The 72,089-nt window shown below is 40.1% G+C and overlaps 1 protein-coding gene across 1 annotated transcript; it reads right to left on the bottom strand.

Annotated features, from left to right (window-relative positions):
* Positions 1-14,558: 14,558 nt before the first annotated feature.
* On the bottom strand, positions 14,559-67,012 carry SPRED1 (sprouty related EVH1 domain containing 1). The gene is made up of 6 exons (XM_065753893.1): positions 66,647-67,012; positions 34,564-34,738; positions 29,569-29,737; positions 28,222-28,271; positions 20,301-20,459; positions 14,559-16,343 (listed from the first exon to the last, which is right to left on the bottom strand). Exons 1-6 carry the CDS (start codon positions 66,676-66,678, stop codon positions 15,684-15,686), a joined length of 1,245 nt encoding a protein of 414 aa, XP_065609965.1. The 5' UTR covers positions 66,679-67,012; the 3' UTR covers positions 14,559-15,683.
* Between the last annotated feature and the right edge of the window lie 5,077 nt (positions 67,013-72,089).

Here is a 72,089-nt window from a genome sequence, read left to right as displayed (position 1 = left end):
AAAAGATTTCCAACTATAAATATGAATTAAAAAAATAGTGTTGAGACACAACTGAACCTTGAAGTATGCTGCATTTCCTGATGGCTTTACTAAGGTGAAGAGTTCCTCTTGCAAGACAAGAGCTCTTTGTTTGGAAACAGTTACAAATCACAGCATATACAAAGTGCACAAGTTGACAACAGCCCACTCTCAATCCCACAGTGTCAACAGAAAATCTCCTTCCCTCTGTGACAAACATAGCATGCCACACGGGCACCTGAAGGTCTTTTCACCACTCCTTTCTCACACACGGTTGTTACTTCTTGCTGTCCTTCTAAAGATAAGGATAAAATAATGGTGGAGAGAAAGGGTTTTTTTTGTTTGTTTTTTAATTCTTAATTTATAGTTTGTTATTCTACTGAGACTTTGCTGTGATTCAAGAGTAAAAATTTGTTCTGTAGTGAAAAATCAGGATAATACATTCAGGCAGAGCTTACAAGTCAGGGGTGACCCAGTCAGTCTTCTCACAGGCAAGTGCTTGAGTCTTTGTCTGGGTTATGCATGTCTGGGTTTTATTTTCCAAGCTACAACTCCCTGCAACGCCTGTCATGATGTAAAAGAGCCTTGCTCTCACTTCAGAATCTAAGGCCTCACATCCTGTATGAAGAGTGGAGTTTGTAAGTCTGACGAATCCAAGTGGGAGCTAGCATGGTGTCCAGTGAAACACTGAGCTGGGCAAGGTTCTGAGTACCACTGCTCTTCTAAGCAGTGATCAAGTCATTCTTTCAATGGAAAAGAGTAGGAGGGGGTACAGTTCAACCTATATTCCAGCGTTCCATGTGGTGTGGAAGAGCCAAATACAAACCTCTACCATGTAGACAACAGGCTGAGGCTTCTCAGACAAGCTCTATTCTTGAAGATCGTCAGTTCAGAATAGATCAGTTACATAAAAATTTATAGAATGAGCCACTCTTTGCCCTTGAAAACACACCTTTTTCACACAACTAACATTATATTACAGCAAGCAAACTCCAGTGCACTGTCAGAGCACCTGGAGGACAGAGCGACCAACCAAGAGCTGGGGTGTGGATTTATACGTACACTAACAGTGAACAAGCCAGGGACCCAGATTCAAGGGGATCCTCATGCTTAGCTACTGGGACCACATTCAGTGACCATGTGCCTGGGAAATTTGTAACTATGGGTAAAAACATGAGAGAGAACCTCGCTTTTAGGAATCCTGGCAGAACTCAGGAGCTGTCTGAAAGACAGTTAATTGGTATGGTCATAACCTGGTGCACCAATGCATCTGTCCAACAGATAATACAATTTCACAGGTGAATATTAAGTACTAGGTGCCTCACAGTGTTGAGTAGATTAGCAAACTGAACGCATATGTGTAATGCTAAAATGTGATGGAAAGTACAGCAATAACACCAGCACAGCAAAATCCTAAGCCACAGCAAACAAGGACAAACATAAACACAACAGCCATAGACACAGAAACAAAGGAAGAAAAATTACTTACCTTTGGAAAGCCTCAGGTAAGCAGAGAACTTTGGAGAGATACTCTTCCCTCCACTGCCAACTCTTAACTGAGGTCTGGGAAGGGGTCGACGCTAGCCCCACCCCTCCCAGTCACTCAGATATATTGCATGCACCCGAGCTCCCCTGGGTTGGCCCTATCTTCCCACCAAGTTCTCAGTCACTGTTTCAAGCCATGACTTAGCATTTCTGCTACAGTATGGAACTATTTACAGAGATGCTGCTGTTTATAAAAAAAAGTTCTCTCTCTGAATTTAGCCCACAATCCCTTAGCCTCAGTTGTCTGTCCATAGCATGGGAATACCATCGCATCCTTGCTTCCTGGATGTGTTGTGAAGAAACATCTTAGAAAGATTGAAAAGTGTAGAGACAGACCAGCTGGGGGGAGGGAAGAAAAATAACGTATTAGAATATGATGCTTTCTTGACGTATACATTTCAGGAGGATAACTTGTATTTTCTGCTAAAAAATGCTAAAGAAGTTTCTTCCTATGTACTACAACTGTAGTAAACATTCGTGGAGAAATAACCAACTCTAGAACCAAGAGGAAGACTAACAGCATTAGTTTTTATGCTGGTAGCCAAAGTCTTCTCTCACTCAGTGGAGTTCTTCCAAGCTTCTCCTTTAACTTCAGTGAGTTACTCCAGATTTAAACCAGTGCAAGCAAGGGCAGGTTAAAAATACTTGTGCCACAATTGGCCTTGGAAAATTCATTTCTCCATGATAGACGTTAAACTGACTGCTGAGGCAGACAGCATGTCTTGCCCATAATCATTTTATATTTGCTTCTTTTCCTCAGTCCTTAAAATGAGTTCATGACTTCATGGCTCTGAGAGTAAATATATAATGAATACACTTTTTATTCAATACTTGGAGGAAATTAAAGTAAATGCTGTATGTAATAATGCTGGATGGAAAAAGCAATTATAATTATTTGATCAGAGAGTTAATACGGAAGGGCGCTCAGTTAATCCTGTGGTCTGAGGTAAATGGCAGACAAGCAAGTAAACATAATGAACATCATAAAACAAAAACAAACTGCATTAATCCACCAGCTCCTGACTAATCTATTATTTTTTTCATGAATACCGTTGCATAAAATGGTTAGAACACATAATGTCAGTAAACGTGAGTTTCATAAATGAATTGTAACATTGTACTGCTGAAAAAACATCAGCCAAAATCTTCAGCCATGTTACTCCTGTGTTCCTTATCTGGGTTTCCTTTACATTTCAGTTTAGGAATCGAGTGTTTAATTTTTGTTGTAAATGAGATTATCATGCTTTAGCAGAATTTGTCCCAGGCTGCCAGGTTGCACTCTTTCAAGCAGGTCCTTACTCATGCAGATGCCTACTGGCATTCCTTCTCCATTAGATGAGCACTGCATGTGAAGGAGACTACATTCTGTGAGAACAGCAGTACGTGAAAAGATTAGTGAAGAAAGAAATCACAGAACCGCTCCAATAAGGATAAGGTGATATTTTTGTGGAGACTTAAATGAGAGTAACTGTTGCTTTTAGGGGCACTGTACCAATTTCTCCAGTGATCACTGAATCATCAGCACCTGGATCACATTTTTGGTGATTGTATTTTAATTTGGGGAAGGCTGGAGGGAACTTTATGACCTTTTTCTGTTGTAGCTTTATTTTGTTTTTTGAAGAAAACATAAGGCAAATATAATTAATAGATTGTCAAATTTGATGTCTTATTATGCAGTTGGCTCCTTCTGCTGTTAAAATCCGGAAGATTCTGCACCACATATAGATAGCCTTTAAATGAATATAGCACTATGTATAAATACTACGGGATGTATTTTGGATGCAACAAGGATAGTTTCTATATACATTTATACAAAGAGAATCGGACAACTTTTGCCAAAACATCTGAGGATGGAGATGGTGAAACCTTTTTAAAAACTGGCCTCTTTTCTAAATTTATATGGGAATGTATTGAATGGGACTTAGAAAGGCTTTTGAATATTTCTTTTCCTCTACATGAGCCATCTGAGGTGAACCGAGTTTTACTTCTCAGACGAGGAAGATTACCATATAAAAAAACAGCAACCACCATGATGAACTAGCATGTTTTTCCTAGGGACAAGGGTAAAAGAGTATTATTTTTTTTTTCTGTTCAGATAGTCTACATATGTTGGTCAAAAATAAACAGTTCATCACTCCAAGTTATTAAAGGATAAAAGGAATAAAATAGGGTGCTGTCCCTGAACCCCTGTCCTTCTCCAGTCCTGCCCTGCCAGCGCCCTTTCCCTGGGAGTGTCAGTTGGGATTTGGCCACGTGTACAAGGACAGTGGTAAGGTGCACAGAGCAGCAATCATTCACCGTCCAGAAACTTCTAGTGCATTGTTCTGCAAATATATAGGACAATTTTTATGTAGGCTATAAAAAGAGCAGGGAAATAGAAGACTGGAATGAAGAACAGTTTTTCTACTTCAAACCTGGGATTTGTGCTAAATGCTGGGTACTTTGATCATGATTTAGGAAATTCAGTGAATATTAGCTATAAAGTTTAGAATCTTGTTTTGTTTTGCCTTGTGTAGATGTAACAATGATGCACTGCATTAAGCTTTCTGTACCTTTTGTCATACTTTGTAGAACATACTACACATTCCTGCTACCCTAAAAAGAAAAATCCTTTTCTTTTTCCTCCTAATGATGAAGTATCGACAGGATAAGATTTATACAAAACGTACCCCGCTACTAGTCTTTATTGGAAACTACCAGACCAGAGAATTCCTTGTTATGAAACAGAGCAAGTCAGGAGTGATACGTGCACACAGTCAAGGGGTGGCACGGAATGACAGGAACAGGGCAGCAGCTTCAAACTGAGAAAGGAAAATGATGTAATAATGATTAAACCGCAAAACAGAACTCCAACACAGTGAATGAGCAATGAAAATAAGGTAATAAAAAGGAGTACTGAACTAGCTCATGAGACATGTTATTACAGCGAACATTATGCTAACACTATTTATTTTGCTTAGCATTATGGCTAACTTCAAGGTTGCTATGACAAATGTGTGTGAGTGTTTAAAGGAAAGTGAACTTTTTTTTTTTTTTTAGCTAAGAAGGCATCCACCAGCTTTCTGCCTACTCAATTTCCTAAATTACGTGCCACATAAATTTAACTTTATTGGCACTAGACAAATGTTAACATTAACCACTTATGGGTTAAGGCAGTTTTGGAAATACTCAGTATGTTCCTCTGCTTACATCTCTCAATCATGCAGTGAAATCCACACATTATCCAGTTATGCAGTTTTGCTTGAAATAATCACTCGAAACATATATCACAATAACAGTGCCCACATATGAAGTTCTACTAGCTAAAGAGCTGATACAGAGATAAAATGAAACATATAAACGAATATACACAGCTCCTGCGTGATTTAAGAGACATTAAAGTTGTTTTCATTACTAGCCTTTCAATGACTTTTTTTTCATGACACTGAAAGAGTCTTATTCATCTGTGGCTACGTGACACTAAAATTTATGCAGGCTTCTTACAGCAGAGGGAGTAAAGGAGGAAAAAGCACAACAGGGTTTCTCCATACGACTTATGAAAACATTATCAATGTGGTTCATTCATTGAGCAGTGACAGACTCGGAGGCCCAAAACCAGCTGGAATGGGTGTCCTGGGCAAAACAAGAGGAAAAGTGAAATTTGGACAACTGCAGTGTGAACACAAGCTAAAACCAGAGCACAACAAGGCCACTGCAGCACGGCTCCCAGGAGGGCACAATGCCACTTGCCAGGTTTCCGTGATAATTGATGGAGACTGACAGGAGAGTCTGAGAGCCCAGGTGGTACAGGAAGGAGGTGAAGGGTTCCCAAAGGCATGTCAGGACCTGTTTTTTGGAGGAAGAGGGAGAATCAGAAGGCTGGATGAGACCTGCAGCATTTGAAGCTGTGCAGGCAGCACTCAGTAGTGTATGCACCTAACTGAATAGTAAGAGTGGGAGCACAGCGGCAGTGCTGAGACAAGAGGAAAAGCTGGTGTAAAAAGAGAGGGAGATCAGTGAGCTGTGTAACCAGACTTCATCCTTTCAAAAGGAGCAGAGCCATTTCCCCTGCTGGGACCTCAAGCTGAAGATCCTTTGCCCTCTACCCCATTAACTGAGCAACCACAGGATGTCAGTGTTTGAAACCTCCATACAAGCTTTCTTTTCCCTGAAATATTGTTTAGGAGGTGCTCTTTGTTACTATTACTTCATTTTTTTCCCAAGGTTTTCCTTTATTTCCAGAGGATGACTGGCAAAAAACATTGTCATAGTTTGTACAACTTGTGCCAAGACTGCAGTTTCACTGTTAGGGCCCCTGATGAAATGCAGTGCTATCACTGCTGATAGGGCAGCCAAACTAAGAGTCACACCAGTGGAAACTGCATGACCACAGGTGATATTGATCACGCCGCTGTCTGATGTTTTCTGTCAAAGATTCAAGCTCACAACAGACCTCCTAAAGCGTTGGCCATGACTGCCAATAGGCATCTGAAGAAGCATACACATAAAGGAGACATTTGTATCAACATTTATAAGGGAAGCGTCCCACTAACGCAGTGGTGCCAAATAGCATGAGACCCTGTGTACATCCATTTCTCAAGGAACAGCATACATTAAGAAAAATGATAGAGAACAAATAAACAGACAGTTTTCTGGGTTGTGTTTGGTGACAGGAGAACCATTTCACTGTAGAGATTTTGCTTGAGATACCAAATTCTACTTCAGCAACAGTATGTGAGCCAATACGCTATCCAGTCCTTGGGACATATTTTCGTCCACAAAGCCCGACCCACAAGAAACTTCTTGTGCCATTTCTGTGCAGAGCTCAGGAGAGATGTTCTTTCATCCACATAAATATGCAAGCTGGAATTCCCCTTAGGCTGCATCACAGATGTCCAAGTTCCACCAGGTCCTGGCAGAGTGCTCACCAACGCTCTGACAGCCAAGGCTTTCATCTCGAGTGATGTTGTGATAGCATGTCAGTCGCTCTGTTTTTGCAGACATGAATCACTCATGATGTCAACTTTTCCTAAAGGACCTTGGCAACACATGGGAACAGTTTCACTTAGATGTTTTTGTGTCCAGTTTCCACACACACTATTTTGAACTGGGCATGCTTGAAGATCTTGTCTACAATATTATCATTAATTAGACAAAGCGTGATTTCTCACACATACGTTTTTTTTTCCACAAGGGATGTAATCCTGGAGGAGATCCCCTCACGTAGCAGGCTGTCTGCATGCCTACATCACCTTGGTGCCTTCTGTAACCAGAAGCTTGAAAAGAAAGCCTACATTTGTTCAAGGTTCGTTTGTGGATAAATGAGGCTAACCATTACTGATTTAGTACTTGCTGTCTATGAAGTAAAAAGGAAACCCCTACTCTGTTCTGTCAAGATCTACAAAAACATTACTGTACGACCTAAGAACTGCCTTCCCCCTGAAGGAAAGTGCTTCTTATCCTCAGAAAATTTAAAGGAGATTATCAAGTGCAGGTGCTTAGGGACAGTGAAAAAAAAATGCAAATCAAGGGATCAAGGACTTGCAAAAAGCAGTTGCCAAGTGCAGTTAGCTTTGCACTTGGGATATAACTGAAGCCTAATCCCTGGGAATATGTTAAAGGTAACTTCTAGACTACGCTTCTACAGATATACAGGTCCTGTTACAACAAAAACCTCAGGCTTTCTCACTCTTATCATCTAATCATAAATTTATGTTTTAAAGAAAATGAAAGGTAGAAAAATGGAAGCTGAATGGAAATAACTGGTGTGATAAAGGAGCTACAGGAGATATGTACGGAGCACGTGTCCAGGCAGGGTTAGCTTTAGGCACAGGCAACACAGGCAGTTAAGGAAGCCAAAGCCACACTGACACACAGCTATGACCAACATACCTTCTCCCACCTCCTGTCAGCTTGCTTCCTACCTTCCCAGAAAGAGAGGCTGTTTCTGTAAGGATTTGTCCTCATTTTGGGGGAAATAAACCTTCTGCTTTACTGAAACTACACTAGGCCTCAAGGCAGCGCTTTCCAAGCAATGCGCTCTGCAGTCAGTAGGGACAGTGGGTAGGCAATATTGTATGGTCAGGGCTATTGCTGCCATGTATGGACATTTCAGTGAGTTCAGTGAGCCAACGAGGGCCAAGGAGAATGCAAAGAGGTGAGAGGTCCAAAAGAAGAGAGACTTGAGCAAATACTTGAGCTCTTTCTGTAAAGACTGGTAAATGGATGGAGGAGAAAAAAAATCAAGAAGCGCAGGAAGGACCTGAGTCATGATCACAAGCAAGCTGGTGAGCTGCAGCTGCTCCCTCAGAACTGGATGGAGGTAAGCTAGATGACATCCATAGACAGCTGTATTCCCATCAAGGAAGCAATGCTGTTCAGGTGCTTCAGAATTTTGGGTTAGATATGAAGAGGAAAGTTTTCACTCAGCAAGTGGTGTGGCACAGCTGTGGATGCCCCACCCTGGAGGTATCCAAAGCCAGGCTGCCCTGGGCAGAGGGGTGGAACTGGGTGGGTTTTGAGGTCCCTTCCAACACAACCATTCTGTGATTCCATGAAGTTTCCAAAAACAAGGAAGGGGGGCTAGCTTTTCAGAATATTTAATAATTCTAAACTTTCTAAGAGAGAAACATGACCAAGAAATTTGAACAGACTTTTACATGGTTAAAATCGTTCTAGAAATAATTTAAGACAAATGCCCCTTTAAAAACAGGATGAATGTTTGCATGCACCAATATTACTTTGATATTTTAGGAGAAACAAGAACAGGAATGACTCAGTCTTCTCAAGTCCCCACCCATCCTTTGGCTCTGACTACTGGGCACAGCATAGATTTGGGTAGGTGCACAGTCCTACAAGCACAGCCATTAGGAGCTGCTAGCTCTGCATGCATAGGATACCCGTCCTCACGCTGCTACTTCTCTCCAAGCACGTGTGCACTTTCCACAGTCTGCCCAGGCAATTTTGCCTGTCTTCACTCAGGAAGCTTACCTCAGATTGCAGTCAGTGTTTAGAGCTTTTAAGCTATATTGATAATTTGGAAAAAATTCGGAGGACCTGATTTTTGTGTATTTATTTTATTTTATTTTTTCTAAACTGAACTATCTGAAAGTTAGCTAGCAGATCTGGGAAAACATTTTCTGCGCCAGCAGAGCACTTCAAGCAGCTGTTCAGTACTTATGCAAACACCTGTGCATTTTTTTTAAACTCATTAACAGTTGGAATAGTTTTTCCCCTCACCTCACTGCTATGCTGATATCTATCAGCAATGTTGAAGGCTCTGTTCATGAAATATGCTCATATTTTAATAATTATGTCAGCAAAAAATACTGAGATATAGTGATGATGGGACTCAGCCAACACTCTTTCTATGGTACTTGAAACATGCAAGCAGTAACAGTAGGATTTCCCTCCAAACCAGGAACCAAATTTAGCTGGCACAAAGTCACCAAACTTATCTGAGACCGCTGTCTTCATTTTCTCAAAAAGCAAGACAAAAGTGCTGGAAGGGACTTCTGGAAATTGCTGTCTCAAAGCAGGGTCAGATACAGCAGCTCAGGACACACTGAGCTGAGTTTTTTAACATCTCCAAGGATGGAGATTCGACCAACCCATATGGCAACCAGTTCCAAAAGCACTAAAAGCCTTCTGGATACTACTGCCATAACCCTGACTTTAGCAACATGTTTGCATTCCTAACATTGCTAACATAGAGATGTTTATGCAAGCCCACCACAAGCTAAAATTATTCAGAAGTCTGAACGCCACCACTTCAGAACAGGGTGTTAATTGAAATGTCTGGAGAGCAGTCAACCTTCAGCACCAATCAAGTAGATATTCATCTGCACAAATCCCAGACAAGCTTTCACAAAAAGGCATGTTCTGTACTATGTCTTGGTGGATTTTAAAGCCAGTGCCTATTATGGCAGAGTCCAAGCTGAACTGTAACAGTCTTTGCAGACTTACTCAGGTATACAGTAAAGCTCAGGAGCCCCTAGGAAAGCCATAAGCTGCATAACTATAATCAGAAGCTCAAGGTTACTTGCAAATCCTGCATCATTTTGATGATTCATCCCAAAGAAGTTCATTTTTTGAATGCGACCCAGATAACATTCTTCTTCCTCTGTTCTTCATCCCAGACTCCATTCTTCCACATACACACGCACACACCACAGCCAAGTCAAAGTGAGCGTCTGTCCTACACAGTAATCTCATTCTGTCACCTCAAGCCTCCACCAATTTCCAGGCTTCTAAGAACTCACTGAGACAACTTAAGCCCAAGGAGGAAGGAAAACCACTTCATCAGACTAATGGCAGAAATAGCTTTGAAAGGAAAAGGGCTCTCAGGTTCATAAGCAGCATTTTTAATGCACGGTTGTAACACCAACATGAAAAACAAGCACAGGGGATCTCCTGCACAGCAGATGATCCTGCACTCAGCAGCATTTCTGAAGGCCAATAGTGACAACCCTCCCAAATTTGTTCCACCGTATCGCTTTCAAAGTACTTTCAAGAACTGTTAAAATTACTTAACTCTATTATTGATGGGTTGTTAGGGCAAGAGAGAACACTAAGAGTCATTTAGAACTTTGTGTTTTGTTTTCTTATCTTCCTCAGAAGGAGTTGTCCAACCATCTACTCTGGGGATCAGCACATTAATTATTCTGTGGACAATTCCATGCAAATAGGCAAAAGACAAAATTTACATAAAACCTAATGGACTCAGAAACATACTCACTGGAAGCTGCGTGAGAGGGAAAACTTCTAACATGGTAATACTTAAAAACAGATGCAGTATTTCATACTTTCAGCCCTGGTAATACAATTTTCAAAGAATATAACATTGATCCAGTAGTCTGCAGCTGTAGTGATCAGATACACATAACCTGTACCAACTCCATATGCCAGGAGAGAAAACTGAGGAAAGCTTCAGTCAACATAAAAAAAGGAATAATGGCAAAAACATGAGGAACAACAAGTTGTTGTACTACTTCCCTCACAGATAATATAAAGCTATAAGAAAAAAAAGTACTGAAGTATATTGGAGCACCATGAGCGTATGCATATGAAGGGACATTCTGCTCTAATGTCAGTGATAGCTGCTGGCAGTAATAATTTGTTTTCATGTAATTGTAGCTTAATTTGAAATCACACAGTAAAAGCTCATTTACCAACAGGTAATTGTCCACCATTATTACATACAGCAACCAAAGTTCTTCTCTTCAGAAACTGATCAGAAGAGCAGTGAGAATTAGTGCACTGGTTGTAACCAGGAAGAAAACATGAAAACTAAAAGCAAGTGAAGTTCAGCTTAGAATAGCCCATCCTGATCACTGAGCTTAAAATCGCTCTCAGACTTATACATCTTCACCTCCAGCTCCATTTTCCCTCATGAACAGAATGATTTTCTCTTCTTTTTCTGGCATATGTTATTTTAACTTAAAATTATATTTTAACATGAAGATTTTTGCAGTAGGGCGGTGGAATCCCAAATACAGACCATTTATATTACATAAGGGAATTCTGACCTGCATAGTATGATGGCAAGAGTAAGCATTGATAAAAAGCAATGACATTCTTTTGTTTACAGTGGCATAGCAGCTCTTCAGAACAGATCTCACAGTGAACTGCAGGACCTTGAAGGCAACACGAAGCTCAGTTTTTTTGACCTATTTTAAATATCAGAAAATGATTCAATCAAACATTTTGCTTAATCCATAAGCAGAACATTGTGGCAAAACGTTACCTGGATTTACATCTTTTTGTTCTGCTCTTGAGCTGTAGCACTTGACTTCATAGGCACAGTTGTGAGCAATCCCCACACAGAATGGAACAACATGTCAGTTGGTTCATTTCAAGATAGTTTTAATTGAGTAATTACAGGAAAAAAAAACATTTAAACAATATTTAAGGTGTTATCTGCTACGTCAACTTACAAGAATATGATGTAAGAAATCCGTTACAAATTTAAAGGCATATTTACATTATATACTCTAAGTAACAAGCTGCATTCATTGGCATAAAAGGAAAAATCTATGGGATGAGTGAACACAATGATACACCAATTAGCAGAAAGAAATAGCAGTTGAGGCTTAATGGAGACAATGTCCGTATGAGGCACTTGGAGGTCATAGGGATGGAAAGCAAACAGCACCAAGCAAAAGGAGAAAATTCTGTACAGATTATACCAGAGCCTCAAAGATGAAGGCTGCTTCATCAAATGCTTTAATTTCTTCCACTAACCATGAATTTTGTAATCAAGAAAGAGAAGTTTTCAGGAAAGTAAACAAAAAGAAACCAAACACGGCGTTGCTCCTCAAGCCCACCCTTCCTCGCATTTGTCAGTGCACCAAAGGAAAGTTTTATCCACCCAGCTGCTGCACTAAGAGTACCAAAAAGCATTTTTTAGAAACCAGTGCTTTGTCACCAGCCATGACCCTGATCTGCATCCCGTTAAGACAAATGTATCACTGTGCTGGTTGCATATTGTGTCACACACGCTAAAAAGATTTCAAGTCCAGTTTGAACCTGTGCATTATTTACATGGGAGTTGAGCATTATCCTCCAGGTACACATGAACAGAACGTTCTGAAGAGAACGTAACCGAAATGGGAACGTGGCATCCCAACGTGCAAAATTAAGACATTCTTCAGAAGTCTTTGTTTTCCAAGAGGAGCTGGGTGAAAGCCTGCTTGCAGCATCCCTTACATAAGCTCTGGGAAGGCAGCTGAGGTTTGTGCCATCCTTTGCAGCTATTTACTAAGCAGTTACCATAGTAATTGTAGATTTTCAGAATATTGCTTTAATCTTGCACACAGCTGTGGGTGTAGCCCTCCGAACCACTGCAGTGCATGTGGAGGTGCACAGGCACACCTGTGTGTGTCTGGGCTCTATTCATCACAAAGGGAAAAGACAGACTTCTGTACGAAGACCAGCACTCCTTCACTTTGAGTATCGGAAGGGATACCCAGATCAAGACAAAAGTCCCTCACGTTCTAATGACACAACCTGAAGAATTTGCTGCATGCCTCATTTTTATGCTCTTATGGAATAAAGTAACTCCGCCAGCTGAACAAAGCGTACGGCTAAAGCAGTTTTCATTCTCCATTAACACTACTAGTAAAGTTTAAGAGGCTCGATGAGACAAAGAACCCCTGCAAGAAGTCAGAGTACTGCCGCGTAAATTGGTAGCTATAAACTCTTCCCGCGGCTGTGACGCCGCACCAAAGCTGTCTGCTGAAGCCCGAGCGCTTTCCCCCAGTAGATGGTGCACGAGCGCCGCTGTCAATCGGCTTCCCCCACTTCCTCTCAATAGGAAACATTTAATTTTCACGGTAACTGAGGTTTACAGAGAGCGAAGGACTTAGTATGCACCGACCGTCCCCCGAGGCTCGGGTCTCCTCTCCGAGCAACACAAAGCCCCGCTGCTGCATGCCTGGCAAGCTCCAGCTCTGATGCCCAGGGAGAGGGGGGGTCAGGGCTGGGGAAGGAATTTCTCTTTTCCCAAACGCTTAAGAAAATAGCTGAGAAGGGAATGAATCCTACTTGCTATCAAAAACAAAAGGCGCTCAAGATTTAAGAGCCCGTTCTGGGAAGGGTGTGCTCTGCGTCTACCTTTAGTTACTCGTAAGTGCAGGCGTGAACAGGATCCCTAACAGCACCACAGAGAGAAGTACGCGTGCATCCTACCAAAAGCAACCCTTATGTAACTGTACTTTTGCACAGTTGAACTTCACTACTCCGAAAGCAGGCATGCAGGCTGCAGGTTCCACCACAAGAAGGAAAAATGAACGTTGTGAAATGTCACCAACGCTTTTTCAGATGGAACAAGTCTTCAAAGGGGAAAGCAAAGAGACGAAAACATTTCAGCAAAGCCGTTAAATGCAAAATGAATATATTAATGCACGCATTCAGTAATAATATTCAAGCATATATGTTTCATATAAAATACAGTACTAGTGCTCAGAGGAAAGTGTTAAATCCAATTCCTTCTGAAGTATATACAGAAGTAGGAATCGACAGCATTTACCAATACAGACAGCGAGTTCTGTTCTTAGGTTGTTCACACCTCTCTTCACCTTGAGTTAGGAACCTAGCACTGACAAATATGAAAGTTACCTCATCCACAAGACAGACACCACTACTTTATATATATTTATATATATCTGAAAGTTAACAGTCGATTCCAGGAAACCAAGTTTAGCTGAAAGTGTGTTAAGCATGACAACCAACCAGAGCAGCAAATACATTAACAGTAAAAAACAAGATTGCTGCTACAGCACCATATTTTTGGACTCAATTCATCCAACCAACTCATTGTGAAACTGGAAGCTCTCTCGTAACTTCTACAGCTATCAATAACGTTTCTTCTTTTCAATGTGAAATAATACTCTGAGATGAGCTATGTACACAACGTGGTCAATTCAAGCCGTAATATAAATATAAATGTTTTCTTTTAAAAAGTATTTTACAGACAGATAATGTTATACACATTTGTTCCTTTTAATTCTGGGCTACAAAAGAAAACGAAGGGCACTGAACTACACGAACAATACTGAGAAATACAGAGGGTGAGAAAAGTTACGTGCATCTTTTCAAATGCATTACTTTTGTTCAACAAGGATACTCTGGGGACAGCCCATCCAGTTCCAGCTGTGACAGCAAATCAGCACTTACCCTACAGAATGATTATTTTTAGTGTTATACATATATAATTAAGGAGAAGCAAATCCTTCTTACTTCCCACAGAGCAAAATATATTATGTTTTTCAAAATTCTCTAAGGGTTAATTGTTAATTCATTCTGGAAGTTAAACACTTGGTGAGTACAAAGCTGTAACAAATGTCACGCGCAGCACCACGCGTGCATACACGCAGCCCTCCATCCCACTCTCCCCAGCCTCCCTCCAAATTCACTCCATTACGTCCACTCCAAAGCCTCCTGTTGTCTTTCCTTTGTTCAAAACCAGTAGTTTTGTCCAAGTAAGGAAAAGCTGCAGTTCAAAATAATGAAAACAATTTTGCTTTTGTTATTAATCTTTTGTTTTAATCATAGTACTTGATAAACAGTTGAACAGGATCCTAGTTTAACAGAAAGATAAACAAGAACACTGATGACAACTCGTTACAACTGCCTTAATGTACCTTTTGCTTAATGAACATCTGTATATGTAATAAAGTATTTTTTGGAGGACGCCCCAAAAGAAAACAACTCACTGGTTGAGCAACAGAAACAACTTCCTTTTTTTGCTATTATGTTGAAATCAAAGTCATTTATATATAAAAATAAATGTTATGTTCTAACGAGAACATTTTAGACAATTACATCTGTGCTTAACAAAAAATATTGGTCACTCAAGACTAGAATAATTAATATTTTAAAAGTTTTTAGATTATCAGAATGTATGGATACAACTCAACACAAACTGTAGCTGAAGGGAAACAGGACTGAAAATATCAATTTGTCCATCTGGAATAAAAATGCAACTAAATTAACTAATTAAATATTTAAAGTACTACAATGGAATGTGACAGTAGATATGGTCCATACCTACTAGACCAGAGGGAAGGGAAGTTTAACATGTAATAATTCGTACCTTACACATTTAGTTAAATATAAACATTTGTTATTTATACATAAAGTCGCTTCCAAAAAACTATTAATAAGTGATTTAGTTGCACTTAAAATCAGTTTCATTTCTCATTTTGCCGAGTATTAACTTTTCTTAATCTTAAATCAACTGTCACTAGTGCACTTTTAGTTAAAATTTCCCCTCAGGTAAGTTTTAATCCTTTTAAAAGAGCCCCCTCACCTAAACCATGAATGTACAAAGTGGCAAAAGTTAATCCCTTTTAGTATAATCATAGTTTATATACTCATTTTATAGCCAATAATAAGAACAGGCTTTCCTTTGCAAAATCTCCTTCACAACTCGCAACGAACGCCACGCGCTCAAAGGAAACAGTTAGGCGTGGCTAGCACTTGTAAAATGCCAAGGTCTGACAAGTCTTGTTGCTTCTTCCACACCGAGCATCTCTTACGTGAAAGAAGATTCCCTTCGGCTCGCCAAAAAGCTTCCACAAATCCAAGTTAGATGCTTCCTGGAAAGAAAGATTTTCAGCTCTGTTTGGCACAAGACTGATTCATCCTGCAGCTTTATGCTTCCCTCCACAGCACCCACACGCCTCACCGCAGTGATGGCATGCTCTCAAGGGGAGGTAGCAGCACATACACGGAGCAATGAATGACAGCGCTACCAGTGCTAACCAGCGTAAGCAGAACTTGTCATCACTAGTGTCACACGAGCACGGATCAGAAAAGTCTCCTTCCGAGTCTGACATGCAGTGATACAGCATGCTCTCTGCGCAAAGCATGCAACTAACTTGGTAGATACATCTTTTAATAGGATCTGGAGCATCTTGACATTTTCCTCTGCCGTTATCTTCATGATTAAACCTTTCCTGGCAGTATATACAACGGGAACGCTCACCATCCTCTTTTCTTCTTTTTGAGTTTTTAAATTTTGATGAGGAAGGCTGAGTTTTAAATACCACAGAACTCTTCGAGTCTTTCAGGGAATTCAACTTAGTTCCATCCCCACACGGGTATAAATAGTCAGATTTTTTACTGTCTGATTTAGAAAATGGTATATTTGAGTCTGCATCATCCCTCTCCAGGTCGTTCTTCCACATGTCAGGATGCCTGTAGTCTGCATAACGACGTATCAAAATATCACGGGGGTTTATTCTAACGATTTCGTCTTCATCCTGAAAGCTAACGTGTCTGATCGGCTTCAGAGGGACCTGAAATGACAAAGGGAGATTAGTTTACTACAGTTATGTTACCTGTGAGCATAAATTTGAGACTTAAAAATTAAGAGCGCAGGATTTCTTTTTTTCTTGCACTGTGTAAATAGGTTTTTCAGCTCGCTCTCTTACCAGTAGCATTTACAGACTTCCTTGTGATCCTAGCATCAGGAGGTTTCACATTCCCTTCTAACACTTCCCGTCTCACAAGAGCTCTGGACACGTTGGTATCAAGATAAAACTTCACACTGTACTTCAGAATAGGCTCAACATTTGGATTTAATATCTTACAGTGGCAATTGATTCTACAGGTCAATGACGCGTTATGTCACTTTGTCAGTTTCACATATCAGTGACCACCTCTAGGATAAACTCCCCCTCGAACTCATGCTGAGTCGCTCATGTCATCGAGGAGAAGCTTTCCAGAGCCTTCACTCCTGTGCTGTTTTCAAGTTAGGTCAGTTTAGGATGCCAGTAGGCAAATGCATGAGTACTTTTAAAATTCATGGAACTGACCACAACTCAAAGAATGTTTTACCTTCATGAGCAAGTAACAAAGAACACGCTGAACATAAAGCAAACAGTGCGGAAACAGGTCAGGCTTCTTGTTTACTCTTTTTTGCAGTGAAACAATTTTTGAAGGTGGCAGATCTGAAGTGCTGCAACTGTCATACTACAGAATGAGATACAAGTGTAAGGCAGCGGACTGCTGCTGAATGTTAGTGAAATCAGAAGTGATTTTTAAGCAAATGTGCCAATACTGTCAGAATACAAATACAGCATATAGATATACAAATATAGCATAGAAGGAACTTCTTAGAACAGCAGACAGTCCAGCAAGAAAGGGAAAGTCTCAGCATGTCGCAGACAGGGACTTACAGACAGGTAATAATTTTCCTATGCTGTAGAGCCATTAGAGACAGAATATAACAGAGCTCCAAATCTGATTCCACCTTTTTTTTTTTTTTTTTCCTCCTGTCAAATGTGCAGTCTGAAAAATGCCTCATCCAAAAGACAGAAAGATCACTTCTTAACAAGGCTGGACTCTTCTCAGCAGTGTGTGGTGACAGGACAAGGGGAAGTGGCCACAAACTGAAGCATAGGAAGTTCTGCACAAATGTGCGTGGGAACGTCTTCCCAGTGCAGTGACGGAGCAGTGGCACAGCTGCACAGAGAGGTGGTGGAGTCTCCTTCTCTGGAGACGTTCCAGACCCACCTGGACACCTACCTGTGCAACCTGGGCTAGGGAGCTGCTTTGGCAGGGGGCTGGACTCCACGATCTCTACAGGTCCCTCCCAACCCCTACAGTTCTGTGATTCTGTGAGAATTGGGAATTCCTGAGTATATCTCTGGTATTCATATCAGTGCTTTGAGAGTACGTACCATCTTTTTAGCACTGAGCAAACTGATGATTCCTAACGTTGTTGTGTGAAACAATGCATGTCTGAAGATGATACTCTAAGTTAACATTTCCCTTTCACCTTGCAGGCAGTTTTGCTCCTACTACACTGAAATCTGCATGTTCCAGTTTTGGGGCAGAAGGCAGAAGAGGAGGAAATAGCTTCTTAAAATATTCTTACACAATCAGAAGTTGGCATATCCATAGGCTGCTCAGTAATACTTGTGTGATATGTATTACAGAACTGTAATTAGGGCTGCTCTGCCCTGTAAGCTTCTATTGCAGTATGCTAGCAAGAACAAATTTTGTCCTGGCTCCATATCATTTAGTTGGACCTCCACAAGATGCAGAGGATATGCCGTGAAGTAAGGCTCATCCCATTCAGCTGACATCTCCACTCCTCCACGTTTTCCCAGTCCCCAGTGCAAGCAGTTAATTCAACACTTATACATAAAGAAATACAGACTGCTCCTAAGTTCTACTGTGTTTGAAAGAGGAGAAAAAGCCCACTACTTTAGCATCGGAAACTAGCTATGGATAGCTTCCTTTTCTGAATGGTTATGAGCATAAATTTAAGGGGAAAAGGTACTAAAAGCATCACTACAACTGCATATAAGATACAAGCACAAAGGATCCTTACCCCACTGTTCAGGGTACTAAGCATGCATTTAAAGACATTAAAACCCACTGCTTAAAAGTTAAAACCTCCAATCAAAACCTCCACTCTCAATCTCCTCTCACCCAAACAGCTAATTGCTATTACAGCAAATCCAACCTCTTCTCAATCTTTGTTTTTTTATTTGTTTGAATGTAACATGACACATACACAGAAGTACCTTCTTTTTTATAAGCCCCCAGCCAAACACTTACTAAAACATTTAAAAGTCCAACAGGTAGCTGATATTACAAAATCATTAAGAAAGCAAGTGGTTAACACTGAATAAACAAGCAAACAGGAAAACAAACATTGGAAAAGCTTTATTTATAGAATTATTTCATACTGGGTGTTTAGTGGGACCTATATAGGAAAGAAAGACGTACATAAAAACTGAAGAACAGTATACCACCCAGATTTCATTAAGCACAAATACCAGCTAAATTCAATGAAAATAATGCATCTAGTCCTCTGATATTCACAGCAAATATCTCAGTACAGGTGAAACATCTGCGTAACAGCTGAAACAGGAAATGAGGAATAATAATACAACAAACAAACTCTACAGAGAATGTGACTTGAAATTAGGCAGAAAATCTTTACTGAATGGCTCAACTTCCCAGTACTACACCTTACTTGAAGGATCATACCCGTGAGCAAGGCACAGGCACTTGCTCAGTACTGCAGCCTTCCTGACTCCCTTCTAACAGATACACCTGACTGCTCTAGTTGAAACTCCCTGATGCAAAGACATTTAAGTTAAACACACTCATTAAAGATGAGGAGACGTTGGTTTTCTCTCCCTTTTTTTTTTTTTTTTCAATAACATTGTGACAGTATTACAGTAAAGGAATTGAACTGCCATTAATCACTTCCTCAGTTTCAGCTTGTACTTGTTATTTGATTTAGGAGCACAGTAAGCCTTTAAACGTATGTATACATAATTGAAACTAAATTGTTATTTACCTCCAAATCTGCTGCTCTACATGGCCACATGCATGGAGCTCAGCAGCCAGAACAGGGTTTGCATGTACAGAATGTGAGGTTTTGTTAGAACACAGGCGAGTCAACAAGTGCACAAGATTACACAAAAAGCACGGTATGTTGGATGCAGGTAGTGCTACAATCAGAAAAATATTTTAAAGCACATTTATCTACTTGAATTTCCATGGAAATTTAAGTAGATAATAACTTCAGCATGCAAGAAGTGACTTCCAGCATTTTAATTTCAAATTTATATCAGATGAGACCTCCTCAACCTTTAATTAATCAATTCTACATATATGCTCTTAGAACATAAGCTGCTGCACTTTCCTTTAAAGCTCAGTACTTCAAGCCTTTCTCACATTACTGGTCTTCCCTCCTTTAAAATGTCTGCAAGCAGCTTATTACCTTTCACATGTAATCAGCAGACAACTTTCCCTACTGTACCAAAACAGAATATTTTAGTTCAACAGGCAGTTATAGCACGAACACAGTTCTACTAAAAATATTTAGAACTGCCCCACTGTGCAATGCGGTTTTCACAATACCTTTAAATATTTCTAATAAAACAGTATTAGTACACATGTAAGTAAGATTGAGACGATGGTCAGTTTACATTTTCTAAACTAATTTAAATAGCTGCTCAAATCTGCCTAGTCTATCATACAGAAATATGGGTTCAAAGAAAGTGAAAGACTTACTCACGTTGTCAGCTGCACTATACCTTCACAAAGCTTTACTTCTGCCATAATAATGCTGTATATTTCAACTGCGAAGCTTATAATCATCATTTCAAGAAGTCCAGAATATAATGCTACAAACAAGGACTCAGAATGAAAACACTCTTGCCAGAAGCTGCATCCTATGCCAGTAATACAGCAAGCAAAGTAAGAACTGCTTTCGTTGGTGGTCTTACCTGGCTAGGCTGGCTGGGAAAACAGGCTCTCCTGGTGTTGAAATCCTCAAGTGCTGAAGGCCTTACATTTGAAGTATTGTAAGGTTCACTGGTTACTACGGTTTCATGTTGGAAAAGGTGATCTTTCATTAAGGAACCTGATGTATTTTCTTGAGTACTCTGGAACAAGTAAGAACATTCTTGAAATGATTTTGCATTTAAACAAAAACTGCTCCTCAAGTGCCAAGGTCATACATAAAAGCAGTAAAATTCTACACAGTTTGTTAGAGACATCTGTAAACACAAGCACTTTTAAATACACATTTGTAAGCACGTACAAATACATTTCTTAACAATGAGTCAGCTTTGGAAATGAAGAGTTCATTTTCTGCAGAGCATACACAACTTGGGAATCAGAGATACAGACCTTTAACTTGCTTGCCAAATCTGGCACAAGGAACTTCTTTAGCGTAGGAGGGGTTAACCCAGGCCCCAAGATAATGCTTACCCCAGCTACCCACAAGGCTGCCAGTGTTTACAAATATAGAATTGTAGGAAAGAAAAATTAAGACTAATAAGGCAAAGCTAGTCAGAATTTTTAATAAGAAGCTAGACTGCTTAACAGATCTGCTGGAAAGGAAGAGAAAGTCAGTGTTAACATATACTGGCTCAATTAAAATATCTAATTACAGCAAGTGTGTATTAAACAGCTAATGGCTGTCTTTCTAAAATTAAGGTTACATCAGGCAATTTGATACAAAACTGAGACCATGTGGCAGTGTATAATGAGGTATCTACAGAACGTATGCCACTCAGAATGGGGAAGAGGAAGTATGTTTGGGTGGAACACCGGCTTGCAAGATGATCCAATTTTCTGAGAACAGAAAACCAAACACTTCCCATTCTTTAAGCTGAGTGGGATATGCTTAAGATACAGTGGAGTGTATTGATATAAATCTCAGTTGATAAAAAAAAGAAGAGCTGTATGTTTTGTTTGCATTGAAAGATTCTGCAAAGTTAAATGTCATCACCTGATAGCTCTGAGAAAATTCTGGCATCATCCGGCTTATAGCAATGAGAATGCTTCAGTTTTACTATAAAGAATTCTTATAAGGATTTGTATGCAACAAGAAAACATGAATGTAGCAAACAAGAAAAAAATACTGCAGAAAATTACCAAAGTAGTAGTTCTCAGTAGCTGAAATTTTGGTTAAGTGCTAACACTGAACTGTTAGCTTTCATTTATCAAAATGCTAAGAAAGTTGCTCTGGAATTTCACGAACACCTGAGATACATGAAAGCTTCATGCATCAAATTATAACACACCCAGGTTAAGGCAAAGCAGCTACTCTGTTGCTAATGCTTATGAGAAAGGAAACCATCACTAAGAACTTACATAACACTCAGAAGGTCTCTGAGTGGAAAAACACAAATTAAGTAGTCAATTAATTACCAACTTTAATTAATACCAGTGTAATACATTCCATGAAAAGAAAGACAGGAGTTCAACAAGGTTAAAGTTCAGCTGAAAAATACTAAAGACAGGAACAAACTCCAAAAATAACCACGTGTATGGTTCTGGAGCATCACAACACTACTAAGCAATCAGCCCTCTATTTTCTGGTAGGAGCAAAAGAGCATCACATATTAGTGAAGTATCAAACTCCTTGCCAGCAAAACGTACTCCTGAAGGTACAATGCCAAACAACGTTACAAACCACTACCTAACCTTGAAACAAGTTGACACAGCCCCACAGCTACTATTAATTTGCACGGTCTAGGGTGGGGAATGCAAGAATTCCTTTCCAGGAAAAGAGATACCTGCCCACAAGTCAATCCTGGGTCTGCTTTGGAGCACCATGCACTGCTTTCTGTCTCTACAGGCGACACACACTCTCCCTATAAAAGATATAGGCACCCATCATCGGTTACAGTGTTAACAGTGCCAATTACTGGTGTATGAAATAGACTGTAATCATAAAGCAAGCTTTTGTGTCCTGTATGCAGCAAGTATACTGAATGCTTTTACTAAATGCCAGCTCCCCAGTTGAAGTCACCCAACCTACTTCAAGGACAAATTCGGGGGTGGCAGGAGACAGGGAAAGGCATTTGAATATTGTAAGGTAAGAACTCACAAGACAACTGTTGAGAAAGACCAGCACTCAGCCTACCAACCCAGACACTGCAGGTAAGAGGTAAGGCCTAACTTCTGAGACTCAACAAAAATAAAAGTGATTAAGCAAGTTACTGACCATCTTCAGCCTATGAATGCTCATCATGCAAAATTAAGAGATGCCACATAAGTACTCTGAACCCATTGCATTTTTTTAAAGGGATACTTTAAATACAGCTAAAACATTTACTGGTGTCAAAAAGGGTGCTTTGGACAGATACATCCTGCTCCAATGTAATGTTTTATGACAAGGTTATAAACACCTGAAACCCCTATTTGTAATGGAAACACTGATGACCTGGAGGGAGAAGTCCTAGAAACAAAAATGCTATTGTATTGAAAATGCGTTCAAGTAAAACACAAACATTAACTTTTCCAGAAGAACCTAAGCTTGGTATATTAAATACTACCCACAAACACAGATGCACGTGTTCCCTTTTTCTACTGTCCAAAGCAATTACATCGCCCACATTCAATATCCTTTAACCACCGCCTGCAAAGTACAGTACTGGCATAGGTTATTCACTATCATCTGTAGAGTAAACTACGCCAGCTTTTAATGCACAACGGAAATCTGGTTTGCTCCCAGCTGCTGGTATAATAATTACTGTCCTATGGTTGCTAAGAGATACTCTGGATTTTTTTTCCAAGACTACTAAAACATTTCTGTGCGCGCAGGCACAAGGATGCTGGGTAAAGCAATAAAATGACTCCAGCTGTAGCTCTCCAGCAGAATTCAAAGCCAGATGACAGCTGTAGAGAAAATGAAAACCAGACTGAGCTTCTCTTCTTCTTCAAGTTTTCTCTCCTTACTTCTCCCAGTTCGCCAGAGTTAAGTCTGGGAGAGAATTCAACATTGTTCTGCAAACATTGTTAAAAATGTTCTGCTCTAAGTTTAATGATTACACAGAAGGATGTCTGAGAGACCACACTTCCGTTGCATCCCAGCTCTTTTATTTACTTCCCACAAGGCCTGAAAATCTGCTGTTTGATGGTAACCACCAAAAGAGAGTTTACATTTTTGTCTGTAATTTTTAATTGTGAATGAATGATATGAGTTTCAAAACCACTCAAATAACTTCCTATAGCTACTTCTATGACTGATGGAGCAACTACCTGCAGAATTGTCAAGAATTTCTACTATAACCAGGTACGTACTTCTGACATGAAACATTACATAGATGAGTCTCAGTTTGAAGTAAAAAATAAGGCATTTAAAATTGCAAGGATCTTCCACTGGAACATATAAAGCATAGTAGAGGTTATTAGGAACTCCAATGAAGAAATGAATAAATTAAGACACCAACCGTAACTCTCAATCTGTTTACATCTGTTATGGATATTGGCAAGAATAAAAATCCATCTTTTTTGAATACTACATCACAAAGGCCTAATAAACATAAAAAAATAGCTCATTTATTAGTAGATTTATTTTTGTTTAATAATAAATTGACATTACATTTACTTCCAGGAATTACCTGCAGTTAAATAACATACACTGAATATTGCTAATCTTTAGTGCTTAATCACATCATGTTTTTCTCTATACAGATAACAGTGTCAAGTATAAACTGCTCCACATTTCCTCACAAGTTATAATGCCAAATTGCTTTTGTAAAATGAAGCCTGTTCAAACCTTTGTCTCCAGACAAAATACACTGAATGCTCACTCAATAGTGTATTTATGAAGAGACACGTGAATTATTTATGCTGTCCTTGCCTGCACCGAAATTCCTTAAACTGTGTTTCTAAGTTTTACGCTTTCTCCCCTTCATATTGGCAGATACACAGACATCTATTTCTGAAAGCCAACTTAAACAAATAAAGAAAAAAAAACAGCAAAAGAAACCCAACAAGATCCCACCTGAATTTATTTGCCTTCATTTTTCTTCTGACTTGAGTAGTAAGAAACTCACAAGCAGAACTGCTTCATTTCTTATTGCTCCAGAGCTGTTAAAATGTGCTGACAGTGTCTAAATAACATCAACGTCCGGATCAACAAAAACTGACAGACTCAAACTGATGAATTTTTTGGTTCCCAAAAGATATATGCATTTTAAATTCCGAAGTGTCTACAGAAGTACTTTTAAAGGCCTGAACTATAGATCACAATTAGATTTATTTCTAAGAAAGAAAAAAAAGATCAGTGATTGCTCAATCAGTTTTAGAGTGAAAAGTCTGTATCTGGAGAGGACAAGAATCTGAGTCAATCTCTGAACAAGCAAGCAAACTGACTTAAACAAGCTGCTTGTCTACTGCATTCAAAATAGCTGGATTTATACCAAAAAAATTCAAACCTCCTACCAGGACAAATTCTCCATGCACATTTCCATCCAAATACATGTATATTCACAGGATTTATTTACAAACACCACGGGAAGTCAGATAACTCTACATTAACTCATGTCAGTGTTTCTATTTCAAATTAATCTGGTAACACTGAGGGTTATTTTATGATGTGAACAGTTTGCATATAGTATGCTCATTAAGTAACTAGTAGTAATTTTAATAATCTAAGCAACCTTTAAGAGCAAGCATCAATACCATTAAGTTATGGTATTTTGGTGGTTTGAAGTTTTTAACATTCTTCATCAACCAAGCATCTAGGAAGCTACAATGAAGACTTCTTCAATGACACACTTGATTGTCACTGAAAAGGTTAATTCCTCTGCAAGATTTTATTTAAGGTACATTAAAAAAATATCTAGCGACTCAAACGCAAAATGCTAGCCTACACAGGAGTTCCTATCAAGACAGGAATTCAGTTTTTCAATAAAAATTGAAGAATTACATGTACAAGATTAGGACAACCTATGTTTCCACATGCTACATCTGCAAAATGTGTTAATACTCATTACAGGTAGGCACCAATATACCAGCAATGTCACTGACTAGATCAGAAGGCTGTGCGTTTTGATCTTACTTGAATCTTTTTTTTTGCTTCCTGTAGTGTGGATTATAACCAAGCAGTAAAACTCTTAGTGGAACTTGTTTTGCTTTGCTCATCGCTAATCATCCTGGTTTAACAAAATAATTTAAAAAGCCAGAATAATTGTTAAAGAAATTTAGTATACAGTTTATACTGCGTTCGTACTTCAAGAGTATGCACTAAGTATAGGATTCCTAGATGACCAGAGGAAGATGACTAGAATATCCAAAGCTCAACATGTTGATAGCAAACAGTGTAACTGAGAAGGACCTATTAAAACTGCAGCTTCCAGATGTATCTTGATGACATCCTAGGGACTTTATTTACCATACTAACTGACGAAGAAAGAAATGACAGTGAAGAATATCAACATACATGATAGTTACTACAGAGTATAGACAGAAATATGTTTGCTTTTTTTGTTTGATACTCTGCTATTTTAGAAAAACATTATGACTACTTAATACTTTTAATCAAATAGAGGAGCTGGATCCAATGTTTGGAAGTTTGTGGATATAAGGGCAGCTGGGATGTTTATACAAAAGTGCCAACCTCCTCTTTAAAGTTGTGCCCACCCTCTAAAATGGCCTTGCATAAATGTAACTCAAAATTTTTAATAGAACATCATCAAACGTACTATTAGAAACTTAGGAGAACAGCTCATTTAATGAACAGTAAAAATTAAATCATTACCCCTTCAAACTGTATGTGCATGCACACATACAAGAGGTGGGACAAGCCAGCACGACTCCTCACATACAGAATACATTAAATCAAATGGTCTTACCAGTCTTAAATAAAAATAATCAGAATAAAATACCAGGATAAGTTCCACTCACAAAAGAATCAGTGGAGGGTGAAAGGAATTGATCAGTGTGAAGACAATGATTGCTATTTGGCTACTTCCAGGATTTTGTTCTTGATGACTCTACCTACTGTTCCTAAAAATAACGCCATTTCTACACTGACATTCACAAAGCTGTAATTACGTTATCGATATATAAATGCTATTCAAATGCAGCTTAGCTACATCAGGGTGAGTTCAACCTTCCCTGCATTTCTTACCCCTCCTTCCAGTATTCTAGTAGGAAAGTAATTCTACTAATACTTATTTCACCTTGGTATACAGAGTTGTGGCAAGAGAAACTTGGTAGCTTTCTCACCTCCAGGAAACAGGTAAATCTTATTTATCCAGAGCATGAAACTATAATTTGGCAATGTGTGCTGCAGCAAATTCACAAAATATGTTTTCTTGAGTAGAATGTAACAGAGTGAATTTTACCAGCAGTTTGCACCAAAAAAGGATTGTATCTTAAAGTATACCTCATAGATGATGCGTATTTACTTTTTTCCCTGCTTTCTCAAAAACAAACTTTGCAAATACACAGAACTGCAAACATTTGCTTCAATTTTTTGCATCCTTATATAGAAACATAACAGCTAGGCAGCATAATCAAGAAGTAATTAGCTTCCTCTAATCTCATTAGGCCTGCAGAAATTGCTCAATTATTAATCTTTGCAATAAAGCATGTTTAAACAAGTCTTTTAAAGCTTATTAAGGATTGCATTAGCTTTGGCCCACACCTCCTCTACCATATCAAGACCTCATTTTTACTTTAAATCCAAAATATCCAATTTTAAAGTAACTTTAAATGCTGTAAGATAAAGTACTGAAAATAAAGAGCAACAACAGGTGGTTGAGAGACCAACTCTAAGACAGAGAAAAATTTCTTTCTTCCACTATAACATGGAAGGAAATCGGGAGACACTTCTGCATTACCACTGCATTGCAGCATCCTTTCAAAATACTTGACTCTTCCTCATACCATAATTTGATTCTGCAAAATAGGCTACTAATTTTCTTGATTTTTTTTTATACAGAGGTTATACACTGCACCTATAAACAATAAGAAAGAATTTAATAATGAATACATAGCAAAACTCCATCCTCAAGAAAACTTCTATACTACCAGTTTTCTGAATAGTTGCTAAGAACTCTGAGTCAACTTGTTTCTCAATCAGCTTCACGTTACATACATTCACTTCTCAGAGTGTAGTAACGTGTAGATTAAGACACTGCTTTCTCTGCAACTGTAAACAAAGACAAGTACTCATGGACACTAGTGCTTTTTTACTCAGCTGTATTAAACTTATTTGCTGCATCCACGTACCATATTTGTTCATAGTACTAGCTTTTTGACTGCACAGATAACGAGGCAGTGCTACAGTACTTGATAATGGTGTCCGTGTTAAGTACTGTAATGCTGAAACATAATGGAGGACAGGTTACCTCTTGTGTTGTTATGACCTACAGAAATTGAATAGTGACAGCAAGGATCAATAAAAATTTGAAACTTAATAAGTGTCTGCTTTATCTGAAGTGAGGGTTGTTTGGTTTTTTTTTAGTTATCTGAATTTTTGCCCTTGTTTGCACAAGATTCTTTCCCCATTATGTCTGACTCTTCCAGTATCAGAAGTGCATATCACTACAAAGCAAAATCCAGGAGAAAAGCAGGATGCACACGTAAAAGAAAAAGATCTCGATCCCTTACAATATTCTTCTGCATAGAAGTAATTTTCCCACGATTTCAAAGAGGATATAAAATTTAGAAGAGATATTTTTAACTTGGAAAGGTTAATTATTCTATCGATTAAATACTGTTCAATTAGTTTCGGACTGACAATAACATAAGACTTCCAGATAACTGCTCTGAACTTACAACATTCAGTGTAAGTTTCTTGTTGCACTTATTTTATTTACTCCCACTAATGAAACAAGTTGTTCAAATACCTTCTACCAAAATTAACTGCATAGTTAATATAAAAATTAAAATACTCACTTGAAAGCAGTCTTCTGCCACTTCAACGTCATTTTGAGAGGGTGGATAGCCTACAAAAATGTTTAAAATAATTGTTAATAAGGATTTTTTTATTATTCACTGTTTACTGCTTCCAGTAGTTCACACCATCCTTCAATAACCCAGCTGAGAAAAGTAGAGTTGTTTACTTCTTTAAGCAGTAGATCACTGCATTTCAAGTTGATTTCATTAGATATCATTCATCACCTCTGTGTTCTTATTACTAAATGTACCTAGTCACACTCTTTATCTCGTTGACACCGCTCTCGTGAAGGATTTTCAAAGAGTTGTTGCAAATTAGAACAAAGAGAACGTATTCTTGCTAGCATAACATTTTGAAAATTAAGGGCAGATTATATTTGGTTAGCACAAATGCATGTTGTGCTACACTCTTGTTATAAATCAGCAGAAACTGAAACTGTGAGACCGTAAGAAAAAAACAACTGAAATCCCAACTATTTCTCTTGCAAGAATTAACTCAATTCAAAAGTCATTCTAGCATGACAAAAAGCATTTTACTTCAGAAACACGCTTCTCTCTTGGCTAATATGATAACATATATTAAAAAAAAATGAAAAACTAAATCCACAGCTAAGCACAGAATATTTTTTCTAATTTCCTCCCTTTGAGTTACTTCTTTTCTTAAAAAAACAGGAGCAAAAAACAAACAAACTAAAAACACTCCCACAAACATGGAAGAGATACTCTTTCCACTCAATAGAAGTCGGTTTTGTTCCCTTCCACCCTCCTTCCATCTAGCAATACATTTATCATGTTTTCAATTTCAACACTGAGGCTTTATGAGCTTCAGTTTGTTCACCAGTTTCCATGAGATCACTGAATCTCTGGAACCAATTAGGTATATTGCTGTTACAGAAAATTCTTCTAAAATCCTATCTAAATCTGTCTGCCAAACTACTCTGTTTACTAACAGCTGACAAGACAGAGCAGGGACTGAAGCTATTACCATATAAAAAGAAGGCATCCATACTTAAAGTATTCAAGTTCAGAGTTGAAGAGGGCGGAAGCTGTAATGAGCTTCTGCAAAGACAGATGCAAGCAAGAAACCGTGACACTAGCTTCTTCCATTGTCTCTTTGAACAATAAAAAGGCAGTGTTTTTTAATTTAGGGAATTACCTTATTAGTGTTGATGAAATAATTTAAGACACTTGAATGAACAGCGCTTTCAAAATGCCTATTTTAAAACTTACAATCTTGGTATTGATCAATCCACATCTATAAATATTTAAACACTGTACTGAAGTACTTTGCATATCACCTCTTATTAAACACACAAGAAAACATAATCCCTTCATCTGAATAGATACCTTGAGAAATATCCTCCACTGCTCTCCGAATACCTCTGTCAAACGCTCTTGCATCAGCAGGACTCTGAAATGTTAGGCCAAACTTTTTGTCATCAATCTTCCAGTGGTAAAAAGTTGGAGTAACTTTGTTGTAAACAAGGTCCTTCTTTAACGTGCATTCCAAGACCACCTTATAGGAAATAGGACAGGAGGAAAAGATATATCACTGGCTAATAGAGCAAAATTGTGAATAAAATGTAGTCTTATTTATTATTTGAAAATACGCATCAGTAAAGCAGATAAAAACCCTTATTTAAATTTCTTCCTATTATAAGGAGGTGATTTTAAATTAAGTTTCCATCATGGCCAAATTATTTGCTGACAGTTACTGACGCAGTGGTACAGGCTCAGGATACTGTGTACCGACTGCAGCGCCCATCCATATCTCTCATCCCTGCAACAAGCACTCGTGTCAGTACAAACTTAAGAGAAGTTCTGCAAATGAAATAGGCCTCACTTGAAAAACCATTAGCAGAATAATTTAATATCGAATAATACAAATAAAATTGCCAGTGATACTGTAGTATTATCCTATAAGTTTTCTGAGTGCCGAACTAACTTTACACTGCTCTCAAGCAGTTTTCTCCCAGTAAGACAGATAAGACAATGCATTGAATGTTTCCTGACAAATAATTCAAGACAAACAAGCAAGTCTGAAGGGATGTGCACTCAACTGTCCCTGTATCACTAGATATAAACAAACAAACAGCAAGATAACCCATCCCTCTGTATTACTATTAAATTCTGAAAACCTACTCAGGGAAGTGTGAGCAAGGAATGTTAACACTTTATTATTTCTACACAACTCTCTTTCCAGAATATTAATTTTTAATTTTATTATGCATACAGTTTTTTGAAGAGAAAAAATGCAAGATTTCTTAGGGCAAGTGGAAAAAGGACGTTAATTATAAACATAACAGAAATTCAGTAAGTTTAAAAAAACAATTCTGTCTTACATATCCTCCTCTCTTTGTCAAATTACTACATAGGCAAGTAGTTTGTTTTTTTTTCCCTCCTGCTCTTCCTTATTTATTCTTCCTGAACTGGAGCTCATGGCTAATCATCTCCTCTTGCATGTTACTGCCTTCTATCCCTGTTTCTAGAAGACTGGCGTTTTATTCCACACACAGAAACTGTTTCAACACTAAAATCTTTTTAATCCACTCTGAATTCCACACAAAATCTTTTATTATTTTTTTTTATTGCCTAAAAACTCCCTAAAATGTGATGAGGTAACAAAAATCACTCCGCAGGTCTACAGTGTACTCAATGATCATCTTTTTCCTTTTGATGTATCTATCTTGCTTCCTCCGAAGAAGAAAAACAGTTCAAAATGAAGACTTTTCATGGCATCTTGTATGCGAGGCTGGTGATGACTTTTGGGGTATCTCTGCCATACTAAACACAGCTATTCCCACACTCTACGGTATGCAGTTTCATCCAAAATCTCAACAGAAAGAGCCACAAGGCTGATTTCTCTCTAGTATCTCAATGAACACCTGCTCCTGGAGGAGTTGATAGAGATTATTACTCATCTCCATTTACACAGTTATCTGCTGTTCCAAAGAAAAATGTCATACTTTTTTTTTACCCTACCTAACTGATGATCCAAAACGTATGAGCCACATTCTTCAGAAAAAACTCACCTAGTAAAGGACTGGAGAAGAACATAAGATAGATCAGGGAAGTCAATTAGACTTTCCAGTCCAGAACATAAGACTCCCCAAAGTCTAAAAACGTGTAAGCTTGAGGATAATGTATGTTTAAGGCTGCTGTTACTAAGACAGAAGGGAGCTACTGTAAACACAGTAAAACAGAGCAGCAGAGTGACCAGGTTAGGATGGAGTGCAATCGTTCCCAGCAGACTGGCTGGAGCCACATCTAAGAAGGTGGGTATAATAAAGGAGGAAACGTGTAATTATGTCAAGGGCATTTTGTGAAGACTTTACATTCCAACACAGGTCTAAGCACCCTGGGTAAACCAGCAAGGAGCATTCTCTCTCCTAAATTACTTCAGTGGTGCCACCACTTTGATTTCTTTCTCAGTTGACAAGAATGCTTTTTGTCAACCCTATGAAATGTTTTTAACAGCTACGTACTACACAAGTTTTCTTACTTACAAGTTGACTGAAGTTGGTTCCTAACAGTACTGACAGTAACCTAACTCTCAAGTATATAAAGCAACTATGAGGAAAAACTCCAGGGCCACAGCAATAAAGAATCTCAATATTCTGATATTCAGTCACAAACACTTGCATTATAGAGCTGACAGATTAAGAGCTACAGCCCTGATTGTGTGTCCATATATGCTAGAACATATATGGAGAGGTTTAGCATTTTAGAATGGAATTGCAGTTGTCAGTAGTGTCAGATGCAATATACAAAGATGCAACTAAGGTCAGTTAACAACAAACAGTAAGAAAAGAGAAAACCCTCCCATTCAAGTACAGTCATTGAAGAGGCAGTTGGATACTTCCACCTAGTATCTTACGTATGGATTTCCAGTTGCTTTAGAATCAGATCCATCTTTCTACTAACATGTAGGCATGTAATACATTTGTTACGATTACCATGTACCTTAGGTAGAACCCATAGAGCTGAACCATATTTGCTCTCTAACTTCAAAACTCACATTTCCCCATCTCCCAGACAAGTGCTCAAATTACCATCTCATAGCTTTTAAATACATATACATATATATAGAACAGGGTAAGGGGATTTCTATACCTTTTCTGGAAGGTGGACAAATTCACTAAAGATAGTTGCCAGCCAGAGGAAATTAAAATAAAATCCAAATTTATGAAAGTATTTTAATAGCATGTAATGTGACAGAAGAGAAAAAAAGAAAGACCATCTGTAAGGATAAGCTTAAATTCCTTTTTCTTAAAAAAAGAAGGAATTTAAGAAATGGTTGCATTTCAAAAAAATATATATCAAACAATCTCGTGGTTTTTTTTTCTTCACCTATATTATAAGACATAATAATGTATGGCCAAAGATATTTGGACTAGAAAATTCACTGTTTGACTTCATTACAAAAAACTTTAAAGTTGTGCTAGGAAAGTGAACCCTCAGGAATATCCCTAAGAACAAACATGAAAGAATTACCTGCACGGAAAACAAAGCCCAGAATGATGTTAGAATCAGTGCTCCTTACCCAACAAAATTTCTATTCCTATCTCTATTACAGTCCTCTTGAAAAAGCATCATGACCACATGATGACTTCATGTATCTTGGTGTAGGATCTTGCTTATTCTATGCCAATAAGGTTCTTGTTGCACACCATGCAAGTTTGTCATTAATTCATTACACATTATCTGTCGCATTATTTGGAGCCTGAGAAAATACATGCATCCCTTTACTCTGTAAATCTACTCTGTAAATTACTAAATCATTGCTGCCACAGCCTAGGTCTGTATGTGTTAGGTCCTAACTGGATAGGTGTTCTTGCTGCATCTCTTCCATCATTTATCCTGTATTTTTGAGTGGCTGACTTCCAACAGCAATCTCCTAAAACTGCAGTAAAAACTGGGGGAGTGTGGGGGAGGAGGTGCATTTTCAAGACTAAAAAGGCCTGGAATTCATAGTAACATGGTCTGGCTTTTGGACAGGGAGAGGAGCAGAGACATTTAAGCCCTCTACCAGAAGCGGAAACGAAACGAGGTTGGCCAGGGGAACTGGGAGAGAGAACACAAACAGGGACACTGATGGCTGCAACACTTTCATATGCACGTGGGAGAAACGTTAAATCAGCCTTCAGTGCTGAGCATTTTATTTCCCTCAGATTCTGAAGGCAAGCAGTGAACACTGAACGCATTACGAACTAAGAGAAAATTGTCAAGCACTTCTAAATGCAATTAAGCTGCTCAAAACCAGTTTCAATAAATCTAAAAAAAGTTCTAAAGGGAACTACTGCAAAGTGAGGAAGGAACTGCAGGTGCACATAGCTGTGCAGGAACACAGGGTACTCTGCTAATAGCACTACGCCTCGCTCAAACAACTGAGTCAGCAGAATTTCTATTTATATGCTCTCTTCCTACAGCAGTCACAGTCAAGGCAGAAAACTCAGCAGTACTGCCTCAAGGGAGAAACTGGTATGCTTAAGAAGAATCAGCAGTACAGTGTAAGAAGCAATCCTACCTTCTAAGCTTACATAGCTTAAGCTCAAGGAATTGTAAACTGGTAGAACAGAGTAAGCCTTTGATAGGAGGCATTAAGATAGAGAATTTGTGCTTCCCCACTTTGTTTCCACAGTAGGACATCCCCTTTGGAAAACTACTTGTCACACAAGTACACGAGCAAACCTCAGCCAGTCGATTTTGTCTTCCATAGACCCACACTGTAGCAACAGCTGATACTCTATGCCGGTTTTCCTCTTCTGAGGCTGACTTTCATGATGCTATTTAAGACAGTTATTCAATTTACTCATAAATTAATACTGCCTACGTGATGCATCAAACCAGATGAATTCTTGTATCTGCTAACTTTGTGATTTCTTCCACTACAGAAAAGATTCTTACGTCAAAAGGGGACCTTTTACTCGCCACAGTTAAATTCCTCAACAAACTGAATCATTACTGAGCAATTCCTTTTGACTTGGTGTTCTTAACAAATTATCATATTTTCTAAATGTCAGCAACGCTGCTAACATACATAGCATCTATAAACAGGTTAGCAAACAGATTTTAGTTTGACACTACATGAAAAAAAAAAACAAATGTTTTCCCAAATCTACAATGAAAAGTCATGTTTTCAAGTTTCTAAAAGATACATATTTAATTCTAGCAGCGTATCTTGTTACTTAAAGTAGTTAGATCAGTAGGTATACAACAGTGTGAACTGCATTCAGTAACAGCATTAGACTGAGATTATAAGTTTACTTTCCTGACTACAAGCAACAATATGCAAGCACCTATTCTTAGGTTCTATGTCACTAAACAGATGTAAGTCGTTACCGTTTTATCCCTGAGTCGTTCTCCATGGATAAGAAAATCAGCACAGCTATTCTCTTCCTGGGGAATGACTTTGAAGACTGTGACACAGCTCAGTCCACCCCCTCCAAGTGGTAACCATCCACCACTTGAGTCATCTCGGGTCATCACCACAGCTCGCACTCGTGCATAACTATTACTGCAAGAGATGAAAAAGAATAAATTAGTTTTCCATAAATGCAAAACAGCTAGATCTAGTTAAGAGAACATGATAAAATAAATAAGCAAAAAAAAAAAAAATCAAAATAGCAAAAACCCAAACCAAACAAGAAAACCAGCCCAGCAACAAGAAAAACCCAAAACGCACAAAAAAAACCAACACCTCAACAAACCCACAACTGAGTAATTCACACTGTGGAGGCTGTTACCTAGAAGAAACCATTCCAAAAAGATTCCCAAACATTCCCACATAGTTTCATGTTCTCTTTAGGGCTACTTCAGGAGTGCCCTTTTACTTGGAGCTTATGTGTGGTTCCTTGTGAAGAAACAATCAGACAACACAGTTCCTCATAGTCAAAATTTATATTCTTCTAGAAACTTTGTAGTCAGTGGTCTAGCTAGAGGGCCAGGGGCAGGATAAGAGTATGAATCAACTCCTGATTTATTTTAGACTCATCATGAAGCGAGTCATTCACCATGAAATCACACAGAAAAGAGAACAAGAAAACAGAAAGAGGTCAGGCCTTCTGCCACTGAAATCTAAACAAGAACAGGCTTCTGGCCAGAAATGCTGCTCCCTCCCTCCCATGTACGGAAGCCCTCCCTCCTTTGGAAGGGGTAAGTCAGAACACATGTGGGGTCTGACAGCAAAATTGGTTATGGCTACTTAAAATCTAATATTTCTAGTATCCATCAGCTGGTTCTCTCCCATACTCGCAGGGTACGGAAAATTACTTGAATTTTACAATCTAATGACTGTATCCATCATTTAGTATTTTCATAAAATAAACACCTATGGCTTCTTTCCATCCAGATTTCTTTTCCAGACTATCAGAAAAGGTTTATAATCTCTCTCACTTTGTATTTATTTTTAATGAGATGACACATTTTTGTTTTGAGCATGAATTTGATGCTACATGTATTATAAACCCCGTGTTTTATCACAGAAGAAATATGATTCCATCCTACATTCTAAATATGGATTACTGCATGAATGAGTATCCCAACACTTCCGGAATAATAAGCTCCACGGTACCTTTTGCAACAGATTTCTGATCTACAGTTTAAGTACTTATTCCAGTAAGGACTGAATAGGAAATATTAAAAAGGGACAAAGCTATTCCAGAAATAGTTGTGATACAACCATTACCGAACTTGCATTTAAAAAGAAATTAAACAAAGTCTCATTTCCTAAAACATCCCAAAATAATGGAAAATATGCTTTTTTTTGCGTAATTAATGTATTATGTTCAAAGACATACATGACTCATTCATATGATTCATATATGCGTGTGTGTGTGTATATTTATATAAAGAATTTTGCTGCAAGCATCTGAAGCTTCAATACATAAAGGTTTGCAAAACAGGAGAAAAAACAAGACCACTGAATGTTAGCTTACAGGCAAGTGGAGTTGTTCACAGAGACTTTCTTCATCCCCCAACAAACAAAAAACACAAATTAACCTCCTCCTCTTAAACTTGCAGTTAAAGCGACACTTCACTCAACATTTCTCACCATTTCTGTATCAGTATCTTTAAGTAATTTCACCCACACAGCAGATAAATAGAACAAAGATAAATCTCAATCCTTCATTGCATGCATCTATCAGTTCTAATGTCTGAAAATAAAAATGGTTATCCCTTGATGTTTAATAGTATTACTGATACCTAAATCATTTATTCGTCTCTGTACCTATAATTAACTCAGTAATAATTTCAGATTGCAACTGCACACTGGAAGTACAAGTAATCACTCGTGTCTTACTTGTCTCACATGAGCCACTTCTGAAGAGCCAGACCCTCCTGTGAAATTGTAACAAACCAGATGCACTAACTAGTTAAACCTACACTGCGTTTCCACTCTTCTATCTTCAAGCCAACAACAAATTTAGCTTAGAAGTTAGTCATTCTGTAAACTTCACTGACAATCTGGATATTAGAGCTCTTCTACATACCAGCAGAACTACGGAACTACTCATTAGGAGTTCAGGTAAACATCATTTAGTGTTAGCCACAGAACTTCATTTAGAAAAAAAATAAAAACACTTCTTTTATTTTTTAAAGAAGTTTAAGCTCAATACCCGTTTGCTTTTTGAGAACTGAAGGAGAAGCAAAAGGTAGAAGAAGCACATCATACTTCAGTAGCTTAGCTCCTTCAATTTCACAGAAATCTGGGAGCGTTGGATTTCTTTTTCCCTTTCCCTTCCCTTAATGGGAAGCCTAGCTCGATATAGTTAACAATCTTGTGTTTTCCTTCCACATTTTCTATCCTTTGGACTATTTTAATAGACAATATTTATCCTTTCATACATTTTAAAAACTACTGTCAAATCCACTCCATTAAGTGCAAGAGCCAAAATAAATGTTCCCAGCAGGTAAACCTATAATACCAATTGAATAACTTCTTAAATTGAAAAGAAACATTTTTTTCTAGGCAACTACCTTATAAATTAACTAGATAAATACATTACTGCACTTGCATAACAATGCCAAAACCAAGAAATTGCTTCATTTATTATTTAAAAAAACCTGTCTATTGTTACTGATAGCCAACTTTAGTAACAATACAAGCTGGCAAAGCAGCAGCAGGTCTTGCAGGGATTTCAACTTCCAGAAACCTCTGCAAACAGAGCTGCCTATCACAGCACCGGTGCTACTGAAACCAGCCGGCTCTGTCCCCCTCTCTGAGAGCCTTGTCTACACTTGGGAACATCTAGCGCTAATTGCTCAAAGGCTGTGGCAGTTTCGTGGTGGGAAGGAGGGCAAACAAGGCTCCAGTGTTTTTCCACACCATCTCTACAGTACTTTTAAAACCCTGCAGCCTGATACATTTACTTGCTCTTGTATGTTCAGATATTTCTGACAGAGCAGCTTACCAGAAGAAAACCAACCAAACACAGAGATTAGTTGAGCACTGTTCTGATGAAACATTTCAGAGCAAGCACAAGTGCAACAGCATGCCCAAAGCTACTGTATATGCAAGGTTTCCTGAGAGCCTGATTTTGGTTGTGGCCACTGGAAATTTAAGTCAGAGCAAGGTTTATGAGAAAAGCAAAACAGCATTTTGCCCGTAAGAGCTGTTGGAAAGGTAAGTCCTGTTCTCATACTCTGAATTGGTGCGGGGGTTCCACTGTGGTGGTCCACAGCCTTAACTCATGTTCACTTGAAGAATGTTGAGCTCTGAAAACTGACCACAGGTTTTAAAGGCACCACTCTCTCTCCAAAATCTAGACTTTATATTGTTGTAATGCTCTTGGGGCCAAAGTGACTTCTGACCTGAATGAACAAACTGTTGTTCAAGCCTGGCAAGCACTCCCCTGACCCTGACAGGCAGAGATCTTCAACCCAGCAACTACTGAATAATCCCTTTAGGGCAGAGGGGGTGGAGTTCTGCCCCCTTTCTTTAAGAGGGATTTTCTTAGTTTTGGGTATTTCTCATTTGTAATGCCAAGCCAATTAAAGATACCGAAGTATAATTATTATACCGTTTGCCCTTTCTTCAATCAAAGAGACTGAAGGCTACGGATTTTCAGCCAAAATATTTTTATCGGAGAAAAAGAGGAAGATATATAGAAGAAGAAAAAAAAATCAGTTATCTTGTTGCATTCTATTTATTTTAACCCAACTTCAAGGAAAAGACTTGCATACCATGGATTCATAATAAACATTACACATCTTTTACTTACTGTAGGACTGAAAAATAACACTGATCTCAAAAAATGTTTGCACAGACAACAAAACTGTAAGTGCAATTTTTTTCCAGTACTATAAAAATACCATTATTGCCATTAAAAAAAACTGGTTCTGTAAGTTAAAAACTGAACTATACAAGAAACTGATCCTCCTAGCTTAAGTAATATTTGTATTCTGGTTTCTTTCAAAGATGGGAAGCAGCTCTGCAGATGTGGGAGTCCAGGTGGACACCACATGAGCCAGCAATGTGCCCTTGTTGCCAAGAAGGGCAGTGGTGTCCTGGAGCAGTACTGCCAGCAGGCCAAGGGATGAGACCCTGCCCCTCTGCCCTGGGGAGGCCACCCGGAGTGCTGGGCCCAGTGCGGGCTGCCCAGTGGAAGAGAAGCATGGAGCTGCTGGAAGGAGGCTAGAGAAGGGCTAAATATTAAATAAATGCCCTTGTTTTATCAGCATTCCATATCGTGGCATCATGCAACAACAAAATGAAAAGAAATATAAATAACTGCGGATGACTAAGCACTGACACAGGCTGCCCAGAGGCTGTCAAGCATCCTCCTTGGAGATCTCTCAAAGCTGTTTGAGCAAGGGTTGGACCAGATGGACCCAGAGGTCCCATCTATCTTCAGCCATTCCACGACTCTTATTTAATGTAGCATTTCAAAGCTCAACCATTTCAAAAGCACTGCTTCGAAATTTTAACTAATTTGCCTTAATTTATGAGAATTCATTTTACTTTGAAGTAAGAGTTGTCACTGCACAAAACTACGAGATAAAGACTTCTGACAAGGTTAAAAAAAAGGCACTTTGAATTCTGAAAACTCTTGACACATTCTGCTAAGAAAATACACTGTCTTCACTGGCACATAAGTAACAGCTCGAGGCTGATTTCAGTGTGAACTTGTCATGGATCAAGGCTCCTTACCTTTGACTAGCCCTTTACACACATACTTTAACCCCTCCAACTTCTGATGCAATACACCTGTGTGTTTGTAGCCTCACCCAAAGAGCATACACGAACCACACTTGTCCTTTTATGGCTCTTATTATCCAAACAGCTTAGCAGATGATTTTACAATTCCCAACTTCAGAAGTGCTTATGAGTACGTGCATGCCCAGGATACCAAAAGGTAATACCAAACCACTGAGCTAAAGTCTATTTGACTTGCAGATAACAGTTGTTGAGTACTGACTCAATTTAGAAGAAAATAAGTTATTTGACCAGTATCACTTGAACACATTGGTAACCTGCTGATGATACAAAGGCCCTTCTCACTGAAAGTTTAGAGAATGACTGCCATCAGCAAAAGACACTAATGATGTGTCTACAATAGGAGATAAAAATACAATACTAAACAAGACAATCTGCATCAACAAAATAAATGACACCACATCTTATTATTTTGCATGTAGAATAAACTGTTGTACATATATGGTTTTTATTTATTTATTTATTTTTTACAGTAACTATACAAGAGACTTTGCCTGAAACAAGTGTTACCTTTCTCAATTCTAATATCAAATCAAAATATGCACCAAGCTGCCATGCTGATGGAAGGCAATACTTAATAGATTTTAGCAAGAAAAGACATGGATTTTCAGGAGGAACTACTACACCAATGCTGATACATTTAGGTGGTGAGCACTCACACTAAGAAATGAAAAGCTGGGTTCCCATAATACTTTGGATTTTGCATTTAAATAAAATGAATTGGATTTTCCTGCTTGAGCAAAACCATTCCTACAGAAGCACAAATTACTGAGCAAACTAGCCTGAACCCAACATGGCAGAAATAAAAGGCTACATTGGAAACTATCACCTAAGAAGGGAATAACTGCTATCTGATTGAGTTCCCCTCCAAAAATACAAACAAACAAAAAAACCCAAACCCAATCCATAGAACGGTTATTTAGCAGAGATCCTGTAACTTGAAAAACAAAATGTTTGACAATACATATACAGATCAAATTTGAAAATGAGACAAGTAAAAAAAAGTGTCCAAAAGGGGAAACCGTCAAAGCAGTATATTGTTATTATTCCTTCTCTTAAACATAACATGAGGAGAAAAAAATTAAAACTAGTGCCCTAGAATCACATTCCTATTTGAATACAGAAAACTTAAGATTTGTAACAGCGTAAAAATAGTGAAGCTGCAAAGAAAAATGGCTACTGCTGCAGGAACTTTACTAAATCCCAAGGGCATATGAACTAAGAACTAACAAACTGAAAATCATGAAAACCACCACGTAGAAATTCAACATCTCTGTGAATAATGGTAGGCAGTTTCTATAATTATGTGTGTCATCCATGAAGATTGGTTATATGAAGTAACGTAAGTATACCAAAAGAGATCATATACTTGGGCTCCGTCTCTTCCAAAGAAAGCACCTTCTGTAGAATGAAGTTTTAGTAATGGTATGGCTTTAGTAACACTGTATGATCAAGGCAGATTACATCCAATATACAAGTAAAGAAAACTTCCCCAAAGTTAAAACTTACCAGTGTAACATTCAAAGATGGGTCAACATGCTTTCAACACAGAGCAGAACTAAGAGAAGCAGCAGATACACACAGTAAGTAGTTCCCCTTGGAAGAGTCAGAAATGAGTATGACTTCCAAAGATGTCTGCACAACAACAGAAGAGTGTTGATACAAGGGATTCTTGGGCCAAATTCCACGCAATTTAGTAATTTGCTTCCTCAAGCTTAACTGGCTTCATCCAGAAAAGCCTAAATTCACCTTCTTTTTACAAGCTGACAGCCACGAACTCCAAAAATATCTTCACTCTTCATCCCAATAATGCTTCTGCTCTCTATACATTCTCATAACTTCTTCCAACCTCCTTAACTAAGAAATTTCTGAAGATCTTGAGGAATCTCCTTATTGTATTTATAGCACAGAACTGCCAGTCACTTCAGAATCAATACAATTGCTACTTGTTTCTTATCACATACCAATCAAGCTGCTGGCACCAAGGCCATGTGTTAATTGCAACTTGCTTTCCATGGAAACATGTAGATTGAGATGAAAAAGCCCAAAGAAAAAAGAAAAAAAACCCAAAACAAACACAAACAAAAGAAGACTTTTTTAGGTCATGCTCATAGCCAAAGCTATTAGTTATCTAGCAATCAAGATTGAGGAGACAAGACCCTAGAGTCCTAGTTAACAAGAGGTAAGAATGCATTAATCAGCAAGTCACTTGTAATTGTTCTTGACCAGTAAAATAAAACGAAGGTAACTAGTACACTAAAAAAGACCATATGAAGATTTCTCATGAACAGTTTTAGCTACCCTAAGAGGGCATAACAGTCTGTATTGCATACATGCCATTTTCAAAAAGGCACCTATACGTGTACGTTTCTTGCGTTTAACAAAAATGGCCCACAAACATCTGAAAAGCTATTATTTGTCACTTAACAATGAGGTACTGTTCTGCAAAAGTACAGTGAGACAAACGAGACCCTGCTATACTTTTAGAAACACACTAAAATATACTGCTTTGTATTTTATGTTGATTTTATCAGAAATTATCTCAGTTTATCCTAGACTATGCACTCTTTGGGACAGTGACCATCTGTAACAAACAAGCTAAATTCAGCAACAGTGACACTACTGAATAAATAAATAAATAAACCCTCCCTCCACTGGTGTTTTCTTCTTTCTTAAACACTGCATGCAAGCTCCTGTTCACTGCTAGTGAAAATGCAAAGCTAATGGTGGCAAATATTTTGAAAAATAGCATTTTGTAGCCAAGAACTTGCTCTACTAAATACTGTTAACTCTGCTCTTTGTTGTCATTTCCACATAAATAAATAAAAGGCATTACTTTTGGAGTGACCTACCTATAAAGTTTAGTTGGCAAGCTGCTACATTTATCTTTTGACTAAATATTTATGGAAGAAAAAAGCATCAGTCCCACTCAGCTGACTCACCTTAAACAACAGATCACAGTAGGTAGGCAACCACAAAATTTAAATTTAAATCTTGTGACATTAAAACAAGTCTGTAGAAGACCTACATCATTCCTGACAAGCAGTTCCGCACACCAGAGAAGGACCGAGAGCTAAAACCAAATAAAGCATTACCACACATAAAAAAATAGATATTTTCCTTTGACTGTCTTGCTGAGTTTTGACATTGCTAAATATTTTTAAACCACATGAATGAAAACTGTAGTCGATATTGTTAAATCACAAGCTTGTCTGAACGTTTACATTGAGATGGCCTTTTCTGGGACTTTAACCTGCCCACAGGAAAATGGCCCTGGAACACAATTCACAATTCATGCCAAAAATCCCTAATGCTTATTTTTTTTAATTATATGACAAACGAAAAAAGCAGCTTCCAAAAGCATCTTTCAAACAAACATAAGAAGACAAATCATAATGTACACACTAATAAAACAAAGACCAGAAGCCAATCTACAAAATGTTTAACCAATAGCATTGAAAATCAGAGTAAATACAAAAATCTCAATCATCTTTAAGCGTGGTAACTTGTGAACTTACAGCTCTATTTTAAGAGGTTCTGTTCAGCTACTGAAAGGAAGCTACCACTCCCTTGCTATGCAGCACCACACTCTGTGGTTTGAATCAGTCTTTTTGTACTTTTTACAAACCTTGTATCTTTGGGAGAGAGGAAATAAACGGAGACAGACAAGTGAAAGACAAACGCAAAGAATTCTGCTACAGTAATCCATCAAAGGAGAGGAAACGAGATTAACAAGATTATATAAAATGTTTTTAACAGTGTGCCCTTTATATCTGTAACACTTCAGAATGAACACTGAGAGTGAATATTTAACTGTATGATCAGTTTGATAATCCAATATGTAACTGTGTCATCTGTTTGATAATCTCAATAATAATCGGTATCCTAGCCAGCAGTCTGAAGCACAGAAGTGATTCAGAAGTCCTAAGGTCAGAGACCATCGGAATGTTAATAGAGGATCAAAAGAATATAAATAAATAAATAAATAAAATCTTTGTGTAACTGCATTCCCTACCCCAACTGCTGCTATATTAACATTCATGATTTTCATAGCATTCATGATTTTCTACAAAATCAGTATGCAATGAATACCTGGTCCATGAAAGAACAGAATGTGTAGCACAGGAACACTGAAAGCCTCTCACTTCAAAATGAAGACTATTTAAGTTGTATTATTTGTTGCTGTTCCAAAAGCTAAAAAGCTTGTAAACAATTGCTCAAGAAAAAGAACACACATTTTCCCTGAAAATATATCAGATCAAAATAAGAACTCAGTCACATCTCAAAAATCATAGCTAGTCTTGGGAATTCCTGTTATAATCACTGAATCTCTTCAAGTCTATTCTGTACCTAGAAAAGGGCCCATGAGCTAGATTTCACCTGTTCTAGCAAGATCCTTAAAAAGAACAAATGAAAAGGTTACATCTCTGTCACACCTCTGAGATAATGAGATGATTTACAGCAGTGATAACATCTGCTTCCTCTTTTGACAGTTCAGAACTATTAATGCCATTGGAATATATGGGCTTGGGTGGGACACTTCACCTTAGGCTGTGACAAGGGTGCTGGGGATAGTTCAGGGAAACTGCAAAACGTATGATCCAACCAGAGCATTAAGGAGACAACCACAACACGACAAATTAGAAGCTGTTTGAGGCAGCAGAATCCAAGAAAGAGCATAGGAAAAGCCCTCCAGCTCCAGTAGATTTAAGAGATAAAAGTGTCACATCAGGAAAATACTTTTTTGTGCAGCACTGACACCTGTGTTGCACAGTCTTACTGGACAATACAGATTGGAATGCCCTTTGAAAATGTTTCAAGTACAACTCCATGCCATTTTCATTACACAAAACAGTTTAATAAAACAATCTGTAAAATATAAAGGATAAAACTGAAAAAAATTAGCAAGTTGATGTAGTGAGATATATATTTCCATTCCACAAATAGGTGTGGTTTACTATTTAACAGGACAGCTTCAGTGAATCCTGACTGCATCAATACAAACAGAAAATCAAAGACCCTTGCTTAAAGACAGAAAAAGAAATTACGTTTTCAATAAATATAAAGAGAAAATAAACTGTCAGAACAGACAAACATGTAAAAGGCAAAAGCTCAAGCTCAAGAAACAAAAATCCAAGTTTGGCCTACCACCGATTTCATTCATACCCATATTTCTGGTATGGACTTCTGCTCTTTTAGCAAGAGAGGACCTTCTCTACTCATACCCCAAGCACAGTGTGTAGCAGAAAAACATTACGGATTACAAATAATTTCCCCTCATTATAAAATAACAACTGAATGAGTACTTTTATCTGCAGTGAGACTCACTGTATAAACCTAGTAAGACAGAAATTATTAAATGCTTTGCTAGCTAAAGAAAAGCAATCAGGCTTTTATTAAGCATTCTGAAAAAATGAGGTCAAAAGACCACTAGCACATTACAAGTAATGTCTTTAGTGATGTTAACAAATGATCTCTGATTTTTTAGCTACAGTGTTCCCTACTTAGCAATTTAAGCCTGAAGGACTGTGTGCATCACAGAAATTCATCTGACAGTTTTCTAGACTTTGTACACCATCCAAGACTAAGAATGATTTCATCTCACCTGAGCTTTTCATGCCAGATATATGTAATTGTTTCTGAGGGGTCTGCTTCTTGAATCCAGTTGCACAAACATCAAAGTTACTGTGTTTGAAAAGATGAAAGAATATTCCCTAATCATACAATGAGTCCTAGACAGAATTCACTCGGCTGTCATTTACATCCATTCTTCCAAGTGTTCCTAAAGACTTGTTTATACTTATTTTTTAATCTTACTGACCTGACAGAAAAATCAAGAGAAACGCTGGTCTGTTTTTAAGGCTTCTAAATCCATCAAATCCATGTTTTAACTACCCATGACTAAAGCAGCTACTACTTGTTTTCCTCATCCATACACTGACCCAGAAGCACTGCGGGACTGGTACTTGGTGCAACCACCTAACTGAGGCATTATCACAAAAAGACTTTGTAAAAAACAAAACAAAACCCAAGCAGGCAAACCAGTACTGACTATTCCACATGAAAAGTTGATGTTTAAAGAAAAACAGCTGACACCATTGTTTCTTTAGGAAGCGCAAAAGATTGCCTAAGAGTTATTTAAGGGGAAGAAAGGGGAGCTAAAAATGACAGAAATCAAATAACAAAAATGAAGTAATAGACGTTTCAAAAGTCAGCTACATGAAGCGACCAGGGTTGGGGGAGGAAATGCTGCTTGCATAAGTTCTTCCCTACCAAGCAAATTAAAAAACAAAGTAACAGAGTCCTCGAGACAGGAAGAAAACCTGGATGCCCTTCCTCAATGCATACTCTTGTTTAGCAAGTTTAAGTGTTATGCAATGTCTCTATTCTAATATACTGATATATGTTCTATTACAATCTAGGACTGCATCACATTAATCATTATAAATGTAACACAGGTGGGTGCTAAGGAACACGATGCAAGTGAAAGAAAGGTTAAAATGCAGTCATGTAAACAGACAGGTGAAAATGACAGCTGCCAGACAGCTATGTTCCCTGTAGCCGCCTTTGACAGCCTCATTCCGGACGGTCTTTCAGTGAACACTGCTGAGGGAATATAAAACTACTTACAGTTCCACTACCTTCCATCAGCAGGTAAAAGCCCCTTTCCTGCCCACAGTAGTGCTGCAAATACCACTAGCACATGAAGATAACACCGTTTGGCACCAGCTTTCTCCAGTGCCCCACACCCATGCAGCGATCAACACCAGGATGCTGAAGTGAACCAAGAGAATTTCCGAAGAAAGGATCGCTTCAGTCCAGAACAGCTAGCCAACCTTCAGCAGCAGAAGGCTGATTTCTGGTCTCAAGGCACTCTCACAGTGTCTCAAAGTGATTCTGAAGTCAGAACACACAAGCCACACAAGTTACAAGCACTTGGACCACGTGCAGCCAAGTTTGCTTCACCTTTGGTGTTCTCTGCTCTCAAAAGCTGCTCTCAAGCTGCTTCCCACAAACCCATACGGATCAGCAAAAGATAGAGCAGTCACAGTCCAGCCACAGCTCATCTGTTTCTCTGCATTACAGATGTATTTTGAGATTAAGCCACAACTTGAAATGTGAATATTTAGGATTCAAGTCACAAATTGTGGCACATTTGATCTCTTTCTGCACTATCAACATAATTTAACTCTTAATTCTGGCTTCATGCATGTGGAATAATAAGCAACAAATATGTAACATACTTATGAGCGCTTTTCCCTTTTCCCAGAAACATACATTTTCTCTCTGCACAAATTCTTACTGCCACAATTTTTGGCCCTCATTGTATTTATTAAAGCCCCGTTTAGTCGCTAACAAAACAGACTGAGTTTCCTTTATGTATGGACAGAATACCAAGGGGGAGGTCCTCTTGATTCCAGATGATGCACGGGGATTAACTCTGGCAGCAAAGAAAATGGATATTCTGAACACTGCAAAAAGTTTATCCCACAATGTGGTGAAAATTGAGAAGCAAAGAAACCATAATTTTCAAGAAATACAATAAAAAATATATCACCATGAAAGGTTGAATTGTAAGCACATCTAACATACATGTAGCTTTTAATTTTATTATTATAAATCCACCTAAAAGAAAATATTTTCAACAAAGCACTAAGAGAGATTAAGCACGTCCTTGCTGTGGATTAAAGCTTTCATGCTCTTCAGAATGTTAAAGTGAAGTAATAGTAAAGGTTGGAGCTTTAATGTACAAATTCCAAAGTCTGAATTTAAGCTGTAGTAAGACTTAGCAAGTATTAAGAATACTCAAGTCTGGGTCTTTAACTCTTTTCCAAAAAACAAACAAACAATCAGCAATAATCTGTATTACAAAGAAAACTTAAATTTAAGTGATTCACCAGCTCAAAGATATTTTTTAACATCACCGATATTACAGGAAATATCACCCAAAGAACTTTTAGAACAGAAAAGTAGCCTTTAAGAATCAGCTGGAAAAAATGATTTGACAACTAAGCCTTTTTGGCTAGAAGACATTTTTCATTAGAAATAAATAAATAAATAAATAAATAAACAAACAAATAAAATGACTATAGCTCTAATTAACGACTTGAAATGGAGATTTTTTTATATTTTAAGTTAAATTTCCTGGTATGACACGTTTTCCAAACAGCAGTGCTACTGGCATCGTGAACCACAGCTACTTAGCACTGTAGTTTGTACTCCTGCATTATTATGCCAGGCACATAAGGGAGAGGAAATACAAATCTCCTCTCTTCAAAAGAAGAAAAAAAATACATGAAAATCCTTCAAGTTTTGCAGCCATTCATCCTTTAATAAGGATCATTATTTACATAAGGTTATTCAGTATTTGTAGAGAATGAAGGGAAATACAAACCCTATGAACTTCAAGCTTTAAACAGGGTTCCAGTACACAGGCATTCAGAAGAAAAGCAGCTTCCAGATTATAGTCAGGCAAGCATTCTGACAGACGATGCACCTCCATGAGACAAATTAAAAGGCAATGCTTCACTGAACAGATGCATGGAGGGGGTACGGAATACTATGCAGAGCCCGTAAATGATATACAGAACTCTCATTTTGAGTGCCCCTAACTAATTGTAAGGTTTTACTTACATGAGTTGTCTGAACATTCATATATATGGAGTTCTGATAGTGATTCAGCACCTGCAGGTTTGCAGCAAAACTTACTTGACTCTGTGGGACAATGAGAAGGCAACTAAACCTGCTCACCTAACTCCAGCCTCAATGAATCTCTGCCCCTTTCTCCTCCTTCACTCTTGGGGCACAACTCTGCTGCTTCCTTTGTGTTAGCTCAGGCTGTTATGCAATGGTGAAGCAAGCTGGTTGTGCAACCTAAGCAGAAAATTCAACAACCCAGAAAGATTGCTTTGACAGATCAGTGCCCCACATCACCTGCAGCCATGCCCCTCTGTTCTAAGGCAAAGGCAGCGGTTGTGAACACACACATACGTAACTTCGCCTCTCAGAGGCAGTCCAAAATGGCAAAGATCACGCTTTCATCGTTAGAAATGCAGACTTCAATGAAGAATAATTTCAAGGCTTATCTAAACCACATTTTTCTTTTATTTTTGACACATATATAAACTCATCTTTAAGCCAGAGGAAATACATAAGAGCTGTTTTCTATTTCATATATAAACTTAGAATTACTGTCACTTCTTTTTTTTTAAAGTGCTTTACTTTTTATTTAATTCCTCAGTCTGAAACTGATCACCAATAGAGTGGCAGCGTTCAACACAAAATTCCATCTGTTCCTCCTATACATTGTTGAAAAGCTAGACTTTAAGTTTTGGTTTTAAAAGGCCCAGAAACCAGGAAAGAAATTCTCTTAGCACTTTGCTCCCTTTAGTATTTTACGTATTTCAGTCACTACAGATGTACTGTACATACACTTCCACCAGCAGGTGTGCATCTTTGGAAAATCTCATTCAGACAGCACACCGCCGCAGCGTTTTCCAGATATATCCACGAGTGCTGACATTCGCTTGTACATGAAGTAAAACAAACAAAAAAATATAGAATAAATTAAGCCACAGTCAACTTCACACAACTAGAGGCTGACAGCACTGTAACCTTACTCCAGAATATGAAGTAAACACCTTTACCATTCAGATTTGGAATTAGTCCTACAAGCCTGTTTATGCATTGGCTCTTGATCCTTGCGCTCCAGCCTCCCGAGCAGCAGTTACACAGTTAAGCACTGATGCTATTAGAATAAACTTCTGGTGGGAAGTGCTAAGAATTCACCCCACTGCCTACCAATCTATCCAGAAATCTGTTCTCACTCCTACTTCCTCCTGTCTGTTCCTCTCTGAAACAGCAGAAGGGGGGGGGGCAGGGAGTTTGCCTTTCCTCTACTGGATCACAGTTGTGTACGTGAACTATACCAGACCATATGGCAATCTCTTTCAATTTGTACGAGGCAAAACAAGCTCCCCAGCAGCCCAACCCAAAGGGATCCACATAAGAGAGCCTACTGATAACCACATACGTGCACATTTCTGCATCCAAACAGACCAGTTACTAAATTGTCAATTCACTAAGGTAAAATTTCGCTTCCAGAGTTCTCCAGGACGGGAAGCCACTTACCATATCCACGCACACATTCACACCGATGTTTATGTTTCTCTCTCGGTTGTACACAAAGGAAGCTGACTGCCTACATGCAACTCAGAGCAGCTGGAGAAAAGCTGAAGACTAGGATGCATAACTCAGCACACAGGAAGGTTTTGACGTAAGGAAAATTACTGTATTAAATGAAAACCGGTGCCTGCTTAATGAGCAACACATGCAGAAGATGATCCTGCTCACAGGAGAGTAAAGCCAAAGAGAAAGGTTGAAAGCTCAAAAGAATCCTCCACAGCTGCCTGGACGCTGATGGGCTGAGGAAGGCTAACCAGAAACAGGCAGGGTGGATTTTCCCTTCGCAAGGGGAAAACATTCAAGTTTTACTTAACTCTGAAGTGCAAAAATCCAACAGGAAAACCCTCAGATGCAGAACGCAGGAGAAATCCCATTACCCGTGCTCAACGAGAACAGGAAAGCATCTCACGAGGGCACAACCTTTGGATGCATAGTTGTGTTTAGCTCTTACATAAAATTAGGGTTGCAGGATCAAACACCCTGGAATAGGATCTTCTCATTTCCTTTCCTTAAAAGTTAAAACAGATTGTTATGGAGACTTGATTTTCAATTTTTACAAAATAATCATAAAAATCTACAGCAGTTTTTGGCCCAGCAACCAAAATTTCATGTAAATTAGTACAGAACTTTGTCTGCGTTTCCACATCGAGCTTTAGCAAACATTGCTTATATGAACATGCTGGAAGCTGACTTGACAGAAAATTGTCCCATCGGCTGAAACTGTGTAAGTTTTACTTTTTAACTAAGAGTTGAATTAAACTCTGAGAGTCACTGAGCACGTATTTAATTATAGTTGTATAATGCAATAATCTGATTTTCTTTACTTTCTTTCTTTACTCTTCACTACCATTTTTTGAAGTCTTTCACTCAGTTTGCTTACTGAAAACAAGAAGCAACTTCATCACTGGCAGAAGTGAGCAAACTAAAGCAGCTTAAAGCACTGCCCATTACCTTCCCTCAAGAGGCAAAATACTGCAACAAAGACAGCTGCCAACAGGCTTGATAAATACCCAGGACCTGCCTATACTAAAATACAGCTACAGTAATTGAAACTTGACTATCATTTGCCACTGCACGACTTCAACTTTAACACTGTACACAAAGTGGAGAAAGAAACGAGCCTTACATGGTAAGACTGAATACTCCTCTGCCTTTAATTTACATGTGTTAATATACCTGCAAACTGCCATCACAGATCTGTGACAGTTGTTAATACCCACTCACTCTGTACGCTAAGGTTAAATACTTATCTCTCAGGAAATTAAGAAATTGGAACATTTCTCTCTGTCCGCAGTTCATAAAAAAAGGACAAAGAATCAGATGGCTGAGAGATTTCAGCAAAATCCAGCCCTAAAGGGGAAACCTAACCACAGCAAACCATTTGTTGAAACACTGTGCTAACCGTAACTAAAAATTGCTACTGCCAAAACAATGATGAAAAATAATTTTCTTGTAGTTGATAAGCAAGAATGAAAAAAGGGCACCTTTATTTTCTTGGTTCTGCGCTTCCTCATAATTTCAGGTTGAACCGTAAGGGTTCAAATGTTTGTGTAAGAAAGCTTTATTTATGTTTAGCAGCAAAGAATAGAAATATTAAAACAGTTTAAATTAGATTAAATTAAAGTAGTTTAAAGTTAGAATTAAAACATTAAAAATGTGCAAGTCCAACAGGGTGATACCGATTTCAGAAAGCTCACCAAACCCCTTCAAAAACAAGTTCCTGTAATTAAGGTTATTATTATTATTATTAGGTTTAGTTAGTGTCAAGCATCATTATTTCTTAAGGGCTTTTCTGAGACAGATTATATGTCAAACAGATTTAACCCCAGAGATGTAACATGATCTTATAATAGTTATGACTAAATCACAAGTTTTAAAGTAGATAGCCATCAAAGTAAGGAGAGCAGGCGATCACGGATTCAGGAAATGTTCATTCCCCCATAGTCAGCTAATGGCAACTTTAATAGGATGTGATGGATTTTTCTCCACCAGGAGAAAATACAGCCTGCGTTTCTGCCTCAGCAGCCCACGCCAGCTGACTAATGGAGTTATATTTTTGTCTCATACGAGGATGGTTACTTGCCCATCCTCTAGCAGTTGCAGAATGAAACATTAGCAGCAGCTGTGGGGTGAACAGAAAAGCTGCTCTATTTGGTAGCCAAGATCCAAAGCACAGGCCTTTCCTCCAACAGTGGAGCTCATTTTCTGTCACACAGTGACGAAAAGACACAGCTCAGAACGAGGCCACTTTTAGGGCTTAAAGTAGCTAACTGCAGACACTTTAAGGAGTAATAAATCTTCATAGGGAAGCACAGGATTCACAGAAAATAAAAACAGAGTTCTTGAACAGTTAAGGGTCCTTGAAATCAAGAAATTGTTGGAAATAATATATGTGAACCAGAACATTTTTTCTTAAAACAACTCATATCAGATGCTACTAAATGTAAGAGCTCCTTGCCTTGGTATAATAAACCTAATCACAACAGACCAGTCCCAACGAAACGCTTCTGCCTCACTAGTGAATGATCTGCATATGCCTGAACTAGAAACATCTTTTTATGCAAGTATTTGGGCTTCAGTCCTGCAAAAATTTAAATATATCAGTCTGAGTAGACCTACAGATCTCTGTGGAAGTCTACAGAGTTTATCACATGCACAAAAGCTAACACATATTTATAAGCCTTGCAGGATAATTGCTTTTGGCAGGATATAAATAACATCACTACAGTGTGCTTTAGAATCATGGTCTCCTGCCTTCAGAAGCAGGAGTTCTGGTGAAGCCTGTCACTCGTCATATACAGAATGGCAGCTGCATAGCCCACAGAGACATTTAAACTTCTCTTTGCATTTTCTTTAAAATCTCAGAATAGCGTATGGACATTCTTTTAAAGTAGAAAGAAAGCTAATGAATAAAGCCTATAAAAACTGCCTGGAAATGCTTTCTTACCAGTGCCATGGATACCACTGGTAGGAATGGAAGCAGTTCCTAGACAAACTATCTATAGCTTCCAAGCAGCACATCAATTAGGCAGTGGGGTTTACTATGCATTTTTCCAAAACCTAATGCACTGGCTGACAGGGCAATAACTCAATATGAGAAGCAGGCTTAATAAAGCACTGTAATGTTCCCTGTACTAAACTTCAATGAAAAAAAACCTCAAAAATCTGCTACAAGAAGAGCTTTCAAAGAGCAAGACAGGCATCTGAAATAATTTTAGAAACCCGATGCCAGTAGTTTGCTTCATTGACTTTTAAATGCACACCTAAAGCCAGGCCTTAAGATTTCCCTCCTTACTTGTCAGCCTGTTTCATCTTTTTGGCATTGCCTTTCTGCCTCCTCTGGCCTCCATTTTAACTTCAGGAAGGACAAACCTGAGCGCAGCACAGGAGAGCTGGTCACCTCCAGTGCCATGGAGAGCAGTGTGAGGGGACCCTGTTCTCCACTGCCAGCCCTGCACCTGCCACACCAACCAGGGTAAGGAATTAATAGGCTCTGTACACACAGGTAGCTCCTACAGGACAATTATTTTATTTGTGTGCAATGAGAACAGCAGTGGGTTGTTTACTTCTGGGGAACTGCCCGCAAGTTCAAAAGTCCTAGCAGCAACAAAGGGAGGAAATATAATTTGGAACACTTGGCAGCTATCACAAACCAATATGATTCTCCATTCACAGGTCACACCGCCTCAGCCCAAATCAACAGTTGAATTCCTTGCATTCAATCCATTTCTATTAAGCACACTTTATCCCATGTACAAAAATGACAGGCCACTAGATGATTGGAACACAGAAATATTGCTAGGTTTAACTTAAATAAATAACTAAACCAAGAAACCTCTTTGCATCTTGGATGTTTGTCCACATCCAGCATAAAGCTACACCTCAGATAACAGCAGGTTAGAGCTCACCAAAAGCACGTGTGGTCTTCTAAGCACAAGAGCCCTTCTGGTAGCTGCAGGGGGAGGTGAACAGCTGCCATGAAGTCCTAAGCCACTCTGACCGTCCAGAATCTGGCAGAGGGGACACGGAGGTCTGTGCCCATCTCGCAAGCCACTTGCTGCAGGCCAAAGCCAAAAAGCACCACCATACCCAGCACCCTTTCTCCTGCTGCTAAGATGTTACTTTACATCAGAAAGCAGGCTGCTGACACTAAGAGCAACTCAGTTTGGTTGGGAAATGCACTGAGAAGTGTTTCCCTTGAACCTCCTGTAGGTACTGGAAACGCGACCATTTTATCCCTCACCTTAATCACATGGCTCTTGTGAAACGAAGCGTTTCAAGAGAAGACAAACTCATGCAGTACACAATGCACTGAAGTAACTCATTCAGATACTGACACTAACCTCACGTTCACACACGCAAACACGAACAGCAAACTAACTGTAGCAAGAGATTATACTGAATAATCTGGAATAGCCATTTCAGTTCACTTCAACTTCCAAATGCCTAAGAACACAGCACAGCCTGGGAGAACTGATAAACCACACAAAGTTCGACAGCTTGTTGCTGCAGCAAAACGCAGTGCCACCACACAGCCGTAAGGTACAGCTTTCCACCAAAGAATCGAGGAACAAATTATCTATTTCAGCTCAATCATCCTCGGGAAGATATACAAGCATATTGAATTTAACCAGGTATAGCAAGACAGAGAAAAGTCATCAAATGGACTGGACAGCAACGATTTTTGCGAATTCTTTATGGCAATTCTTATATTTTTATTTAAAACATTAACAACTCCGAAACAATAAAATACAATACTAAATCATTATTAATTTATGTCCCTTGAACACCTAGGACAAACATTCCATCTCTGAAGGACTTCAATATTCCAGGTATCAATTTTCTTCAGCATTTTCAGTGGGAAATTTCTAAGCAATGCTAAACCCAGAGGGGAGAAATGTTAGCTGACCCCTTGGTGGCCTTAAGGTATGCCATCTACCTTGTCACTAAAATGCAACCAGATCTGCTTTACCCTTAAAGAGCAAAGAAATGAGCAGTTAAGTTCAGAGGATTTCAAATAAATCTACTCCCACACTCCCTCATTAACTGATCTCGACTGTAAATTTGCTTTAGATACTCTAAGAGGTGGCTATTAAGTGCATGGAGGCAAAGTTATTTTGTGCATCAAAATGACAGCCAGTGTCATTTTATTTAGTGAAACTGGACTCGTTAGTGTTAGTGAAACAGAGGGTATTAATGGAACTTCAGCTATTTTTATTCTGAACTGCTTGTGTACTTATGCACCTTCAGCTTATTCTGAAATATTTCACAGGTTGTCAGAGAGGATCCAAAGAAAACAACCTCCAAAACAAAAACCAACAAAACACCAAAGAGTTAAATGTTTCAAGTTATGTAAGTAGTCAGTCAAAAAACGCTAAAACAAAACCACCCATAGCACACATCAGTCACACAACTGCAGCACTTCAGGCAATTTCTGAAAGGCATTTAAAAAGAAGTTCAGATTAACACCTAGAAGAAAAAAAACCAAAAACTACCCAAAACAAAGCCACCACAAAACCCAAAAACCCACAACCCAACACAGTATAAAGATTTGCATGAGAATAGCCCTTTTCTGCATAGTTTTATAGAGAAGTATCAACTTCCAGACCTTCCTAATTACAAACAGGTAAATTTCACCCAACCCCAAATGCTTTCAAGAACATTAAACTCAGTTTAGCTCCTCTGCATCTTGTACTCTCAGTGGTAACAGTGTCAACCACTAGACTTGGGAATTGCTGCACTGAAGTTAATAAACCACATCTGAAACATTTGCACTTATGAAAAAGATGGTATGTAACAGAGTTTACAAGTCTGAAGATGAACACAAGTTTCATCATTAGGAAAAAAACCAAACATTATAAAAATTATACATGGGGGTAATATAAAATCCTGCCTACTTCCACTGCCAGATATTGAACAACTTCTGATTTGGCTTTCCATTGAAGTCAAAATATCACGTGGATACTTAAACCTTGAGAAGTACCAATCTGAGCTTACTGAGATGTACTGAATTAAAACACCAGGAAAAAGCTGGACTAAGTGGACTTCCTACTTTTAGACCAGCACTGTTATTACCAAAGAACATATTCCAAAGAAGCAATCTGACAGTACTACTTGCTGAACTGTAGTAAGAATTCACTGCAGAGGAAAGCAAAAAAATCTTCTGAAGAACATAATTTCCCACTGTAAATAAAGACAATGAAATTTGCATCCTGCTGAAAATGTGGTAGAGCAAAACTGATTTTCCTGGTCAAAGACAAAAGTATAAGCAGTATCTTTCAATCTACCTGAGAAAATGGCAATCATTTGGAATAAAACACATATTTTGATTATATAGAAAAATAAAGGAATATATTATATATATATATATATATATATACACACATATAAACCATCTCTATCACCAAACATGCCAGTCCATGTATTTCCATGTTTAAATTGGGAAATGACAGTTATAGCTACTCGTTTGCACAGAGGAGAAAGCAGAATGAAGAAAAAAAAAAGCAGAAAACAAAAGTGAAGGTATGTATAAACATACTCCAGTAAAACGCTCCAATACCACCGAAGGCACTGACTGGAACTGGTTTCTTTTCTGATTGTGGTGTTCAAAATACCCCACAGGCACTTCAGAAAGTAAAGCTAACTATCCCTAGAAGTTACCAGTAGATGGAAAACAGGAATTGTTTAAGCTGTGTCGACTTACACCACTATTTCAACCCTAATTTAAATTAGAGATGGAGAAAATTTTAATTTTTACTTTACATACATACTACTTGTTTTTCCTAATGAAAGGAAAATTAGCACTGGCTGGTAAGCATTCAGTAACAAGGCTGGTAACCTGAATACACTGATCTGCCCCAGGATGTAACCTCGCAGTGAACGTTTTAGTCATGTTTACTTAAGGTGCACTGCCTCCTTGCATTTTTTGTACCGTCCTGTCAAATATTTACACTTGTAATTTTTTACTTCAGGCTTCAAAATTGTGAATTAGTTCTTTGTATCTTGGACACCGAAACTTGAGAATTAAGTTAGACTCACGTGAATCACAGATGTGTTATTATTACTGGAATTACCTTTTCCTTGCCTGAGAAAGCAGTATTTCTCAACTCTGAACTGAGAAACAAAACCAAAGCTACCTATGAAGCTTGATTTAACACTCAGACTGTGGTTTGATCCTTCCTATCTGGCAATTCCTACATTTCAGCAAATTCAAAAATAACCAAAAGCATAATGATTTAGACAGAATAATCTTTCACCTACACAAATGATTTAAACATTTCATCAAAACGTTTTAAGAGTTTTAACGGTACTTAGCTCCCACCCCCAAATAGGCCTCTAACTGCCTTATGAACAAGCTAGAAAGCAACCTTGGGAAAGTGGGCCAAAATCACCTTGGCTCTTGAGAAGTGACACCGGTTTCTTCCTTTGTCATGTACAAGTTACAGGGGATCTCTCTTGCAGCTTCTCTACTGAAATAATCTCTTCCTTCAGCACATGGCAGAGATCTGGATAGTTGTGCCTTATGTGGGATGGTACATCAATCAAAGCTCATTGTTCCCTCACCCAAGTTGTGAGGAACAGGAGGACCAAGCAGTACTTAAAGCTTTTACTTCCCCGTTTATCTTCAACCGTGAGGATCAAGCTCACGCAGTACAAACATGCCAAAGAACAGAAAAACCAATCCTGTACCTCCCAGAAAATCATTCAGGCCTAAAAACCAGCTGAAACACTAACAGAATTGGTAAATCTCTTTCTAGTTATTCCAGAAATATAATCTAAAGGTTTTACTCAGACAGGAGGCTGTAATTCTAATTTTACTTTAGGAAGAATTATTCACCAACTTCAAAAAGATGGACAAAGTTCAGGTGAATTTTCTGGAATGGAGGGTTCACAATGCAGATTTTAAACATTCCTGCAATGACTTCTGTTTTCACTGCTGAAAGAAGGATGAACTCATAGCCCATGGGAAGCATTCTGTCTTCCTACAACTAAAGAAATTCATGTTTGTATTTGGGTTATGTTTTTGTTGTCCAGAGTGACAAAAAACAAAAACAAACAAACAAACAAAAAACACCAAAAAACAAAACAGGTTTATTGTTACCATTATGGTGCAGGGCAAACAAAGCCCTGGTAAAACACCCTAGTATTAAGACATGCTGAGTGGGTAAGCCAAGATGCCTTAATAGAGACACTAACCTGGTGTCTTCTGTTTTGGACAAGCTTTTCTGTACAAGTTGCTCGAGAAAGGCAGTTCAGAAAAAGGCTTTCATGCAAAAAGGGAAAAAAAAACCAACAAAAAAAAAACAACAAACCAAAATGAAACACATCACTTAAAAGGAAGGGTTTATTTAAAAGCCAAAGCACTTCATAACACAGAAGAACGTGCCATTTTACAGAGAAAAACACACAAGTAACAAAATGTGCAATGCAAGAAAAACACACAAACCGTAACCCTAGAGTTTGAATAGGTATGGCAGAGAAGGAAAGGCCTGATGGGAAGGGCCTGAAAATCTCCTTCAATAATCAAGCTTATGAGATTTCCCCTCCCTAATCCAACTTACTCCAGAAGAAAGAAGTATTCTAATGGGAAATAGCACTATACTGAACTACAGTAATTCATAACTTATTCTAGAGTAACAATTAAATCTTATTCTAGAGTAACTTTGGCTAACAGAGAGGCTCTTCATCCAGATTACAACTACTACATGAACAGCTTGTGTTTTCTGCTTTCCTTCAGAGAAATGAATGCATCCACACTCCCCACTCACACCCTATGTGCATGGCACGAGACACTTCAGAGGTTACTGTAAGGCAACACTTCTTCAGCTTCCCCCGGGATCAACTCCCAGTGGTGCCCGCACCCTCAGACAACCCAAAGCAGAGCTGGGCTTACTGTCAAAGTCAGACTTGGGCAGCAAGGCGCTGGGGGTGCAAGCATGGCTGTGGTCCTGCTTCTGCACCCCAGGGAACCACTCACTTTCTGCAGGTCCTCCATTACCTAGCACAGGCTGCCAACATGCACCATGCTTCCCCGTCACCATAGAAACAAAGCATGTACCTGTTAAGGTGCGTATGGGGGCTCTGGGAAGAATGTTTCAAGCCAAACACAGCTCAGACAAGGTATTTGGAGCCAGAACCGTTCTGCACAAACACAGAACACAAAGGTACCATGCTAGAGATCAGCTCAGTGCTGTGCACTGGCTACACATCCACTGAAGTGTTCTGGAGGCAGAAAGAAGGAGGTGAAGCAAGCAAGATTCAGTCAGGACACTTAGGGGCCATACTGCACTTTTGTTTCAAGGAGAGTTTCAAGTACCTTGCACCTGGATGCTGAGCTCTGGTGCAGGCCCCACACTGAGACATGGCTGAAGCCCAGGCCTGCTCTGCCATGCTGTGCTGAGGATAAGCAAGTTCAACACATCTCTCTCTCCTTAAGTAACTTCTCAGAGAGCTTTCAAATTGGACAGGAGGAGAACAGACAAACTATCAGATAAAGAAAATCACGCTATCAGAGCAGCACGAGAAACAGTATGCAATACATCTGGACAAAATTACAGCAGCATTACAAACATCTGAAATAATTCCATAGCTGACATTTGAAAATTTAAAGGAGTAAAACAAGCAAGAATGCAGAAACAAGCAAAAATCTAACAAGCTTACTGAAAAATAAAGAAGGATGGATTCCTCAATGACACAGAACCACCTGCACATGACTGGAGGATGCAGGCCTTGCTCCAAGCACAGCACAGGCAGCAAATGAAGCAAGGGGCTGAAAACAGAGGAAACGGATGTTTCCTAGCACTGAAGGCTTGGGAGTGGAAACCAGGCAATTTGATTACCATGCTGGCTCTGCCTCAGTATCAAAACCATCAAAATTCATACCCCTCAGCCACACAAATTAGAATTGCACTAACAGTCTCTGCTCTGAAGCTTGAAAGTTCTTGAGCATTGATCGTACAACTCTGCATTCTCTTGGCACACTCATTATATAACAGTGGAACTAGGACTCATTATCCCTCTTACGGTTTTTTTAATCTTGCAAACTGAAGTGGCAGAAAATTTTTTTTTGTTTGGTATGACATCAGCAGTGCAGATCAGCAGCCCCCACCTAACAGATGATCCCTGTAACAAGACAGATCACTGCCCCTGATGAGGGCACAAACATGCTATTGTGAATATACCCTGCTAGGAAATCTCTCATTTTTCTTGGTCTTAAAGGGAGAAAGGGACCATGGATTAGCAACAGGAACTAGTGCTTGTAAACATACAATTTTGGTACATAAGGACCACCACCACTTAGACAAAAACCACTATTTCCTATTTTAGATGTATGGGACTCCATGCTCAATCCTGAATTCGTTTATTTACACTTTTCAAAACCACGTTCCTGCTCAGGCTTATAAATGTGTTGGCCTTGACTGCACATTTCACATTAAGGCAGTGCTCCGGGACCTGGAGCAAGCATTTTGTGTACAGGAAGAGAAATACCTGGTGCACCAGGCACTGCAGAATGACACTGGCTGAGAAGTTTCTAGGAAGCCACGTAAACACCCCTACATCAGAGCAGGCTGTGCTCCTACCTTTCACTACAAGTACTTAATCCTTTCAAAAGGTTAAAGAGAGAAGGTTTACACCACCTCATCAAAACTCTTCTGCACAGCTTCTGAAAGAAAAAAATTGGAGGCAAGAGTCCACATCAAGAGCTCTACCTTGCCAATTCTGCCCTTAATTAGGGATGACAGCCAGTTGCAGTTGCAGTTTTTAACAAACTGCACCCATGTACTCAGTATTTGTTTTATTAATGACATTCTTAATACTTCTTGTCATTACACTTGTTTATTGACAGCATTTGACTCCACTAAAATCGAAATAAATATCTCAGTTTCACTTTTGCTTTGACAAACTTCTGTCAGTGTCACAACATGTCTGTGCAAGTCAAAGAAAAAGAGCAATTGGCAACAGTTGTCAGATATTCTTGGAGAGGACCTAGTTATCTGGTACTGTTTTTCTAGAGTTAATTTTTGAAGAGGGAAAAGAGACAGCTCTTCTTATAGACTTTAACAAAGCCTCCTCTCACAAACCATTCAAGCCAATGCAGGCTCCCATGTCGGTCAGGCTTCTTAAAACAGGTGAAGTGTTTGACGAATAGTAGGAGCACGGATTACAGGAGTTCCCCGCCTCACAAAAACACCATGTGCAGCACTGGTTGCATTTTTCAAGCACAAGAATTAATACACCTGGAGGAAAAAAAAATAAATCTTTACCACTTCATTTTTGTACATGGTTTAAATGTTTTGACAGTACACATTTGGGGAATGCTTGTAGAGCACATACTAGAAAAGTACGTTCTAATGCATACAAGTTTGGTATCAGTCAGTAATCCAGAAAGGAGGATACTTTTCCTGACGGAAGTATTCGCTATAGCAAGACACTGAACTACTGGAGACAAAAATACACGTGAGTTCCCTGCACACACACACACGCATTTATCAGGATTACTTTGGATTTCATTTGTGCCCGCTTTATGTGGAGCAGTGGGAATTCTGGCCTGCAATTGTGCGTAGCAAGTCTGCTATTATTTAATTAGAGGAACATTTATACTCAATTTTATTACTGAAAACACTTAAATGCACATTTTCTGTCCCTAAGCATATCTGAAGATTTGCTGTTTGCTTTTTAAAGAAGTATTTTCTTGTCACACATAGAAGAACAGTGAACAGCAATATACATGTATCCTCTCAGCAGCCTGGTATCAGAGATTATGAAAAAGATAAGCCAGAAAGATGTGAGAACAAACACACATAAGATGTTTCTTGTAAGCAAGTGCTGTTCAAAACTACCACAACCTTACAGACTACTACAGGTACCCAGCAGAAAAGACAGCCCGTTTATTATCCTGGTATCAACCATGTACCAGAAAATACGTTACCCTGTACGACGCAACTCTGCATCTTGTAGGAAAAATCAATATGGAGTAGTACCACTAAAGAGAATTCATGGCGTCATGCTTCAAGCACCCACTGAATTTCTCTTCTCTGAGCTACCGTAGGAAAAGTTTAACAAGAATACGGACTGTTTCATCATGTCTAGAAATATTTATTAATACGGCATACCAAAAAGAGCACCCAGTTCCCTCCTTCCTTTAAATGAGCAGCAGTGCTGAAGATTATTTCTGCCAAACACCAAGACCACTAGCAAAGTATCAAAGCACAAGAAAAATGTGGCAAACATGGCACAAAAAACCCCAAATTAAAACTCAAGTACTTTTCAAAGTCACCAGTAACTAAACCAATACTTTGCCACCAGAAGTGCTTTCAGATAGAGTAATGAGTATTTTGAACAAAGAAAGGAGAAGATTTTGAGGAACCACGGTAAATCTACGTAATTTTTGTTTGCAACCACTTCCAGCCGTACAGTAGCTGTGCGAGCTTTGCTAGTTAAAATTTGTTTGCTTAAACACTGGACAGAGAACAGAAAGGAAACAAGACAAAGATGGTTCATTTTGTAAACACCCATAAAGGAACTGGGAACCTCAGCAACATGGCAACTGCCAGCAAGCTCTCCGAGTCCTTTAAGGAAACTGCAACCAGTTCAATCAGGAAAGAATATTCAGAGGGAGAAAGCATACATTTCAGCATCAAAGCAGCAAAGTTTAAGACAGTGAAGCGGATGCTGTTCCACAGGATTGGGCTTTGGTTTTGTTTTTGAATCAAAGCAGTAAAAACCAAAACCAACAGAAGTATTTCCCGTGTCTCCCCTTTCAACCTGCAGCAACATTCTCAACAGTGTTTTTTTTGTTTCTGGTGTTTGTCGTATCCCATCAACTCATCACCAACGCATACTATTTTTTCCAAATACTCTCAAGAACGGCTGAATAACAAATATAAAAAGCTAGCCTAAGTACACCAGGAATGCCCTCTGCTTTAATCCTGTGACTTCTGATCCTGTCGAGATATATTCCTTTCAAGAAAGCTCTTTACTTTTCAAGCACGCGCTGATGTCGTCACTGCCTTTTTAACAGTTCAGGCACATCAGATTTTAAACAAACAAGGAAAAAAAAAATGTCCTTTTTAAATTCAAATGTTAACACTGGCTCCAATTGTACTGAAACAGTCTAAAGATATTTTTTCTGCAGTAGTACAGTACTCAAGAAGCGTTGTTAAGGTGAACCCTTTAAAAAAAGAAAAAAACATTCCTGACTCGAAGATTATGTAATATGTAAATTCAGTTTCACCTTCAGAATAGTACAGCGTAGCACAAAGCTCAGGAGACAGCAAGAAGCTGTTCACAGAACTGGAAAAGCCTCCCTGGGACTCTAAACACAGAGCCATTGCCACAAAAGAAAATATATCTGAATTGTAATTATTCCATCATAACTAATTAATTGACTGCTTTCAAAACAAATCACCTCCCCCTTTAAAACAAACAAACAAAAAAAAAAAAACAACACAAATTCCTTACGTAAAGGGAAGAATCATTCTGAAGCTGATACTCGCCCTCAATAGCACAAAATCAGCCTGCTGCAACATGTTAAAATCCTCGCAGAACTAATGAAAACAAATGAGATGGCTTAGATAGGATCTCACATTCACTGTTCAGTATTTGGACTTGGAGTGTAAGGAACCTTGAAGCCCCCGTGAAGCAGTATTTTCATTAACATTCAGGGAAGATACATGAACGTAGCAAATACTGAATTTTAAAAAACACAGTTCACCTCTGCTTTCAAATCACCAGAACCCGAGGCTGTTCAGTCTGTCACAATCTAGAAATGGTTAAGCACACAGCGCTGGCTTCTTTAATTTATCATCTCCTAAGTCAAATTACCTAGGAAAAGGACCAAGAGATTAAATGTGCTGGTGGAGCAAAGCATATGACATCCTAAATCTGTAGAAATGCCCCCAAAATATAAATCAAGAGCAGAGGCATTCCCTCAAAGAGAAAGGGGCCACCTGCAACAAAGAGGAAAGTAAACAAGCAGCGAAGCAGCAATCCTGCTTCTCAGTAGAGCAACTCAGACTCCATCTTAATCCTGTCATCATTCATCCTCGCTCAACAGGCACTACATAACGCAGCACTTCTGTTGGGTAACAACACTGAAACTCTGAAGCATTCCCAGACAGCACAAAAAACTGCCATCAGATCGGGAATTCTGTACAGTGCTTGCTGACCTGCACGCTCTGACATTATTATGTTAAGTTGCATGAACAGCAGATTGACCCACGAGGCCACACGTCCCACTAATTCCTTCATTTGAAAACTAAGAGCATTTGTGAGCACTGCATTGTGCTCCCACTGACCACACAACAGCACCGAGAGGAAAAAAAATAATACAGAAATGGATCTGGAAAGGTACAGAAATACTCTTATTTAACTCACGTCTAACTGACAAAGGCAGTGAAATCTTTACAAGAACGGTCAAAAAGCACCAGAGAAAAATCCAGCTGTGGCAGTCAGCATTTTTTAGAAGGCTGCCTGACACGTGCTCATGACTGACAGGAAACCTAATAGTCCTTAATGCAGCTTTTTAATTAATCTCTTGCACCGTGCGTTACAGTTTAAAAGAATTTAATATTATTGACTCCAGGCACCACAAACCGTGGTGTTTACTCCATAAAATGAAGCTTTATAAACACAGAATAACGCTCAATTACTGGGATATTGCTGGTAGCCAGGATGACACCAAAAATGTTGCCAAGTACCCGTATGCGCCCTTACACGCAGACAGATTTGTTAATGAGCTCAAGGCCATTGATGATAACAATTATAACAACAATTTAACAATTAAACACAGATCTTCTAATACACGATGTACTTCAGCGTGCAGATATGCCCTATTTTCACAAACGATTTCAAATTTCAGTCCTATTTCCCAGTCATTCACAGCAGCACTCCAGTGCTGTATGCAGAATCAGCAGAGAGGAACGACTGAGGAGCAACTCCGGCCCTGCCAGAGCTGCTGGCAGAACTGCAAAAGAAACCGAGGAGAGAAATGTGTATATGTACATATTTTCCAACCTCCTCCCACCCCCCCTCCCCGGAGTTGGAATGCTTGTGAAATTCTAGGAAGTAAAAACATCCACTGTGTGAGAAAAAGCACTGCTGCTGATAAAGCATCACCAGGTTATATACATTGAGCTGCAAGCAACAGTGAATGAACTTGGAATAAATGTTAAGTGAGGGCTTGCTTATTTCAAGTAACGCTCAGTAACCATTCAGGTATTCTCCCACTTCCACCAGTGACAGAGCCTCCTCCACCCCACAAGTGGATAATTAAGGATCACCTCCGTGTAATTTGTTGAGAAAATGAAACGGTGCATTCACGAACAACGAGCAGCTCCATTTTAGCACCGGCAACCGCAGAGCAGTCGCACCAAACAGCCACGGTGGCTGCTTCAGTGGTCCTGCATCACCGCATTTCAGACCTTCTTTTTTTCCCTTTTGCAAGGACGACGTGAAAACGTTTAAAATCCAACTTAGCATCCCGACCTTTCAACAGCGGCATCAGAACGTCTCCGTCGTTCCGGTAGCTCGGAGGCGACGCTGTAGGCGCTGCCATAGAGCCGCCGCTCCGCAGTGCCGGTACTGCCCGCCGTGCCGGGGCCCCCAGCGCCGCTAAGCGGGGCCGCGCTTCCCCCGCGCAGATACGAGCAACGAGGACCGAGAAGCGGTGGAGGCACCGTTTGTAAAACGCGTTCGCATGAATGGATCCGATTTTCGTTATTTTATTTCTGAGCCAACGTTTTCAGGAGGAAGGGGGGGAGTGGGGGGGAGCACGCTGACGTTTTCTTGAATAAACCCTTCCGTGCCGCGATGTGCGCCTGTGCCGCGAGAGGCATTTTCTGAACCAACGTCGCTTCGTATGAAAGAGGCGAGCACGAAGCGCAGCGCAGCCCCGGCCCGGCGGCTGCTCGCCCCGTAGGCGCGGCCGGGGACCGCCCGGCCCCTCTGGCCGTGTCCGCGCCCGTCCCGCGGGCCGCCCGGCATCGCGCTGCGTGCAGACACCGCGCCTGAATGGACGGCCAGGTACTTTATGAATGGAGCGGTCACGTGCTCCCAGCACCTCCCCGGCTGATGTTTCCCACATAACCGTGTCAACAAGCGCGGCACCGCGCAGCGACGCGCGGCTCCGGAGCGGCCCCAGCCGCATCCTGCCCGCGGGACCCCCCCGCCGCGCCCCTACGGGCGGACGGCCGCGAAGCCGGCGGGCCCGGCAGGCAGGGCGGATGGCGTCGGGTGGGTTTTTTTTTTTTTTATGAATGGAGACCGTGGTATGCAAATGAGAGCGATTCACAAAAAGAGAAAACATGGCGGCCGCTCCGGCCCCGGCCCCGCAGACACCGCAGCGTCGCGGCCCCGCTCCCGCGGATCGGCGGAGCACCGCGGGCCGCGCCGGGGATTGCTGCGGGGCCGCTCCGCGCTGCCCAGCCGGGCTGGCGGCGTTGCCCCACGGCTGCCCTGCGGCGCCCGCACGGCCCGGCGGTGCGCGGGGGCCGCCAGCCCTCAGCCCCGCGGGCAGCCCAACTTTCGTACCATAAAAGAAGTTTGAGAACGCCCCACGTTTGCGTTTCGCACTCGGGAGGGAGTCCCCCGTTCTCTGCCGAACGCCCCCCTCCTCCTCCTCCTCCTGCCCCTCTCATTTATTTCTCTTTTTTTTTTATTATTATTGTTAAGACGTTGCAGCCGCTGGGCTGCAGCCGCGCTTCCACGCATTCTGCTCCGGGTCTCCTCCAACCCCGACACGTGAAAAACGCTGAGATCCCCGAGCTGCCCCCCTGCCTCTCTTAAAAAATAAAAGTCCCAAGTCCTCATTAAAGAAAAAAAAAAAAAAGGAAGAATAAAAAAGCAGGGCTCCGGGGCAGGTTTAAGCCGTATTTACACGGACTGACTCATCCAATTAACATTCAGCAGCAGTTTCCCGCAGGACGGAGCTCCCTCGCGCCCGTTTCCATACGGAACGCCGCCGAGCACCGCGCTCCGCAGCCCGGCCCCGCACCCCCGTCCACGCACACGCGCGGGGCTTACTCGGTGTTAGCAGCCGCCGTCTCCTCGCTCATTTTCCCCTCACCGTGATCCGAGGCGGAGCAGCAGCAGCAGCAGCAGCAGCGGGGCGCAGCCAGAACTCACCAGAAACTTCACCATTGTTCCCCCCCCGCCCGCCCCCAGCCGCAGCCAGGCCGGAGCGGTCCGGGTCCCGCGGAAGCACCGAGCCGCTGTATCCGTGCGGGCGGCGGTGACGGCGAAGCGGCGTCGGCGCGGCGCTCCGTTCTCCCTCCCGCAGTCAGTGCGGAGCGGCGCGGCGGCGCCCAGGCACAGCTCCCCGCCGCCAGGCGCAGCGCCGCGCCGTCCTCCCGCCGCCGCTCATCGTTCGCCGCCCTCCTCCTCCTCCTCCTCCTCCTCCTCCTCCTTCTCCTCCTCCTCCTCCCGCCCTCTGTTCTCCACCGGATTCCTGCAGACGGCCGAGGCTGGCGGCGGGGGGGAGGGCGGCGTTTTAAGGCGGCCCGGGAGTGCTAAGGGGGGGAGGGCCGGCAGCGAAGGGTTGCGTCACGGCGGTGCGGTGCGGTGCGGGGGTGCGGCAAGGAGAGCCCCCGGCCCGCGGAGGGCTGCGGGAAGTTGGGCGCTGCGCTCCTCGGCTCCGCCGCCCCCTCGCAGGAAAACTGGGCGGAAGCGTCGGCTTCGGACTCCTTCCGCCGGCACTGCGCGATCCAAAATTACCGCAGGCGAGCGGGACGGAGGGAAGCGGGCGGCCCCCCTTCCTCCCCCCCCCCGCCTTTCCCGCACACCCCTCCCTCTGCGCGGCCGGGCTCAGCGTTGTCCCCGAGCGCCGCGGCCGCTCGGCGCTCCCAAAGTAGTTCCCGCGGCGCTGCCTCACGCCATTCCCGGGAGCCGCGGCGGAGGGATACGCGGCGCAGCGCCGCGCGCTGAGCTGGGCCGATGGGTACCCCGAGCGGGGGCCCCCGCCGGGATCGCCGCGGGACGGAGGCGTGAAGCGGAGCAGGTAAGAGCGGTGGAGCGGCGCGGCGGGGGCCGACGATGCGCGTCCGCTACTTCGGAGGCACTTCTCCCAAGTCCGGCCCCGCTCCCTTTTTCCTGGAACCGCTCATTCCCTCCCCGCTGCCGCGCGGCAGCGATGAGCTGTCCGCTTCCTGTGCGGAAACGCAGCGCTTCCCACGCGGCCGTCCGCGGGCTGCTTGCTGCCCTCGGGACGTGGGGAAGCGCGTGGGGCACCGCCGGCAGCGGGCTGGGGAGCGCGGCCCTGCCGGGGCTGGAGGGGCGGATCGTCTGAATGACGTCCTGAGGCTTTTTCCGGACGGCTTTTCCTTTTTTTTTTTTTTTTTTTTTTTTCCCCATGATTGGAAGCTGTGGGAAAAAGTTGAATCGAAGAATAAGCTCCTGTCCGGTTTTGGAGGGGACGAATTCTTTTTGGGGAATAGTATCGAATCATAGAATCGTTAGTTAAAGCGTTTTAAATAGAACTCATCTCATGTATGTGGATATATACAGATACGTGCAATCTTCTCTTCCAGGCAAAAGAAGGCATGGGTGGTTTTCGTTCCTGTTCCGAACTCCAAAGGGGCTCTGCCATCAGCGTGATGGAGCAGTCACAGCAAGCTGCTGTCACGCCACTCTGCTCAGCAGCCCACGTGCCACGTGTTTGCACGCATCCCAAACATGCCCTGTGATGCTCTCATCGGGGCAGCTTTTGGAGGAAATTTCTAATTGTTTAGTAAAAACATTTTTTTTTCCTAAAATGGTACGGTCAAAAATGGATCAGTTATTCGTGGCACAATCTCATCTCAATACTAAAAATATACCACAAATCCAGCTTGGCACAATATTATGATTCTCAGCGATTCAAATGTGCAATTTGAATATAGGAACCCCCCGCCTGCCCCTCTAAAAAGTGTTCTGACACTCAGCTGTGGGACATGATGGTACTCTACCTAGTGGCAGGAATTATTTTAGAGTGCTTTCTGCCTTGTGACAGGCAGATAATGTCCCATACAGGAGTGCTCAGGTGCCATCTCCGTTTGTGTAACAGCTCTGTTCAGCCACCTCTGAAAAAAGTGACATGATAATGACAAAAAGAAAGAGAAATCTGTTGCAGTTTTTAAAAATTCCTTAAATGTATTGTAATAACGCTTTTCATCACAATTTAATAAAATGAACTCGTTTGTAATCTAGCTCAAATAATTAAACCTTTTAAGAATGTCTACATTAAGAATAGAATGTGTATTCATTTCTGAACTGAAAATGTGATACAAAGCACGCATCTTTTAGGGTTCCACAAGGAGGAGGTAAGTGAAGCTTACCACTGCTTGTAGCTCTTCAGTGCCCGCACATGATCTCATGGTTCCATACACATAGCAGAGGTCTTAGCAATGGTTTCTGTCTCTATCTGTCATGAAGAAGACAGAAAATCTGTGTTGGTTTATGTCTTGAATCAGAAATCCTCTTTGTCTCCGCTAAAATTGGAAAGATCAGAGAACCGATATGGAGTGGCATTTTGCTGGGCAGCAGTTGGTTTCAGGGCCTTCTAGTTTTATGTTTTGGAGATGAAAATCAGGTGTTTTATGGTCAGTAGCTCATTTGAATAGTATGTCTGTGCCCCAGTCATGCAAACAGGGCAGAAGCAGACCAGGTGACACCATCCAGAAACCTCAGACAAACCACCACTTTGTGTCATAAGTGCCACGTGCTCTGGGACTTCTCTTCCTTCAGGAGTCATGCACACTCAAACAGGTTGACATGCATTCTGTGACTGCTGTTGGTTGTCACAGACTTTACTATTTAAAAGTTATGAATTAAAATATGGCCTTATGTGTTCTGGAAAAGATCTTTAGTTGTACCTTACCAAAACTAATTTATACCTCAAAGCCACTGTTCTGCTTAGACATTTTGATAGCTGTGAGCCTTGGATATGCAAATATTCTCTGGCCCTTGTTCTAGAGACCCTTTAAAATGAGAAATGTAAAGCTCTTATCCTCAAAAATGTGCAGTTAACAGGAATAGTTACAGTGAAGCAGCAGTCCACTCTATGTTGGAAAAGACGTTTACTAAGCAGGTCTAAAGTGTATCTTTTCTGCTACTAATGAAAAAAGGACCAGTGTACGTTTGGGCCAAGGTGCTTATTTTCCATTCCTTGAAATGGTTGCACTCATGTCTGTGACCATCTAATGGAACAGGTGCTCAGCAGTGCTCATGCCACACAGCAGGCCACGAATCCGTGGAAGAATTACACAGAGGGGATGTATTGCAAGGGTTAGGTTGCATAATTCCGATCGGCATGGCATTCACATCTTAAAATCCATAATAGGATCAGTGGCAGTAATGTTATCCAGACCAGTCAGTCATTGCAGAACTTGAATGACCGATTCTTACTTAAGGTTTTAAATCCTAAGTATCAAAGTTTTGAAATCTGTCTCCACAGAATGAGTGCTAGTAGCACTCACAGCCAGATGCTAATGATGAGTTGAGAAAAAAATGGATGTGGTATGGACATTCTGCCATTTTGAAGTAAGTTATAACACGTCATTAGGAGCTTCTATTCAGAATCAGCGCGTGAGTCAAACACTGGGTGGTCATTATACACGTCCTAATAAGGATTTAATGAAACTGAGCTGATTTAATCTATTACAGTATTTCAGCAAAGTCAGGTTCTGTTAAATTCTCATCAGGATTCCTGCTACTGCATACAGGACAAAATGGTGTCTTTTAGGGGGACCGACTTTCTATAGCGATAGGGCAAAGGGGAATGGCTTTAAACTAAAAGAGAAGAAATTCAGGTTAAATATCAGGTGGAAATTCTTTACTCAGAGGGTGGTGAAGCACTGGCACAGGCTGCCCAGAGAAGCTGTGCATACCCCGACCCTGGAGGTGTTTAAGGCCAGGTTGGATAGGGCCCTGGGCAACCTGAGCCGGTGGGTGGCAGCAGGGTGGGGGTGGAAGTGGCTGGGCTTTGAGCTCCCTTCCAACCCAAGTCATTCTATGGTTCTATGGTACCTGATCCAACCGTCTCCAAGACGTTTCCTAGCAAGATGCAAAACCACATTAGAATAAAATCTGTATAAATTTTAGCGTAGATGGCTCTAACTCAACAGAATATCAACATTTCCTAAATTATGCTAGTTATAGGCTGTGCTAGTTATAGATCTGTATACTGAGCAGTGAACCGCACTGGGGAATGCATTCAGGCTAAAATGAGTGTAGGAAATAGGAACTGATTGGAAGTTCATGAGGGGCAGTTAAACACCGGGTGGGTAAACACCCAGCATCGCCTGAGGGAAGGGACAGCACAGAGCAGGATAAGAAAAGAATAGTGGTGCAAAACTGCTTTTTGTTGGGGCTAATTTGTGCTGGCTGAAGCATAGCCCTTGTGTATGTCAAACTGGAGTGAAACTGAGGCCTCAGAACTGTGCTGTTGATTGCAACAGAGCAGCTTAATGCTGCAGTCAAGATGAAGTGGGATACAAATAAGAAATGTTTCCTTGCTTAGAGGAAGAAATCAGAAATGATGAAGAACGTGTTTGACTTTTAGTTGAGGATGCACATTTCCCATTTGTGACTGTTTACACAGAAGCAGCAGCACTTAGTTCCAAGTCACTCTTTGAGGCAAAGGTAGAGGCCGAGACAAAATGGCTCTCTTGTACAGCGGCTAATAGGAGTGCTTCTTCCCAATATGGATACTTTTCTTTCAGTATGTTTCTCTGTGATTGCGTTTGCAATGCACGCAGGAGAGCCCCTCACATCTGTCCAGGAGCTCATGGAGAGGCTGTCGCTCACAGCCGGGGCTCCTGGGGCTTCCCTGGCTCCCTGCTGCCGTCCAGCTGGGAGGAGTGCATCTGGCCCTGCCAAGTACCAGAGCCTGTGGAATATCTGAGTCATCTTCTGGAGATGCTTTTCCCTCTCCATTGACTCCATAGAAAGCTTAAGGCAAGTGTATTTCTAGTTTAGATTATTTGGCAGCTTAAGTTTAAGAGGAGGAGAATTCAGGCCAGAAGTCTTTCAGCCATTCAGAGCATGCTCCAAAGCTGCGGGAAGGTCGAGTATGCTAAAGGAGAGCACAGATGGACAAATAGCATCTTCCATCCTCCCGTCTCCCTCTTCCCTCAGTGATTTCTGGCCAAGATGGGTGATCCTGAGTCTGGAGTGGTGGATTTATGGGGTAGGACGCTATTTTATTGTTTCTCAAGTGTACCAGCAGTGGATGCATTTTTGTCACTAACTAGGCTAAGCCACAATGTCCGCATATATATAATGCACATATTCACAACATATGGCAAATGGTAGAACTCCCAGTGCTCTACACTTTCAACCCTTTCCTTTGAAACTAGAAAAAATATTGCAAAAATTGGGAAAATAAAGGAAGAAAACAGACAATCTAAGTATACTGAAAATTACTGCAAGCTATTTTTTGAATTATTATTATTAATGGTTGTATTAAGAAGTAAATATTCTGTGAAGAACA

Source organism: Cyrtonyx montezumae, unplaced genomic scaffold, assembly GCF_038088225.1.
Source record: "Cyrtonyx montezumae isolate F1298 unplaced genomic scaffold, pur_monq_1.0 scaffold_10, whole genome shotgun sequence".
Classification (NCBI taxonomy): Eukaryota; Metazoa; Chordata; class Aves; order Galliformes; family Odontophoridae; genus Cyrtonyx; species Cyrtonyx montezumae.
This window is presented reverse-complemented; position numbering and strand designations above follow the sequence as displayed.

Excerpts from the sequence above, each read along its gene's own strand:
- SPRED1 (XM_065753893.1), bottom strand. The coding sequence starts at position 66,678 with ATGAGCGAGGAGACGGCGGCTGCTAACACCGA. Across the intron at positions 34,739-66,646 it reads ACGGCGGCTGCTAACACCGA|TAATAGTTATGCACGAGTGC; the intron begins GTAAGCCCCGCG and ends CATCTCTTGCAG. Across the intron at positions 28,272-29,568 it reads AGTGGAGGATATTTCTCAAG|GCTATCCACCCTCTCAAAAT; the intron begins GTATCTATTCAG and ends ACATTTTTGTAG.